We start from the raw sequence: 54,681 nt of genomic DNA, 5'->3' as shown, positions 1-54,681 counted from the left end.
ACGAAACTTTAAGACGATAAAAACATAGTTTTTGGAACAAAAGGGGAGAAATGTGCACAGAGCAGTGAGGGGGTTTAATGAAAACCCTCAGAGAAGAAGTCTGGGTCTCTCTCCTGAACCTCACTGCTCTCTGTGGATCTCCAGTCAGGAATGAGTGGAGCAGTTCGAGCAGCGGCGCAGCGGAGACGCAACAGGAGGAGCCTCAGGTTCTGGAGAGGATGAGGAGAGTTTCGGGGTCCTGACTAAGCTGCTGAGTGTGAGAAAGCTCGGTTAGTGTTGCTGGGATACATCCAGTGAGTCATACTGGAAGTATGAGAAGTCAGATTAACCGCTGAAGTTTACAGTCTGAAGAGGATGGAGCAACAGGAGGAAACCTGGAGCCAAACAAGAGGACAGAGTGAGGCGGCTGGAGGAGGGAGTGTGAGCTAAGGAGAGAGACAGAGGAGAGAGAGGCCTTTAACAATCTTTTTATTTCTACAGACAATGTTAGTATTAATATTAAAGCATCTCTTATTGCTGATCCTTTTCTCATTAAGCTAGACTCACAGAGAAACTTATTAAATCCTGCATATCTTTGCGGCTCCTAATTGGTTGCAAACACACCCTATAAAAGCAGAGCAACCTCATCACTGGGATCTGTTTTTGCACAAGGACAAAGTGACATGATCACTAACAGGAGGTGTGAGTTTCTGGGACGTCCAAAGAGAAGCAGCAGAGTGATCCTGCAGGAGGAGGAGCTGTGTCGCTTTAAAGAAACAGTTTGCTCATAAATATGCTGCAAAGAACTTAAAGCTGCATTTCAAAAAGTCTTTTGCAAAAAGTAGAGAAACTTGTTAGGAGACTTTTCTTTTCACAATAAGAGACGCGTCATTATTCATACTTCTCTTTCCTCTTCAAAGGTAAAAAGGGATTAATGATACATATTCCCGAATAATTCTACAACTAAATTAAAGTAAAAAAACATGAAGGACCAGAGACTTCTCAAGCCAAGAGGCAGCTGCATGCTATGTTTGGTTTTTAATGCACTGAGAGACGACTTACAGTTAACACATTATTCAATATGTGTCAGAGTTTTAGATTAACAAATGAAATGAAATGACAGAAATGCGCCGCAAAAGGCCGAAACACATGCAACTACAGAAACGCGCCGCAAAAGGCCGAAACACATGCCAAGTCAGAAACACGCCGCAAAAGGCCGAAACGCATGCAACGCAAGAAATGAGCCGCAAAAGTCCAAAACGCATGCAACGACAGAAACGCACCGCAAAAGGCCGAAACACATGCAACGTCAGAAACGCGCTGCAAAAGGCCGAAACGCGTGCAATGATAGAAACGCGTGCAACGACAGAAACGCGCCGCAAAAGGCCGAAACACATTTAACGACAGAAACGCACCGCAAAAGGCCGAAAGCGTGCAACGACAGAAACACATTGCAAAAGGCCGAAACGCATGCATTGACATCAAAGGTGCTGCAAATACAGGAACGATGCAAAGTCACAAACACCAGGCGATGTACACACCGCTATATGTACGTTAAATAATGCAGAGCTATGTTGACACAGAGCATGCACACTACTCCAACGTTTCAGAGCCTCTAACACAGACGATTTAAACACGTTTGCTCGCTTATTTGGTCTTCTTGTAAAGGAGTGACTCAATTCTTCCGTGATTCTTCAGGTCCTCATCATGTGACCCTTTTTCAGAAAGAAAACAACCTTAACCTGCAGCGAGTAACTCGACATGATCGAGTAATTACAGACAACACTGACACACTTTGAAAACGTGGCAACATGGACGGAGTCTAAAAGGTGTTAATGCTGCTACTCTCTGCAGAGAGGAGGGTCGGGGATGAAGGTAAAGCCTTTCATTAACACTGACTCATATCTGCACAGCATGCACAGACACATGCAGAGACACACAGAGGAAAACAGTGGAACAGAACAGGAGGTAACAGCCTGAGGGGAACGAGCACGTGTCTGATATCATCTGATTTTATGGGACTTTATTTCCAATGAGGTCATGAGCTGAATATTTCCACTCAGTGAATTCCTGCTCGTCCTCCTTCAAACACTACCTGTGCTGTTAGCTTTGGCCCCTCCCCCTCCTCCTCCTGAGGCCCGCTGAGTCCTCGCTCTGTGACGGTGTTTAGGAAGCAGGTCAAAGGTGACGCAGGGACGGTTAGCGGAGGCCCGAGAGCCTCCATACATCATGGTGTCACCGCGGGCCGATAACACACCTGCACCAGAACCACATCAGAGGAAGGTCAATAAAGCAGAGAGGCCAGAGGAGAGGCTGAGCGCATCATCAGAGCAGCAGAGAGGGGCTTATTTAGAGAGTGAATGTTACAGTTTGTTCAGAATAAAGGCTTCTTCTTCTTCTCCTCCTCGTCCTTCTTCTTCTTCTCCTGGTCCTTGTCCTTTTTCATCTCCTCATCTTTCTTCTCCTTCTCTAGGTCCTCGTCCTTTTTCTTCTTCTCCTCGCCCTCCTTCTTCTTCTCCTTGTCTTTGTCCTTCTTCATGTCCTCGTCCTTCATCTCCTTCTCTAGGTCCTCGTCCTTTTTCTTCTTCTCCTCGCCCTCCTTCTTCGTCTCCTTGTCCTTGTCCTTCTTCGTCTCCTCGTCCTTCTTCTCCTTCTCTAGGTCCTCGTCCTTTTTCTTCTTCTCCTTGCCCTCCTTCTTCGTCTCCTTGTCCTTGTCCTTCTTCTTCTCCTGGTCCTTGTCCTTCTTCGTCTCCTCGTCCTTCTTCTCCTTCTCTAGGTCCTCATCCTTTTTCTTCTTCTCCTTGCCCTCCTTCTTTGTCTCCTTGTCCTTATCCTTCTTCTTCTCCTGGTCCTTGTCCTTCTTCGTCTCCTCGTCCTTCTTCTCCTTCTCTAGGTCCTCGTCCTTTTTCTTCGTCTCCTTGTCCTTCTTCTTCTCTCAAATTACTCCACGGTTATTTTTCACTCCAATTTTTTGTTGCAGAGACCCTCCTGATCTTAACACATAAGAGGTCGACTTAAACAATCAAAAGTGCACGATGCAGGTGCATTGTAGTAATAAATATAGTGATGATAATAACAAAGTCCATTTAGATAGAATTTATTAAAACCCAGCGTTACAAAGTGTTTAAAAAAACATATAAAGCCCAACAATAAAATACACGACAATGTCTTGAAGAAAACAGGCAGATAAAAGGAATGAAAGAGGGATGCACAAAAGAACGAAGTGTGCCCAACTACAGCAAGAACAGAGGGTCAAAGTTCAAGCGAAAGTGGTCTGAAAACACATTATGTTTGGTTATCGCTGCGGTTTGTCTGACTGCTAAAGGGTGAGTCCTGTATTATCCTGCAGCAGTGAACACACCAGACTCCATTCATAAAAACAGTGATTTAAGCTCACAGAACACAATAGTTCCCGAAGCTGTGTGTTTGTGTTCATTGTCACTAACCAGCACTCCAAGCAGACTTTCTGGCTCTCTGTAATAAAGACTCCTGTTTAACTTCAGGATTTCTGTCTGCATGTAATGTGGCGTTCAGAGGTCATGACCCCAAACTGTCTCAAGTGTAACATATAATAATATAAAAACGTGTGTAAAGACACGCCTGGTTTCATAACGTCTGTTTAAAGTCGTTTGATGAGCCGACTGTTTCTTAATCAAATGTAGTTTTGCTGACTTCTCCATCCTTAAAATGAGGATTCCTTCAGTGAGGTTTGGTCTGCGATGAGAGGGTCACACACCACAGGAATCTGCCGCCATAGCTAAAAGTACAAGCAGCCCGAGACCAGATCTATAAAACCCGGAGGAAAACGGCACGGTCGGAAAATTCAGCCAGCAGTGACTTTATATCAGAGAGGAAGTGTGGTCGCTTTAATCAGAGAGGAGCAACCAGAACAGAGAGCTCCTCGAGTGCCGTGATGGTGCAAGGCCTTTCATTTTATTGTTCAACAAGAATTACTCCGTTTGTTTGAATCTATCATCCCATAACTCTCTGCGATGAGCTTCGTAATACGACTTCCTGTTGAAGCACAAAGAGAGGCCCGAATTCACACGCCTGGTTCAGATCATATCAAGATGAATGGACCTCCTGTACCCGAGCAGCTGCCGCGACACACCTGAAAATAAGCACATGTTAACAGTGTGTTTAAATACATGTGAGTGTGTTCCCGTGAGAGCGCGACGGACTGAATGAAAGAGGCAGTAAAAGAACCTGCGAGAGGATTCCTGCCTCTCCACACTCTGTAAATCTCCCTCCGTCTCACATGTGGCTCTCATATGTTCTCAGGGCGACTCTCTGCCATCTAACGACGACGTGTTGGACCGACGCCCGCGGAGCCCGGGGGCCGCAGAGCGCCTAGATTCGAGTCGGACATTACGTAAACACCGGGGGAAGCCTGGTGCCTGGAAAGTTAGGAGGTGAAATCCTCAACATCTGCGGAGAGGAGGCTGACGAGGCAGCAGGAGGTAGAGGGATTAACGCTCCAGCCTGTCTCCCCTCCGGACTGTTTTCAGAGCGAGGAGGAGCAGGATCCCTCCAGAGTTATTCTCACACCGCTCCGAGAGCAGAGGCAGAATATAAACCCTTACACTTTGAGTCATTACAGAGAAAAGGCAGCTGGAAGAGGAAAAAGTAACTCATCGTCTGATGGGAAACCCTCCTCGACCTCGTCGCCTCTGATTAATTTCAAACACTAACACATGTTAGTGTGTGTCAGCCTTAACAACACATCCCCTCCGTGTTCTCCTCGCTGGGACGGTGGTGACCTCATGCAGAAGCCCGACCCGCAGCAGGAGACGACGGGGAGGTGAATGTATGTCAAACCTTAAAGATTCAATGAGAGAGTATTTAGAACACATGGAGAGGAACATCGCTGTTTAATGAATGGTACAGGTATACAGGTATAAAAAAAACTATACACCTGAAATAACATTTAAAGGGGATTCTAAGTGTGTGACAACATTAAGAAAGGATCCCTACAGAGATAGGCCTCTTTGTTACAGAGGAAGATGATTTTTTTAACCACAAACAGACGTTACATCGCTCTCTGCAAACACACCAAACTCCATTCACAAAAACAATGATTTTACATTTGCAGAATATGGGAGTTGCTGGTCGACTGCTGCCTCTATCTCTTAGTTTGTTTGTATTATTGTGTTGTGATGGATCATAGATAACACTTTTATGACACAAAAACACAAACAAACACACTAATCTAGGCAGCAGCAGAGCAGCAGCTCCTGTTTTCTGCAACGGTAAAATCACTGTTTTTGTCAATGGAGTCTGGTGTGTTTGCAGAGAGCGATGTAACGTCTGTTTGTGGTTAAAAAAAATCATCTTCCTCTGTAACAAAAAGGTCTATCTCTGTAGGGATCCTTTCTGTAATGTTGTCACACACTCAGAATAACAATCTGAGCCTGTCAGTGGAAACAACAAGAACTTTTAATGGACAAAACAAGGATTATGTTGCAGCCATTACAGCCTGTTTCACTGCTGCAGGATGAAAACATCTACTGGCTTACAACTCTTCTCGCTAGCTATTGAGTCGTTGTTCTTGTTGGTTTGTTTCTTTAGTGAGATCAAACACAGATTGAATCTATAAATGGGAAGAGTTTTAACACCTCAAACGTACCTCACCATCATCCTCTCTCTTCAGAGAAAGAGATGGTACTTGAATCGTCCGTAACTCTGCGCGCGCGCACACACACACACACACACACACACACACACACACACACACACACACACACACACAATGTCCTCTGATTAGATAATTGGGATAATTGTGTGAAGAAATCTGCCGGCTGTAATCTCATTTCCTCCTCGCTGCTCTCTCTTCATCCCACCCCAGCTAAGATCACTGAAGTTTCCATCGATTCTCTACACACACACACACACACACGCACACACACACACACACACACACACACACACACACACACACACACACACACACACACACACACACACACACACTAACATCTGTTCCTCTGCTCTTCAGACATCTCGCAGCCAAAGATCTGCACAGCAAACAAACAGCTCACTCCCTCACAAACAGCAGGACTGAGGAGAAACCAAACACCCACACACATTAATGTAAGAACTTTAATACACGTTTACTTATCTTATTTATTTTAGAGAGGAACAAAGTGTTCCTCCTGCTCAGATGTGTTCCTGTGTAATTAAGGAGCTTCATCAGTGATGGCGTCAGCTTAGCCACTAGCTTATCTGTAGGCGCTGAGCTCATCTGTAGGTGCCGAATCATCCACAGAGATTTAATCTACTCCAGAACAAACAGAGCAGACACTTAGAAGCAGTGAAACTCTGAATAAAGCAGTTTTATGTTAAAATCAGAGTCTTTTAAACACGCTTTGGCTGCTAGCTTAAGCTTAAGCTAACTCACCAACTTTAAACCTTCTTCTGGTTAAAGTATGTTGTTAAAAACAACAACAGGCGGGACGTGAAACATGCAGAAAGTCGACTGTCAAACGTCCTACAGAGCTGATCACTGCAGGCCTTTTGCCTTCTTTGGGGACTATTTTCCACGGCGGATTCATCGCTTAAGTGCAGTGTGTGTTTATGCTGATGAAGGAGCAACAGTGTGGCTAATTGGTGCATATTTCCATCTTTTAAATGTTATGTCATTTTATAAATAATACAACTTTTTCTTGTCGTGCTGGAAGCGTTTCTGCAGCAGCTTTGAGATCATTTAGAGTCACGACTCTGCAGCTCCTGATCGCTGCACAGAAACAAGGGACCAGGCCTCAGGTCGTTTTAAAGACAGAAGCTGAGGCTGCATCACTACTTCACTTTACTTCCTTCACAGCGTCTCTCTGCTGCTGATCAGTTTTTACTTAAAGGAAAAAACTGACACAGCTTCCTCTCGTCTCTCAGCTCGCTCTGCAGCAGCTCTGTAACGTGTGTGTGACTCTGATCCTCTCTGGATCTCTGAGCTTGCTTCTGCAGAGACAGATCTCAGCGCTGATGGAGACAAACAACAGGCTCCTTGTCCACAGCTGAGGAAACAGAGCGGCTGGCTCGAGCCGAGGAGAGAGGAGGAAGGAGGAGCAGACGTGACTGAGCTACTCCAGGAGCTGCTGATCGGACAGAGAGGTCGACTCTCTTGTGTTCTAAATGTGTTGCTCTACATGCCTGTGAGTGTGCGTTTGTGTGTGTTTAATGTGCACGAACCCTCTCACACACACCTGTAAATACCCTGCGTGTTAATGAGACACCTGGCTGCAGGTCCACTGAGGATCCGCTCTGACCCGCCGACTCGCTTTATGACGGCGTGCAGAGCGATAGCGGGCCGCAGGAGGACGTGTGGGTGCACAGCTGCAGCACAGCAGGCAGGAGGTGGTGGTGGGGGGGGGGTTCTGTTATTCAGTGAGGTGAGTCTGCAGAATACAAAAGAGAGAAGAAGCAGGAAGTGACCCAGAAACATGCAACACAAACACACCAATAAGAGTCTGCAGCAGCGACGACTGATGGAGATCATCTTCAAAGAGCCGTGAAACAACGATAATCATCGTGTGAGAGCATCAGGTGCGTGCCTCGCCTCGCCTCTCTCTGACACGTCCCCTGCCGATGCATCCACAGGACGGAGGCGAGGGAGTCACACCTGAGCGGAGACACGACCAGGAGCTGATTGAAACCATGTGCGGGAGGAGAAACGACTCCCAGGTTCCCCGTCAGACGGGGGCGTGAGCCCTCGTTAGCTGAAGACGGAGGCCTGTAGGGGATAAAATAACAAAGAGCGACTTTATAAAGGAAACAGGACGACTGCCAGGGAAGAGAGGCTGAAGTCATGCTGAACCGGTGAGAGCTGCTGGAAGCCGAAGAGATCCATTTATTCTACGAGGAACGAGACGATGAAAAGCAGGACGTTAGACTGAGATCATCATCGACGTCTGAACAGTTTCATCGAGAGAGACAGAAAGAAAGCAGCGAACACGCTCCACTGTCACTGACGATTCCTCTGATGATAGCAGCTCGCTCCCTCTGGGTCGTGAGGTTTTATTTTGGCGGGGTCTGTGGCGGCAAAAAGAGAAGAATAGTAGGATTCATTAAGAGTTAAATAACTTCATTAAAACTTGTTCTTAACGTTTAAGCAGTGGATTAAAGCCCCAAAATATTTGTACGGTGGCCCTGAAGGACAAAACACAATCAGACTTCATAAACACTGAAATATTATAAAACAAGGACAAACAGGAAGTGTGTGTTGACCTTCAGGGCCACCGTCTAATTTAGCTGACAGTTCCCAGCCTCTCCTCCTCCTCCTCCTCCTCTCTTACATAACTGAAACAGGTAGAGCATCATTACAGTGATGGGACGCTCAGGGGGAGGCAGACGGGACATTAGGCCTCAGAGAGAGAGAGAGAGGAGGCGAGACATGGACGAGCATGAGGAGAGAGAATCAGAGGGAGCGATCAGACTCATATATGGAGGCCGAGAGGAAGAGGAGGAGGAGGAGGAGGAGCACGGAAACACCTGCTGAAGTCATCAATCATTAAAGTCAATCACAAGAAAATCTGTTTCTTTTTCGGCCTCATCCCGCTGAAGTAAGCCAGAGAGCAGCCTCTGTGTAACTTCCTGTTTACAGTGAAGCTGAGACTCAGCACAGACAGATGAACGGGCGCTCCTCCGGGGGATAGAACGAACTAGACATGACGGCGTTTATTTAGCAGACACATCTGGAGGGGCGAGTTTAACTTCACTTTGATCTGAACACACGGTCGCTTCTCAAGCTAGCTGGACTGTAAACAATGCAGCGCACGGAGAAGGAAGTCTGGGCTGGAAGTCGTTAAGCGCTAAACGCTGGCTAAACCGGAAGCCCCGAAAGATGGCCGTCACTCCCAGAGGTTTTATCGTCCTCAGATGAGCAGTTAATTAGCTTAGCTTAGCATACAGACTGAAAAATGGGAGCCTAGCTCTAAATCCCTCTCCCAGCATGTCTGAACCTCCCTAACAAACACTTTCTTATTCAAAGTGTAAAAATTTTCTGGACGTGTGTGCTGGAATATTCCTGCCTCAGACGTTCCTGTGTGGCCAAGAAACGTCTCCAGCACATAAACGAGCAGAAACACAGCAGGAAGATAATCTAATCAGGTGAAATCTAATCAAAAAAGTTTCCACTTCTCATCAGGAAAAGTTTGAACCAGCAGCCAGGACTCTGGGATCACTGTACACAGCTGCTCACACACACACACGGAGCAGGAAGAAGTGATGACAGGAGGACACCAGAGTCCAAGCTAACCTGATTTCCATGCTAACACGTTAGCCGTGTGTGATTCCTTCATGATTCATGAAGAGGCAGACGAGGGGATGGGAGAGTAAAGAAGAATCTCTGGCAGCAGCGCCGAGGCTTCTCTTTGTGACGCTGTCGAACACAGCTGCAGACACTCAGTTCATAAAGACGACATGTCGGGAATGAAGATGATTCACGGGCTCGCCGTGACTCTCTTATCTCACAGCCATCAGTCTGTGTTTAATGTTTCCCTCCTCCTCTGCCGAGAAGACGTCTCCAACTGTCCCACCCCGACTCCACAGCCGAGTGTGTCAGAGGGTCAGGAGGCTAAGTGGGCCAAATGTGCAAACAAACATGGCCGCACAGCTAAAGTAACAACCTGAGGGAGGTTTGTGGGGATAACAGAGCGAGGACGGAGTCCTGAGAGACGGAGAGAAGACAGACTGTTTATCTCAGAGGACGACGCAGAGACGCTCAATAAGATCCAGCTGCTGAGATGTTGTGCTGATGGATGAACCGTTACTCTGACGTGCACTCAAACTGGCACTGAAAGTCCGACCTGTCAACAGGAAGCACAGGCTGGACAAAACTCCAAAATAAAAGCCTTTCTGCTGTCGCCTGACAGATCTCTGAATTATTGAGGCATCCTGCAGATTAAGTCATTTATTTTGGGATGCAGAGCAGATTAAACTTTTTTATTTTCCATTGGCTTCAATACTCAGATGATCCATCATGTGCTAAACGTGAGTCTCGCTGTACCGACCAGGACAGGTACAAAGGTGGGGATGGGTCCAGGTGGGTGGGGGTGTTGTGCCGTCTTTAGGCAAGGGCGTGGTGCGTTCACAGCCCGTGCTGATGACAGCAATCTGCAGTGACCGCTGCCTACAAGACCTGACTTGTTATAAGAGCGATATCACAGAGCGGGTGAACAAGCGCACCCTGTGGTTTGGCCCGGGTGGAGCTTCACAGAGGACACTAAAGACTTCAGAGTCAGATGATTTACAGAGTTTATTGTTCGATAATTGATGTCAGATGTTTCATGAGTCTAACTCAGGACCTTTAATCCCCTCATGGTTTAAGATGTTTCAGAGGAAGCTGTTGTTGACACAGAAACAAATAAACCTATTTGTACACCAGTGATTCCAGAATCTATAGAGTGCCGTTTATCACAGAGTAGAAAGGTCATCGAAGCCCTACACAAACATTTATCGACCTTTACAGCTCCATGACCCTGGCTGTTTCACCTTTAGCTAATGGATATAGCTAAAACAGTTAGCTAAAACTACTGGATATTGAAATACTTGAAGGAGTTAATAAACAACTAAAATCATTAGCTGAAAGTATGCTAATGGCTAAACAGCCGACAGAGATAGCTTAAAGTATGCTTATGGTTAAACAGTCGACAGAGATAGCTTAAAGTATGCTAATGGATAAACAGTCGACAGAGATAGCTTAAAGTATGCTAATGGTTAAACAGTTGACAGAGATAGCTTAAAAGAATGGATAAACAGATAGAATAGTTAGCTAAAAGTGGGCTAATGTATAAACAGATGAAGTAGTTAGCTTAAAGTAGGCTAAAAGGGAAAACAGTTGAAATACTTAGCTAAAAGTATTGACTATTAAAATAGTTAGCTTAAAGTATGTTAATGGCTAAACAGCGACAGACTTAGCTACACGTATTGGAAAAAAATAGATAAAATAGTTAGCTTAAAGTATGCTAAATGAGTAACAGTTGTCAGAGTTAGCAAAAAGTATTGTACAAACAGATAATATCATTAACTTAAGTAGGCTGATAGCCAAGCAGTTTTCAGAGTTAGCTAAAATGATTGGATAAACAGATAAAATCATTAGCTTAAAGTATGCTAATGGTAAAACAGCTGAAAGAGTTAGTTTAAATTATTGGATAAACAGATTAAATAGTTAGCTTAAAGTATGCTAATGGATAAACAGGGGAACTAGTTAGCTAAAAGTATGCTAATGCTTTAGAGTTAGCAAAAGAATGGTATAAACAGATAATATGGATAGCTTAAAGTAGGATAATGGATATACAGATAACATCATTAGCTTTAAATATGCTAATGGATAAACAGTTGAAATAGTTAGCTAAAAGTATGCTAATGGATTAACAGTTGACAGAGTTAGCTAAAGAATGCTATAAACAGATAAAATAGTTAGCTGAAAGTATGCTAATGGATTAACAGTTGACAGAGTTAGCTAAAGAATGGTATAAACAGTTAAAATAGTTAGCTGAAAGTATGCTAATGGTTTAACAGTTGACAGAGTTAGCTAAAGAATGGTATAAACAGTTAAAATAGTTAGCTTAAAGTATGCTAATGGATTAACAGTTGACAGAGTTAGCTAAAGAATGGTATAAACAGATAAAATAGTTAGCTTAAAGTATGCTAATGGATAAACAGTTGACAGAATTAGCTAAAGAATGGTATAAACAGTTAAAATAGTTAGCTTAAAGTATGCTAATGGTTAACAGTTGACAGAGTTATAAAGAATGGTATAAACAGTTAAAATAGTTAGCTTAAAGTAGGCTAATAGAGTAACTGTTCAAATAGTAAACTGACGCTGGAAAATGAATAAATAGTTGAAATGGATCTCCAAGGATTCTGAAAGTAGGTAAAACAAAAACACTTATGAATCTGCTTGTTTCCTCCTAAAATCCGTGTTGACCTTTGAACTCCAACATGTGACAAGTTGCAGACAGAGAGGCTTAAATTTCGGGTCCAGACAGAAGTTGTGGTCCGGGAGAGTAAAACATATTTATTGTAAGTGTGACACATTTGTTCGATGCATGTGTGTTTGTAACTGATATTACACACCAAGACTTTCTTCCCTCCTGATTGCGAGCGTTTCCTGTCACCAAGGCCTTCTGGGAAGTATCACCCTGCACCACCCGAGACTCCGCTGTCTCTTCACCTTATTCACCTTGAAGAAACGCTTCATGAGACTTTCATTAAGCGACATTAGATCTGACTGTCATCACTGAGAGCCTCCAGACCAAACCAGACTCACTTTCCCACCATAAACACAATAACCCTCCATGAAACATTAACACCGGCCTGCCTTTGGATCTCAGAGATACAGAGAGGAAATTAAAGATCATGAGTTGACCATAATCCAGATTAAATAAGGGATTAAACCCTCATTAGATTTAACGAGAGACAGATGAAGAAAGCTACCGGGAACACAGTCACACGTCTGCTGGAAAACTCCTCGTCAGGGCTTCATCAGGAGGCGGTTAACCAAAGAACAACCACCAACACTTTTTAATGATAACCAAACGTCGTTAAATCAACCATGTAAGGATAATTCAACGCCCCCACATGGCAGAGAGAGGAACTGCAGCAGGCTGTCATGTCTCAGCAGACAGTCTCTGAAGATTATATTCATCATTACTCATTGATTTCCCCGGAACACCGCATGCAGATGAACTCTGTGGTCGATATTCAGTGATGAAGAGTCTCCTTAGTCACTGTGGAGAGCAAACAGTTATTGTAAACACCCCCACACAAGTTTGAGAAAACTGATTGCAAAATTTGTCTTGCAACTTTTTCTTTGCAAGATTTCAACAGAAACGTTCAATTATTTATAGGAATTCAAATTTTCGACTTTGGCACCGACATTGGTCCTAACAAAAAACACAGAGGTCCTTATTTATGGGTTTAAAAATTTGAATTGTGCAACATAATCCTTGATGGATCAAAGTGCATCCACTAAAAGTTGTTTCCACTGACAGGCTCAGATTGTTATTCTAAGTGTGTGTCAACATTACAGAAAGGATCCCTACAGAGATAGACCTTTTTGTTACAGAGGAAGATGATTTATTTTAACCACAAACAGATGTTACATCGCTCTCTGCAAACACACCAGACTCCATTGAGAAAAACAGTGATTTTACCTTTGCAGAAAACAGGAGCTGCTGCTCTGCTGCTGCCTAGATTAGTGTGTTTGCTTGTGTTTTTATCTTATTTTTGTGTTATAAAAGTGTTATCTATAATCCATTACAGCACAATAACACAAACAAACTAATAGATAGAGGCAGCAGTCGACCAGCAACTCCCACATTCTGCAAAGGTAAAATCACTGTTTTTGTGAATGGAGTTTGGTGTGTTTGCAGAGAGCAATGTAATGTCAGTTTGTGGTTAAAAAAATCATCTTCCTCTGTAACAAAAAGGTCTATCTCTGTTGGGATCCTTTCTGTAATGTTGTCAAACACTTAGAATCCCCTTTAAATGTTATTTCAGGTGTACATTTTTTTTATACCTGTATATGACAAAAAGAATGCAGAAAATGGGAGTTGCTGGTCTCCCGCTGCCTCGATCTGTTAGTTTGTTTGCGTGTTTGAAATGTAAAACTCAACAAGTGTTATTTATTGGAGAATAAACCTTCCCATAAGTAATGAAAAAGAATAAATATTTCCTTCATCATGGCTTTAAAAGCCAATCATATTTACCCTGTAACTAACAGATTGCACAACTATATGGAGGAAGTTTCCAGGCCGGCTGGATGGAGAGCGAGTTCAGACGACAGGAAGCATGAGGCAGGACAAGAGAAGAAGAAGAGAACATGTTTCTTTCTTTTTCAAACATTTCCACGAGAAGACTCTTCAGTCTTCATACAAACATGTCACATTGCTTATAGTTCCATAATTCAGGTATAAAGGGAGTAATATTGTCGAGTAAAAGGCATTGTTATGTACTGGGTATAAAATGGTGCATGATGGGAGGAGACATGACGTGATGAGCTTTAAGTACAACATGGTGAGAGATGATACAGAGCTCAGTGATGGTTCTTATTTGTACATCAGTAGAAGAGACACATAAACAGCAGACAGAGCTGAGGCTGTGGACATACACGCTTATGATCGTCGTTTGTTGCTGAGAGAGGGAGAGGTCACAGACACCGTATAAAAAAGATGGCCGACATGACAGTGAAGCCATCTCTATCTTAATCTATTAAATCTCTTAAGTGATGTCACGTGAGTCAGCGTGGGTTGGGATGTAAGACGACAAACCTGCTAGCGGCTACAGGCTACGTTAGCCGCTGCTAGCATAACACCAAATCTCTCAATATAAAGCATTTGACTTTGATGCTTATTTAAAGCCTTTTTTACAGTTTTATTTTTACTACTGTTGTTTTTTTAAACTCTAAACTCTCTAATTTAAAGGATCCTTTGAAACACAGAAATACATCACACAGGGTAGATATATTTCTAACATGAATGCCACCCTATAAAGAGCATGACTGGCTCTTTTAAGAGGGATTTCCTCCGTTGGTGCAGATAGCACTGCTCTAGAACAAACTAAGTATCATAGGAGCTGGACTTCCTGTGTTTGCCCGGCGGTGAGTTTGGCAGCAGGCCGATGAAAACACGTCGCAACGAGGAGCAGCTCCTTCTAAACATTTCACAAAACAGGAAACACACAAAAACACTGCGGTGTTTCAAGTGTTTACTCCCCAACAGTCACGCTACAACACACAGAGGTAACGGAGACGCTGCAGAGAACAGGAAGCTGTCAAACAAGATGAGGGATGGAAACAATGAAAGGCAGAGAATGACAACACGTCCTTAAACTGTTGACTGAAAATAAAAAACATGCTCTTTGTTCAGAACATCAGCACTGTGGGTGAAATAAGGACAAGCAGGAGGTGAGCGTCTCAGACGTCTTTTTGCTGGTTTAAAGTCCGTCCACTTCTTTCTGAAGGTGAGCCAGGCAGAGGTGACGCCGTGAACGCCCCGCTAACACAGATTCTTGGTCTTTTTTTAACACAGCGTTGTTTGTCGTCTGGTAATAACATCGTTGTATTGTACACTTAAGTGTGAGGCACAAAAAAAACAAAGTCATCTGGGTTTTAAAGGCAGAAAACAAAATCATATGAAGTTGATTTAAAGGCCGTTATCGTCCCGGAACACGCTGATGAATACTGGCTCGTGATTAAACTCAGACTTAGTGTCCTTTAATTTTATTTTCAGCATGTAAGACACACGGTTATTAGTTTCCCATGAGCACTAGCAACTGTTCTGTTTCTAGTAATTAACTGCATGAAGGATCTGAAACAGCTAGCAAGCTAAAGTTAGCAGCAGCTCAGCTCGCAGCCCCCTCTATTGTGTACCTCCTTTGTTCAGTGTTTTACTAATTTGTTGTTTAAAAAGAAGGAGACCACTGCGGATAATTCAGCTCCTGATAAAGATAAACACTAAAGGAACCCTGTCTTAAAGCTAACAGCCTACTGATACGCTGTGTCTGCCAAATAGCATTTAAAAAACAGTGATTTAATGGTTTAATTGCTTTATTTAGTGTTTTTACTGGTTGTTGTAAGTGGATCTGAGTGTTTTGGAGATGATGACACATATGTGGATAATTCGGCTCCTTGTAAAAACTATATGAAAGGTGAACACTGACTTTTAACAAGCTCCTAGAATCAAGCTAGCAGCAGCTACGCTCCCAGCCCCTCCTGCCGTCCTGGGACTGTTTAAACTACGCAAACCATGAAAACTGAACAAGCTAGCAGCAGCTTAGCTCGCAGCCTCTCCTAATATTTGCCAAAGAGCATAACGTTAACTGCTTTATTCAAGTTTATTTTATTACAGGTACGTTTATTTTAGACAGGAGGAGGCTCCGTGAACAAATCAGCTCCAGGTAAAATACTTGTGCACAAAGAACACTGAAGGAATCTTATCATAAAAAGATGCTAAGCCTGCCGCCCCTCCTGAACCTCCTCTGCCCACCAAAGAGCATTTTAAAAACAACGATTTTTAACGTTAAACTACTTTATTTAGTGTTTTTACTGGTTTTTATCACCAGGTCTGTTTCTTTTGGAGAGGAGGAGACCGGTACGGATAATTCGGCTCACATTTAAAACACTGAAATAAGCCATTATAAAAAGTTACTAAGCAGCTCAGCTCCTAGCCTCGCCTGACAAACATCGATATTTAACATAAAGCTGCTTTATCTAGTGCTTTTACCAGTTTTAAAGACCAGGGCAGTTTAGTTTAGAGAGGAGGAGACCTCTTTGGATAATTCAGCTCCTGGTTAAAACGATGAGAACCATGAAACCTGAAGGAAACAAGCAAGCAGCAGCTATGCTCATAGCCTCTCCCGATGTCCTGTTTTTGCCAAACAGCATTTGAAAACCTTGATTTTTAACCTAAAACTGCTTTATTCAGTGTTTAACCTATTTTAATCACCAGGTCTGATTGTTTTAAAGTAGAGGAGATCTCTGTGGATAATTCGGCTCCTGTAAAATCCTTTCAAACACAGCCAAAATAACTGAAGCGCACAGATTTGACTGACAAAATGTGAGTCTTTTCCTTGCACGACTTGGCTGGAAAAGCATGAGAACAATGGTCATGGTTGGTGAAGTGAATGAGCACAAAGAGTCATGGGAAAGTTATTTGCAGAACAGCTGGGGCTGTGTCATAATAACAAAGTCCTTAATAAGAGGGAGAAGAAGAGTTTACAGTAGGAGACATTCAGCTCATTCAGAGTCCCAGTATTTAGCTTCCATTCGTCCTGCATGGAGCGCTGATGGCTGAGCCACGTTTCAAGTTGACTTGTGAGACATCAGTTCGTCAGACAGTGATGTAAGGCACCTTTTTACAAGTGCTACTGGTCACATAATTCAGATAAAGCAGCTGACTCATGATATAAGGAGTCTAGAGCCGCACATTATTAATATAAGTACTGGCCTGCTGAGAGCTGCAGCACCGTCTGGAGTCACGTTAAATATGACCGCGTAAAAACAGATAAAATATTAAAACAATTAAAAAAAAGACCTGATTATAGGTAACAGTCTTTTTTTGCATATGAGCAGGCTCAGAGAAAAAACTGTGATAAAAAAATCTAAAACAGCAAAAAAGTCACATAAATAAAAATATAAAAAGCAAATCTGTGGTGTGATACACGTCACAGGCTGTCTTTGATAAATACAGATTCTCTCCGTGATGGTACCTGTAACGCTTAAACATGTCGACTTGTTTCTCAGGACAATAAATAAAGCAGGCTGCGGGATCAGAAGTTCTTGAAGATCTCCAAGTCCTTCTGAGGCACAGGAGGGTCCTTCTTCCAGTCCTCGTCAGGGTAGACGTCAAAGTTAGAGGTGTCGCCCTCGTGGGACACTTTGGGGAGGATGGGAGGCTGCGGAGAGATTCAGGACGAGTTTAGGGTGGAAGAAATGCAGGTGATGCTGCAGGCGGAGGGGATAGTTATTGGACTATGTGAAAATGGTATTTTAGTTTCACATTAAACTCTCTGAAAACTTTGAATTTTTATGTTTTTACTTTAAATTCTGACATTATTTGCAAGAGAAAATTTTCATCGACACTGGTGGTAACCATATTTATGTTGGCGCGTATGACTGATAGGAAAACAAATCTATTATTTATTTATTTTTACAAATACATTTGTATTTTTTATTGTTTTACTTAGAATTTTTATTTCATCTTCAGAAAATGAAATTATAAATTTTCTTATTTATTTATAATTTTTTTTCCTTAGAATTAATTTAATTTATTTTTTAAGTTTTTAATACGTTTTTATTAATTTCGTTTTTATTAATATTCTGACAGAATTAATTCTTTTAATTTAATTTTTTACTAAGAATTCTTTTTTCTTCTGCATTAAGGCCTTTATTATTTTATTTACAATTTTTATATTTTACTTCCATTAAAAAAAAAAAGAAGTATATTATTAGTTTTAGAATTTGATTTGTCATTGTTGTGCTTTGAATATATATATATCTATTTTTTAATTGTGCTTAAAGTGCGAACTTAACTATTTTATGTAGTTTTTTTTTTAAAATGTAATAGTTTCATATCATTTTTTATCTATTTACATTCAATTTGTTTCTGTCAGAAATCTGACCTTTTTTAAAATACAGAATTTGTTTTTGTTTTACTTATTTTCAACGGACTTTCTTTTTTGGAAATCGGATTTTTCTTTTTTTAACTGTCAGAATTCTGATTTTAAAATCAAAAATGTAATTTTTCACATGAATAAAAAAGTAAATAAATAACTTGCTAATCAGAGAAAAGGTTGAACAAACACTTCTGAAGCAGCTCTCACCTTCAGCTTCCTCAGAGGAACGGCGTCCCAGTCGATCGTCTTGAACCACCGATGCTTCCTCACATCATCCGCTCCGTTCTGAAACAAAAGACACATTTATTTACAGTATTTTGATTTCTGACGTGAAGTTTGTCTCCTGCAGGCTGCTAGTGAACTAAAGCACTGAACAAAGCATATTTATATCATAATTCATGCACAAAAACTACCTCAGTTACTATTAATAAGTAAGTATTTAAGATGTTAAGATATGGTAAAGTATTAGTTATAGCTAGAGAAAAAGGTAATGAAGAGCTTAGTTACAGAAAACATACTACTTATATGCAAGCTAGTAAGTATATATTTAAATCCTTAATATGTGCAGCTTTATATAATAGACAACCTTTCGTTTATCTATTGATTATGTATAAATAATCATTGTGGCACAGTCGGACCTCCGTACAAACGCTCATAGTTGTGTTAATGAGCGATGTGACGGCTCTGCAGAGATTTATCGGCAGCCACAAATCAATATGATCTTGTCTGGATTATGTGGAGTTAATCAGCGGGATTAGAGGGGTTTGTTTTATTGAGAGCAGCTCTCAGTCTGCCACTCCTCTTACTGATGTTAATGAAACAATCTGGAACTATTTGAATCCGCACACAGAGACTGTTAAAGAGTGATGGAGTGGTTTGAAACTAAATGAAAAACACTGTTTTTTTCACGAGGCAAACATCTCTTTAAGGTTCCTTCCAAAGAGGCCACGCCCCTAATGCTGCATCACTTTAAACCTTAATATAATGTAAACAGTTGAGTTGTATAAAGATTCTCCCCATGCAGTTGTCATGAAGAGAGAAATTAACTATAGAGACCCAAACTGTTTTTTGTACCAGGCTGTAAACATGTTTATTTCTGCTGTAAAGTTTAACATGGGGCTCTATGGGGACTGACTCACTGCTGGAGGCAGCCTCAAGTGGACACCAGAGGAACTGCAGGTGTTGGGACTTAAAGTGAAAGCTGCTGCTACCTAACTAGTGCAGAAGAAGTTGTTGAAGTGACTGCAGATGTTTCTGCTAACGAGTCACTGTTTCCAATCAGAATGTGGCCCACAGATTGGTAAAACCTTGACATACTTGTGAATTGAGCTGCTTTCATTGGGGACTAATAATATTTAGTTTACAAGTCAGACATATTACAAACAGAAGCACAGACAGCCATCCATCCTGCTCCACAACAACAGCCTCCTGTTAAATTCCCCTCATTGGAGCCTAATTGGAAGCATGTGGAGCTTTCAGACGGCTGACGTCAAACTACCTACTGAAGGTATGAAATATGGTGTGCTGCCATGTGTTCAGGGAGACGAGGAGTCTAACCAACTCACCTTCATGTTGCCCAGCCGTCTGGCTCGGTCAATGACCAGAAACTTCTTGATGAGGTCCCTGAGGGGAAAGACAAAGATGTCAAGAAGACAAATGCATCTTCTCTAAAGGTTTCCTGACACTCTGCAGAAGAGTTGTGTCCCTTTAAAGACCTTCATTTTTGCACACGGCAACTTTCTGAGACTTGAAACACGTGATGTAGACATGCATGAGGATGATTCACAGGGGTCTTAAAATGTGATAACTGCTGAGAGCGAAAGGTGCCGTATCTCACATCCGACGAGCTGCTGACAGGCTCGTAAATACAGCAGCCGGATGCTGAAAAGTCAGCGATTCTTTCATATTTGTGTAAATCCTTCCTCTGCTTGAAGACAGGCCTGTGCAGCGATATGTCAGAGACATATTTAATCAGCTGCTGAGAGGAAAGTATTTGTAAATTTGCCTTTTGAAGCATTTCAGGAAGCAGGAACTTCAAAGGCACCAGACTCCATTGATAAAAACAGTGATTTTACCTGGAATAACATACGAGTTGCTGGTCTACAATTGTTAGTTTGTTTCTGATATTGTGTGGCTTTGGTGTTTAAAATTTTTACTTTGAATGCAATGCAATATTCATGTAACACAAAATAACACAAACACACTAACCAAATGAGGCAGCAGTAGACCAGCAACTCCTGTGTTCTGTGAGGTTTAAATTACTGATTTTGTGAATGGAGTCTGGTGTGTTTGCAGAGAGCAATGTAACGTCTGTCTCTGATTAAAAAAATCATCTTCCTCTTAGAGGACCTTTTTGTTAAAGATGCTTTTTTTAACCACAAACTGACGTTACATCGCTCTCTGCAAACACACCAGACTCCATAGAGAAAAACAGTGATTTTACCTCGAATAACATGGGAGTTCCTGCTCTACAGCTGCTTAAATTGTTAGTTTGTTTCTGATATTGTGTGGCTTTGGTGTGTAACATATTTACTTTGAATGCAATGCAATATTAATGTAACACAAAATAACACAAACAAACTAACCGACCAAGGCAAAGGTAGACCAGCAGGTCCTGTGATCTGTGAGGTTAAAATCACTGGTTTTATCAATGGAGTCTGGTGTGTTTGCAGAGAGCGATGTAACGTCAGTTTGTGTTTAATAAAAATCGTCTTCCTCTGTAACAAAAAGGTCTATCTCTGTAGGGATCCTTTCTGTAATGTTGTCACACACTTAGAATAACAATCTGAGCCTGTCAGTGGAAACAACAAGAACTTTCAGAGTATGTAAAATTATCTTTTTTGTTTGGCCACTGGGGAACCAAACAGACTTCAGGAATTACAGCACGTACAGGAAGACATGGAGGTCGTGGGGTCAGGTTAACAAGATGTCAACATGTCTGTAACAAGTCCTTAACTAATTTTACGACTATTGCCTTACAAAATTGTTAACACGGGGTCACTGGGTCAGATCTCCACTCTGTTAGAGACTCAGCAGTCCTCTGAAAGTCCTCTCACTTCCTGATTTATGTGTGACGTGGAAGTGTGTGAGAGTGATATAAATGGTGCACATATTAAAACCCTTCTGTCTGCTGGCTGTAAGATAGATGGTGCAGCAGTGTGAAGCTGTGTGTTCTCTGAATTATCAGGGGAAGCAGAGTGTTCGGCCTCTCCGGGCTACTGTGTCAGCACTGATTGACTACACACACACACACACACACAGCTCAGCCTGTAATCTAGCACATTCCTGCGCCCCCCAGCTGCTCTAATGGCCGGCGGGGGGAGCGGTCCGAATCAGCTGGGCGTGTCATTAGAGGCTGCATGTCCAGCTGCAGCCGATGTTTAGCTGCAGGGAGCTCGTTGTCCCCGTGTTAAAAGCCTCAGCAGCACTTAGAGACCCCATCCACGGACACAATCGTTTGAAGTAGCACGCTTAAAGAGACGTTTAAATGACAGCGAGGGCGGGTGGAGTGCGTCAGTGACCCTCAATAGGAAGGCTATAATTTACAGGCTGACCGCTGCTTATGAACACCTCCACCTGCAGGCTGGTTGGGTTTTAAATGCGGCTGAAGTCCTGCAGCGACAGGACGGCACACAGAGGTCACACAACACTCTGAGGGATCTAAGCATTTCTAGACTCAGTATGTCTAAATTACTGTTTTAGTTAAAACTCAGCAAACATGAATAATGGTTCAAGTATTTATCCACCGGAAAATTGTACTAATAAGAATATAATATAATAAAAAACAAGAAGAGTTTTGAAAAAGTTACTTTAAACCACGGCCCTATTTTTATATATATATTTTGGGGTCTAAGTGACTCATCAAATCCACCAGACTCCATTGAAAAAAGCAGTCATTTAACCTCACAGAAATTGGGAGTTGCTCGTCTACTGCTGCCTCAACCGGTTAGTTGTTTTATTGTGTTGGATCTGAACTTAGAATTTAAGATACCAAAGTCACTCAGTAACACAGAAAAGTTTACAGATTGAGGCAGCAGTAGATCAATTAAGTCCTGTGTTCTGTGAGGTAAAATCACTGTCTTTGTGAATGGAGTCTGGTGTATTTGCAGAGAGCAATGTAATGTCTGTTTGTGGTTAAAAAACTCATCTTCCTCTGTCACAAAAGGTCTATCTCTGGAGGGATCAACCAAAAACAGCTGTTACATCACTCTCTTCAAATCCACCAGACTCCATTGACAAAAACAGTAATTTTACCTTGCAGATAATGAGAGTTGCTTGTCTACTTTTGCCTTGTGTGGCTAGTTAGTTGTGCGTTACAGAAGAATAATGTTGCATAAAAATGAACAATATAAAACATTAAAGTCTCACAATAACACAAAGAAGCTAACTGATAGAGGCAGAAGTAAACCAGCAACTCCTGTGTTCTGTGAGCTTAAATCACTGTTTTTCTCAATGGAGTCTGGTGTGTTTGCGGAGAGCGATGTAACGTCTGTTTGTGGTTAAAAAAAATCATCTTCCTCTGTAACAAAAAGGTCCATCTCTGTAGGGATCTTTTCTGTAATGTTGTCACACACTTAGAATAACAATGTGAGCTTGTCAGTGGAAACAACAAGAACTTTTAGTGGACAAAACAAGAATTATGTTGCAGCCATTACAGCCTGTTTCACTGCTGCAGGCTGAAGAAATCTGCTGGAGCAGACCGCAAAGCTCAACATGTGTTTCACAGTTTACAAATGGTCTGTTTTCTAAATAAATGTTGGACATCTGCTTTTTACAGTCTACCTTATAATGTTTTTGTGATTTACATACTGTACACACAACATGTATTTCCTGTCTGTCCGTCCAAAGACGAATGATCCCTCTTGTGTTGCTTTTTCCTCTTATAAAGGATATGCAGCATGCACTGAAGGGTAAACGCTCTCTATGGGGAGCGTGGATGAATCATGCAACTTTATTGAAGTAATTTGAACAAATGATGCGTTAGCTTTTTAAAACACTGCCCACCAAACTCCATGCAAAGACCATTAGATTCCTGTCTTGTGTAATCTGAGCCTGCTCTGGCGTCTGCAGCTTACTTGACATAGAAATCCAGATGGCGTGGGAATTCCAGTCGTCCGGCCAGAATCTTCTGGTAGATCCCGAAAGGATTGTCGTCAAAGAACGGCGGGTACCTGTGGAGGGAAATAAAGGTCATCTCCGGCCTGTGCAATCTGTGCTCTGCAGACACAGCATGATGCAAGGAGCAGGTAAGAGCTTACACACATTCACCTGGATTGAAAAGTGTGTGTGTGTTGTGGTAAGTTTGTGCTGCAGACAGAGCAGCCTTTGTTGTGCGAGTGTTAGTGTTTCTACCACCCACAGGCCGTCTGCTGCTGAATGCTTTCCCAGTCCTGCTGTCTGTTCGCCTCGCTCCGGCCTGGACAAGTCATTACCCACAAATTACATAATGGGCCCGGCCTCTAAACGCATTACGCACGGAGCAGACAGGCGCATAATCGCACCAGTTTGTCACACGCCGCTCGGCCGGCCCCGGTGAAAAGCTCCAGCGGACGGAGACTGCGGGATGGGGGCGTCTGGGAGCTGCTGTCATCTGTGGAAAATGTGGGTCACTGAGGCTGAAGGGAGGAGGATAACGTGAGGGGGACGCTTCCTGACTCCAATTTATGGTTTAGCAGGAGAAAATCAATCCATCACAAATACATTACAGAAAAACTGTGTAGCGGCTGCATGGTTTCAGGTGGAAACTTTACCTCAGATGGATGTATTCACCATCCTTACATAGCACACCAAATGTATCCAAAATATTACATTACACTCTGTTTTAGAGGGGGTGTTAGGGGGTGTTTAAACAACAGAAACGTTTGGTCTTCTTCCATCAGAGAACAGTGGAAAAATACTACCTGTTAGCTAAAGGCAGCTAGCACTGTTAATTAAAAAGACAAGCAGACAAGGCTAAAACTGTCTCTCTCATTGGCAAATAATCTTCTCAACAACTTCAAGCTATCTTGTGCAATTGGGCATGATCACTGACTGAAGTTATAGGCGGACACATGGACTATCAATAAGAAATGGAGTGGCAGCATGAGGTCATCCATTGGTTTGTGGTGGTTTGTTTTTGAGTTTAAACTCCACCATCTTGGTTTTTTGGAGCCAGAAGCAACCAAATTTGGAAGAGAGAGAGGTTAGCGAATGCTAAGCTATCAGCTAAAAATACCACTAGCTTCGTTAGCAATCTTTATCTGCTATTTAGGGTAACTGTGTTGTAGATCTGGGATGCTAGTTTTGGCTAGGTAAAAACAGGTAAGACGGGACAACTTTTAAAATGCTTGTTTTTTGAATGGAGTTTGGTTTGGCCATTTTTTATGGCAATTTGCCTCATTAGCTTTGCACGGCTTTGTATAAATCTTGTATCTAATTATGCCTCAAAAATTTGCTTTGCATTTGGGCAAACTTTATGCAAAGTATTTGTTTAATTCTATAATTTTACATGGATATCCACACCTCAAACTGTCTTGTGCAGTGGGCATGATAATTAACTGGTAAAATTACACACATGAAACACGGGCTGTTTAATAAATGGACATTTGGTCCAATGGTTTGTGGTGTTCTGTTTTGAAGCATTAAGTTTGGCATTTTGGCTGCAGCCATCTTGTTCTTTTGGGAGTCAGAAGTGACCAAATTTGGAAGACAGGGAGGTTAGCAAATGCTAAGCTATAGGCTAACTTTAGCGCTAGCTTGGTTAGGAAGGTTGATTTGCAATTGAGGGTAACGGCGTTATTAAGTGGGATGCTAGTTTTGGCTAGCTGAAAAGAGGTACGACGAGACAAACAACTCTTAAAATGCTTGTTTTTTGAATGGAGTTTGGTTTGGAGAATGTCAACACATATTTCTCAGCAGAGATGAATAAATGTAACTCTTGAAGATTGCAGTTTGCCTCGTTAGCTTTTATCCAAAGCTCGATTTTTTTTTGATCCAACTATGCTTCAACATTAGCTTTGCACCTGGTCCTAACACACCTTTAGAAGACCTTCATGACTAATGCATCATTTCCCTACAACCCACTCGTATTATGACCAATGCATCCTCATGCTGCCTTAGCCTGTGTGTTTTAAGGTCGCACAGATGTTAGAGGAAGGAGTAGTCGGTGTGGTCTAACTGAACTCCTGCAGCTCCTTGACTCTTGGCCTGTTTAGCTCCTCCTTTAGGATCTCCATCTTTAATCATCAGCCTGTCGCTCCACTGAGCCGAGGTGGGCGAGGACGGACAGCGGATGCCAGAGGGAACGGGGTCAATTTCATTTTAATGCCGTCAATCCTAAAAATGAAGCCGGGGAATCGACACGCTTTGATTAAAAACCCAAATTGGGGTTTTCGCTTTGGCGTTGAAGAACTTTTTGATTTCATAATCAGCATGAAAGTGACCCTGAGCAGAGCCGGAGCGAGGCAGGTCCTCATGTTGGAGGGGGGATAAATACAGGAGGCAGTTTTCAATGTGAGAAGGGTTCATACAGGAGGATTGGTTTCCATTAGGAGCAGAAATCTGGCCCTGGAGGCAGGATTATGACGGGAAGACCCGCTCTTCTTCTCCCGCTCTCTCTCGGCTCCTTCCCCTCGGGGGGCCCTGACCCCTCCCTGAATGTTTTCTCACCCTAGAGGAGGATGATCTAACTCTTCACAAGCAGCTGCTACATTCTTGGATCAGAACCTCTGACGGACACAATAGTGTGAGATGAAGAGAGCTCTTTGTCTGGGGGGGTCTTACAGTAGCCCCCTCCCTGCACTCGTCTCTCTCGCTCTGCCAGGACTCCGTCACATCAAAGCCGGCCCCAATGAATGCTGGGAAAGGTCACATTCCTTCTACTAATTCTAACTTTTCTTTACAGGATATAAAGAAGATGGATGCTGGGGGAGTCGGCTCACACACGGCTGACCTTTGAGTGAGGCTGGAGAAAGATGCTGCACATTACAGCAGGAGGGATTCACCGAAATAAAAGCACGGAAACAATCAACATAAAAGGCGCTCGGATTAGAAACAATAAGTACACCTGTTATTTTTTCCTCTTATGAAGGTGATTAACCTGGAAAAACCTGTGCTGTATCTTCCGTCAGTCCTGTCTCTGCGCTTTTATCAACCTTTCTTCTTGCAGGTGTTTTCAGGGAAAATGTTTAGGCACTCCAACCGGAAGCAAGTCATCTTTCAATGAATGCATGACAATTGCAATTACATACACTGCAGCAGGGAGCTGAGTTTCTGAGGGGTGAGCCATCTCACGTCCTTACTATCTCTGCTGAGAGTTGTTCATGCTAAACAGCGAGCGGGAAGCGACAGGTAAACAAAACACGGCAGAATGTCGGCGGCTGATTCTAATTCCAGACTTTTCCATACTGCGTAGGAACTCTGCAGCATTTCAGCCTCAACGCTGCAGACGCCTGCAGGATCTGCGAAGCGGACCTTGTCCATCACGTGAGCACGTCGTGATGTGCGAGCACCTGAAGAGACGGCACGCTGGAGTTGATGCTTAAAAGAACCTCCAACTACATTTAAAGCTGGAGGTAAATAACAGACTGAGCAGCAGCATCGTGCAAAGGACTGAAAAAGCTATTTTATTTATTATTCTGGCAGCAAAAAGTTTGTATTTGAAATATTGGCCTCTACAATGTCACAACACTGAGCTGTATTAGTGTTTTTGCAACCACTTCTGAGGCACAAAACTTGGATGTTAAACCAACATGTAGAGAAACCACTGGAGGGAACAAATAAAGGTAATTTTTTAAATGTAATTTGGGTGAAACAGCCCTTTAAGTAGCCCAAACACTGAACCAGGTGCCACCAGGTTATTCTCACTCATGTATGAAAACAGTTTGATGTAAACATAAAAGCTTAATAATATCCACGTCGGGCCTCGCAGCTGATCTGCTTCAATTAATTACCTGCTGGGTTATTGATCCTCACCTGTTGTGCCCCTGAAACAATTACTATCAGGCTCAGTCAATCTGCAGCCTCGGGGCCGGCTCCCTCGGAATACCAATCAGCTCGCACTCGTAATTATTATTCATGGAGACTGACGTGAGAATAAATAAAGCCTTCCGGAGGGGATCGGCGTCATTGTTCTTCACCCACAACAATGATTCCCATTCACTCGTTAATTTGTCGCAGCTCTGCAGAATCCAATAAGCGCACAAAGAGCGGAGACAATAACAGCAGAAGCATTAATTGAATAATTCCTCCTCTGCTGCTCTGCGCTCTCTTTACCTGCAGGTGTGTGATGTTGGATTGCATCACATGTGTGCACATATTATTCGAACAGGTTATTCCAGGCACGTGGAGAGCGGCTCACAGAGTTTCTCACCTGTACCTGTACGTGAGGTTTGAACATGAGACGGTCTCTGATCTCTCAGATCCCACCACGCTACCCTCCACAGAACATTCATCATGAACTGTGTCCTCATTCTGCAGACAGGCTGTGCGGCTTCACCTCAGCTGCTCTGGTGGGTTAGACTGCCCCCTAGTGTTCAACCCTGCAATGCAAATCTTCTTGCACATCTATTTTTGCTTCTTGTGATGTCATTTATTTAAATATTTTAAAATATTTTATATCTCTAGAATCTGCACAACCTAATCTAAAAGTTTATACAAGTTAATAAACCAAAATAATTTGTTTAAATGCGTTGAAATTCTCATTTTTCAGGCAGCATACAGAGGTACACGATAGTTTGATTTGCAACAGAAGTACAGTGCATACATTAGTGTTTCTGCTTCTTGTGATGTCATTTCCTGGAGTATCTTTAAATGCTTCACATCCCTAAAATCCGTACGAGCTAAAGAGTTTTAAGATTATGCTAGTTATGCTCTTTTTATTTTAAATAGATTCAAACAGGATGACGCAAACAACAATCTTGCAGTTGGCCCCTTCCGCCAGGGCGTCTCCGACATGTTTAAACCACACATGATGAGGCGTAAAAACGCCATTGGTGAAGTTACAATATGATGTTGCAAAAAGAGGAAAGTCTGAACTTTCTGATGCATAAAAATGAAGGCTGTCGCTTTTATAGTTTTTATTTTAGATCAATTTAAATGCAAACTATGATCTCCTGCAGCCAGATCCTGCCCACCCTGCGCCGCCAATGTGTTTTACACGGCACGTATCGCCACATACTAATGACATCATCAACAACATACAATGATGATCAGACAGATGTAAGTCTTATCTTTCTGTTGCAAAAAGAATAAAGGCTCTAGCTTGTATTGTTTTACCAACACAAAAGTAAAGTACAAAATAGGGTTTAAATTAAACGGGGTTTGGTGTGCACTGAACACTGCAGCACTTACCCAGCCAGCATCTCAAAGATGAGGATTCCCAGAGCCCACCAGTCCACCGCCCGGCCGTGACCTTTACTTTGGATGACTTCAGGAGCCAGATACTCAGGGGTCCCACACAGAGTCCAGGTCCTGATCAGACAGAGGACAGAACGTGCTTTAAAGGGTTGTTACGTAATTTACTTGCTTCTTCTATCAGTGTTCGGACACACAGAGGAAAAAATGTTAATGCAGGCAATCTTTACACATCTGTACAGGTATGAGCAGCCCTCCTGCCTGCTTTAATATGTAACTAACGTCTTCTGACAGGTGACCTCTTCACGCTCTGTTAATATCTGTACATACACTGTGTGTACAAACAGACTCCAGTTGCACGGGGAAGAGAACACTCTCCGGCAACGTGATCTGCTCAGGTCACCTGACCCATAGGTGTCACCTTTATAGAGTGTATACAGGACTCTATGAGGACTATGAGGCGACGTTTGTCTCTTTATGATGCATCCATCCATCATCTACACCTCGTATCCTTTCAACACAGAAAGGCCCGCTACGTCTGAACTCGGATTCAAACCAGGAACCTTCTTTTGGTGCGTGTCATCCCCTCTCTCCTCCCACACTTCCTGTCAAAGTCCACAAATACAAACAGGAAGTGTGAATCAGCTGATTTGCCTCCCGTCTTCCTCTCTTTATCCGTCTGTCGGAGCAGCAGACTGACACCGTGTGTCTCCGCGGGAGCCACTCGTCCTCTGATGAAGAGCACTTGGCCCGGCGCCAGCCTCTCGTCGTCGCCTGTCACCGATATCACCTGGGTAATGACCTCTTTCGGCCTGTTGCCATGGCGACGGTAATTTGTATGGAAATGATGTTGGTCCCGGTGGAGGATGAGGAGGCTGCAGATGTCACATGGGGTTGGTGAAAAAAAAGCGGGGAAAGAAGAGGAGTTGTTGCTCTTCAGGGCGTCGTGTGTCATCACAAAGAGCTTCAGCGTGTCGGTGAGCGTGTCGGCCAGCAGGGGGCGCTGTGGCAGCATCCTCATGGAGCGTTAAAGACAAGGGCCGGTGGCAATGAGGCGGTGGTCGTCCTATTCTGCTGCCCTCCATTTTTCTAAGAGAGTCACATCATCTGTTGTGCTCCCGCGGTCTGAGAGAGATGTAATCTTCCTCCACGATGTTTACACATCAGCGGGGGGGCACGCAGAAACACTCAGCAGAAACACTGGCAGCAGGGAGGAAGACGTCTCCGCTCGTCTTCAGAGCTTCTTTTCAATTCTGCTGAGGTCGCCGGGAGGCCTCGCTCGCTGTGTGTCTCACTCACAATAAACAACATCAAGTTTGTCCTTCAGTGGCACCGATAGAGGAGAGTCTGCAGGAAATCCTCAGACTCACACATTTTCAAGGACACGAGTTTCCTCAACAGTTTTTACATATTCTGGGGTTTAAATGACTAACAGGTACAAACAGTGTGTGAATGTCTCCAGTAGATGTGTTCATCCTGCAGCAGTGAAACAGGCTGTAACGGCTGCAACATAATCTTTGATGGATCAAAGTACGTCCGCAGACACACCAGACTCCATTGAGAAAAACAGTGATTTTAGCTCAAAGAACACAGGAGCTGCTGCTCTACTGCTGCTTTGATCAGTTAGTTAGTTAGTGTTATTTTGGTGTTTTAAAGTGTATCTAGGATTTACCACAATGCAATTAACAAATTGAGGCATGGGTAGACAAGCAACTCCCCGGTTCTGCAACGTTAAATCGCTGTTTTTCTCAATGGAGTCTGGTGTGTTTGCAGAGAGCGATGTAACGTCTGTTTGTGGTTAAAAAAAATCATCTTCCTCTGTAACAAAAAGGTCTATCTCTGTAGGGATCCTTTCTGTAATGTTGTCACACACTTACAATAACAATCTGAGCCTGTCAGTGGAAACAACAACAACTTTTAGTGGACAAAACAAGGATTATGTTGCAGCCATTACAGCCTGTTTCTCTGCCAAAGTAATCTATTGGAGCAATTCAACATATTTTGGCTCATTTAGACCCTCAAATATGTAAAAAAGTAGAGCCCAGGTTTAAGAATGACATCACCCCTTTTTCAATGACTAATCAATTATTTAAAAAGTTGATGATGTCAGACGGTTAAGGAGGAAGCAATTTAATAGAAAGAGGAAATAAACGAGGCTTTCCCGTCAAGAAACCAGCAAAAGCTCGAGGGTCCAGAGTGTTTAAAAGTGTCCTTCCATCACGTCTCTCTCTGTTCACATTGTCCTCACGGCCTCTTTGCTCTCTCTCCAACACCTCTGTGTCTTTTCTCGTCTCGTCTCTGCAGTCTGCACACGATGAATCGCACAAATGGGGTTCAGGTACAGAGAGTCGGCGCTTGGTGAGAAGTTTAAAACCTTTAAAACTTTCACACCTCTGCACAGCTCGCCGAATGCTGCTAAGTGAGATTGTAAGATTACTTGTTTCTAAAAGAAATAGACCCACAGCTCCAATTTCTCCATCAGAGAGAGGTGCTTTAGAAGCCCGTTTTAGACGCACTGAGGGTCTACAGCCCTCCTTACAGAGTACAGCTCTGAAAAGTTCACGACAGCAACTATTTCATCACTCATCTCGACGGCAGCAGAGTAAACTGAAGACGTAGCATTGATGTCACTCAGTAATCTACCTGGAATGTGTGCGTGCATGTAACACTGCCCCCCTCTGCATCATCACATTGCCTTACATTGCTGCAAAACTAGAGGTGCAACATGCTTGCTGGACGGCCCTGCCTTGTTTCGACATTCAAAGTTTCTTGACAAGCCTCTGCTTCTAAAAGTCTTCACTTGTCTCTCTTATGAATTTAACTGCAGCCACAAACGAGCATAAAGCCAAACATCACCTCGGTGCACGCCCAGGATGAACCTCATAGAAGCTCAGGCTGAGAGAGAGAGAGAGAGTACAGTACGAGCTCCGATGTTCACTGACAGCTGCTCCGACGTTCACTTCCTGCTGACAATCAATCAAACATCAAACACTGCCAGAGGAGAGTCCCCGACTGTCATCAGGCTGCACACACACTCACACTGCAGGAAGAACTGACAGCGGAGGAAAATGTTCCAGAAAAACTAAACAAAGTTTCTGTTTTTTGTGTGAGAATCCAAAAAACTGAACGTCTGTGTTGTCTTATGGTGAAGGCCGTAACCGACAATCTGAGGAAGTCAAATGTGCGACAGGTTTAAAGTGAACAGTAATAGAAAGGCTGCAGCAGCACAAGACATAATGTAAGTAGATGTGTTCATCCTGCAGCAGTGAAACAGGCTGTAATGGCTGCAACATAATCCTTGATGGATCAGAGTGCGTCCACTAAAAGTTCTTGTTGTTTTCACTGACAGGCTCAGATTGTTATTCTAAGTGTGTGACAACATCACAGAAAGGATCCCTACAGAGATACACCTCTTTGTTACAGAGGAAGATGATTTTTTTTAACCACAAACAGACGTTACATCGTTCTCTGCAAACACACCAGACTCCATTGATAAAAACAGTGATTTAAGCTCACAGAACACAGGACCTGCTGCTCTACTGCTGCCTTTATAAATTAATTAGTTTGTGTTATTTTGGTGTTTTAAAAGTGTAGCTATGCCATTAAGGCAAACAAACTAGCAAATTGAGGCAGAGGTTGAGCAGCAACTCCACTGATCTGCAACCTTAAATGAGTGTTTTTCTCAATGTAGTCTGGTGTGTTTGCAGAGAGCGATGTAAAAAAATCATCTTCCTCTGTAACAAAAAGGTCCATCTTTGTTGTTCTGCATCACTTGTGTTTTTCTACATTTTCAGAGGCTTGAAGAAGAAAATGCTTTTCATTATGTCCTAATAACTCACAACAACAAGGCATCCATTCTTTGTTTCACTGCTAATTAACTTTCTGTCTATCAAATCATTTGTATTAAATTAATAAAATAAAATGTTTCAGCTCGAGTAAACAAACTGCGGATGTACGGCTGCAACTTTGGATTGTTTTCATTCTTGATTAATCCGTCAAAAATTTTGTCAGTCTTTAAAACAGTTTAAAATGTTAAAAGCTCAAAATGTCGTCCTCAAATGACTTTTATTTTCTTAAAAAGTGTACTCAGGCTGATTAATCGATAACGAGAGTATTTCATTATCGATTAATTGTTGCATCTCTTCTAGAAAATAAACAAATTATCTTTTAACTAGGTTGTAAAAAAGTGTTACTGGCTCCTAAAACGTAAACAAACGGCTCCTTTAAATCCAGAATCCAAACAGGTCTGGATTTTCAAAATAAAGCTCAGCGTTTCTCTCTTCATTCAGGCCGCTCAGACTGCAGACAGAAAATCAATATCATCTCTTAAATGACAATTTATGACCTCATATTTTATCTCTTCTTATTTTCTGTCAGTTTGATTTGTTTAACTTCTTCATTAATCTCTCCGCTCTTTAAAGGATCGTTTCTGTCACCTGTCGGAGAGCTTCTTCGCGAAGCCGAAGTCGGTGAGTCGGATGTGTCCCTCCCCGTCCAGCAGGATGTTCTCGGGCTTCAGGTCGCGGTACACGATTTCTTTGGAGTGCAGGTACTCGATGGCGCAGACGATCTCCGAGGTGTAGAAGAGGCCGGTGCCGTTGCTGAAGCGTCCGCGGCTGCGCAGGTAGCTGAAGAGCTCGCCGCCCGGCACGTAGTCCATGAGCATGTAGAGGAAGCGCTCGTCGTGGTGCGTCCAGAACCTGGAGATTACAAAATAAAAGCGTGTGTATTGAAGTGTTAAAAAGCTGACTGCTTTGAATCAGATAAAATGAGCGTCTGCATCACTCTCACTCCTTTTATCCCCCGCTGAGGTTTGGATTCGTGTGCAGCAGCGATTTGGGCTGTGAGGGCACTCGAGAGGAATAAAAACAAGAGACTGTGTCACTGATGAAGATGGAGGAGGCTCCAGTGTTTTCCATAAGTGCTGGCTGCCGGCCACAAAGACGATTACTGACTCTGGGCTTCACTGCTGCTTTATCTGCACACTTCCTCCTGCTCTTTCTCCTCTCTGCAGCTCAGCCTGCTCTCATGTTTGTTCCCTGACATACAGCTCTGCACAGAGGACGCATTTTAAACTTCTTTTACACATTTACAGGCACCTTATTGAATCAGACCGGCCGCTGTTACTCATAGTTTGTTGAGCCGGAAGAGAAGAGTAATATACAGAGAAAAAACTTTGATATCTCTGAGACTAAAGTCGTACATTTCTCCTTGGACAACTGGACAACGATGAGGACACAAACGCCCCTTTTTCTGTGAGCGCGCTCAGAGCAGTTAACAGAGAAAGTTCATCACCTTGGTGATACCGGTGATCTCGAACTGGGGTTTCAGGCTTCTGTTTGTAGCTCGTCGTGGCTCAAAAAGGTTCCGATAAACACTGTTGTCATAGTTATTGTATCTCGTAAATTTATGACTTCATAATCTCTTAAATTTGCCTGGATAATTTATGACTTTAATCTCAGAATTTTTTAGTTTTTTCTCATTTTTCTCACCTCCTCCAGCCTGAATACGGCGTCATATATTAGCAGCAGGTCATAAAAAGACGGAGAAGTAAGGTGAGTTAACCTTCGATCAAAGCCGTGATGAAAAAAGTGATTTTATTTTATAATCTTAATAAACTTCTGCTCGGAGCTTCTGACACGTTTGGATTTGCTTCTTTTCTTTTCATTCATGACAGGAAATAAAGATTCTTTGTGTTTTAAACTGTTGACAAAAGAAGCACGAGCATTTCTCTCACACTTTATAGACAAAATAATTAATTGTACAACAATCAGCAGATTAATTAAAAATCTGAATAGTTAATAGAGGCTGCTGTCGCCTGTCAGTTAGACCAAAGCTCAAAGCGGCATGTTTTTTATGTCTAAGCTGAATTTTTCATTTAATTTTTCACATAATAAAACAGTTTAATTCAATAAAATAACTCCAAACAGCTCCTCATATGACTCTTTTCCTTCATAACAGGAAGTTTTATTGTCGTGACCAGATTTTTTGCTTCATAAATTCTGTGCAGAAATCACTCAATCAATCAGGCAAGACTTTGTATTCAACAATCAGCAGGAAGGATGAATTCACACTGCATTTTACTCATTGAAAACAGTACAGCATTAATGGTGGGGGCGACTAAACAGGAAGTAATTTGCTCGGGGATAAGTGAGGAATAATCCGGAGACTGACGCGGAATCTTATTACACCAAATAAATCTGTGTGTGACTGATCTGTGACTTCCTGGTGTCAGAGCGGATGTGCAGAGAATCTTTATTTTAACTCCTCAAATGATATTGGATCTGTATCAGTGGGGAAATTTAGAATATTATGGAGATTCCTCCCAGAGTAGCTCTGTGATGTATTTTAATATGTAGACTCTACTGAGACCGCGGAAGGGAAAAGGTGAGTATTCAGTCAGGTTATAAAACAGCTGCTTTAAAGGTGAGGTCTCTGCTCCGAGGCGGCAGGTTTGATCCTGTGAACTGTTGCTTTAAGATAAATTACCATCCCAAATCCATTAGATGCAAATTTATGATAAATATTTAGACGTTTTGTTCCCCTTTGGGAGACAAAATGGGCTAAATGGAAGAAATGTTTAAGCTTAATTTGCAGTCATGGAATTAAATCAAACATTCTGATTATACAGAGGTACGAACCTAAAATAAGCAGATTTAACTGAGATTTTATTGCAATGACAGCAAAAGGATGCTGAAATAACTACATCATGATGCAGATTTATAAAAAGTCTAAATGAAAGCCCTGGCATGTCTGTGTGCAAGATGACAAGCGAACACCTTTTAAATGCTTGTTTTTTGAATGGGGTTTGGTTTGACAATAATTGAAGGAGAAACTGAAGGCTTATTGGGTTTTAGGACATTTCATATAATTAGGCCACCTTTAAAGTTATAAGAGCGTCTTCATTACAAATGTCCCCTGGCTGACCGTGACCCCCGCCTCCCCCTCGGTGTGTGTTTACGGGAGAAAACTCACAGTCGTATGAGGAAGGGGTGGTTGACCTCCGTCAGCACCTCCTTCTCGTTGTGGACGTGCTGCTCCTGCTTCAGTCGGATCACGTCGGGGATCTTCATCTGCTTCAGGGCGAAGAAGTTCCTGCTCTTCTTGTCCTTCACCAGGAAGACTCGGCCGAACGTCCCCGTGCCTGAGGGAGGGAGGGGGGAGAGGAGGGGGGAGGAGAGGGTGAGGGTTAAATACTGTGACAGGAGTCTACAGCAGCACACAGGGGAACCAGACCAAGACACATAACTGCTCTGTCATACTAGACTGACTATCATGATCATTATGTATCATCAGTGCATGCAGGACATATTCAGTGATGGCAGCATCAGGTATCTGAAATCTTAAAAATGTAGGTATGTAGGTGGGTATGTAGACAGGTAGGGAGGTAGGTAGGTAGGTAGGAAGGTTGGTTGGTTGGTTGGTAGGTAGGTGGGTAGGTGGGTTGTTGGGTTGGTAGATAGGTACGTGGTTGGGTGGGTACATTTAGGTGGATAGGTAGGCAGGTAGGTAGTGTTTGGGTGGGTTGGTAGGTCAGTAGCTGGGTTTGTACTGTAGGTGGGTTGGTAAGGTAAGGTAGGTAGGTAGTTGGCTGGGTTGGTAGGCAGGTAGGCAGGTAGGTAGATGGGTGGGCACACAGGCAGGTAGGTAGGTGGGTGGGTGGGTAGGTAGATAAGTAGGTGGGTTGGTAAGGTAGGTGAATGGTTGGGTTGTTGGTAGGTAGGTAATTAGGTAGGTAGGTGGGTTGGTGTGGAGGTAGGTAGGTTGGTAGATAGTTAAGTGGTTGGCTGGGTTGGTAGGTAGGTAAGTTGGTTAGTAGGTGCTTGGGTTGGTAGGAAGGTAGGTAGGTAGATGGCTAGGTGGTTAAGTACGTGTGTGAGTGGGTAGGTAGGAATGTAGGTAGGCGGGTGGTAAGGTAGGTAAATAAGTGGTTGGGTGGGTTGGTAGGTAGGTAGGTAGGTGGGTGCGTTAGTAGGTGTGTTAGGTGGGTAGGTAAGTTTGTAGGTAGGTAAGTAGTTGGATGAGTTGGTAGGTAGGTAAGTGGTTGAGAGTTGGTAGGTAGGTGGGTTGGCTCATCCGTAGGGAGGTAGGTACTTTATGAATCCTTTACAGGAAATGACACTGTCACAGCAGCTTCAATTACAATCAATACACCACATCTAACACTGAACTTAAAACATTTAGTCACATAAAAAACATTTAGTCACATAAAAACTATACCTTAAAACACCAAATTAAGTTCTGAAACCAGACCGCAAAGACAGCTATGAAATGTAATAAAATATCCAGTGTGCAAAATTAACCGCCCAGCTCTCGCACTAACCACTGAGTACAGTTTTAGAGATGCTCTGGTCCCTGATGTCAAGCTGTAATAATGTTGGCGACAGATTCAAATGCTTGTTGATTTTTCCTGCATCAAACACACAAACTTTAAGAACAGACTGTTCCCTTACTGCCTAACACATCCCACCTCTTTACAGGTGCAAATACACTCAGACGATCGTCTTATTTACTTCACCTGTCAGGTTTTAATGGTGTGGCTGATTGATGCATGCTCAAACATCAATATTGGCATCAGTGTCAATAATCCAGTGAGTCATGCTCTGATGAATGTATGACAGGCTGTTATTATCTGTTAGCATGTCAGAGCAATGACTCCCTCAAACTGTCTGCCTGCAGGGCATGATGGGAGTTTGTAGTTTCACTTTGACTGTCTTTGTCTTTTTACATTTACTGTAACGCCCCTTATGAACTTCTGTAACGTTTATTTAGGCAGGTATTTCCTGTCAAGCTACAAAAGATTTCTGCTGTTGGCTTGTTTTTATCTTCTTTAAATAAATAATGATGATATGTTTCTCTGTGTGATGGAGAAGATAACAGAAAACACTGTTTGGGCCGGGAGGAATCAGTGGAAGTGGGTCAGGAACAGTTGGACGTCCTGCAGGATCTATCCGGTCCTCCTCAGGCAGAATGACTACAGTCTGTGTGGCCTCAAACACTCTGAGCTGTTGTTGTTATCGTGTTTTTCAGTCCTGCAGACGAGGAAATGGGTTCAGTATTACCGTCCTGCAGACGAGGGAAAGGGATCACTTTTTCTGTCCTGCAGACGAGGGAAAGGGTTCAGTATTTTGGTCCTGCAGACGAGGAAAGGGGTTCATTATTTCAGTCCTGCAGACGAGGAAAAGGGTTCAGTATTTCGGTTCAGTATTTTGGTCCTGCAGACGGGGAAAAGGGTTCAGTATTTCGGTTCAGTATTTTGGTCCTGCAGACGAGGAAAAGGGTTCAGTATTTCGGTTCAGTATTTTGGTCCTGCAGACGAGGGAAAGGTTTCAGTATTTCTGTCCTGCAGACGAGGAAAAGGATTCAGTATTTTGGTCCTGCAGATAAGGAAAGGGTTCAGTATTTTGGTCCTGCAGACGAGGAAAGGGGTTCAGTATTTCGGTTCAGTATTTTGGTCCTGCAGACGAGGGAAAGGGATCACTTTTTCTGTCCTGCAGACGAGGAAAAGGGTTCAGTATTTTGGTCCTGCAGACGAGGAAAGGGTTCATTATTTCAGTCCTGCAGACGAGGAAAAGGGTTCAGTATTTCGGTTCAGTATTTTGGTCCTGCAGACGAGGAAAAGGGTTCAGTATTTCGGTCCTGCAGACGAGGGAAAGGGTTCAGTATTTCTGTCCTGCAGACGAGGAAAAGGATTCAGTATTTTGGTCCTGCAGACAAGGAAAAGGGTTCAGTATTTCTGTGCTGCAGATGAGAGAAAGGGTTCAGTATTTCAGTCTTGCAGACGAGAGAGAGGGATCAGCATTTCAGTCGTGCAGACAAAGAAAAGGGTTCAGTATTTCGGTCCTGCAGACGAGTAAAAGGGTTCAGTATTTCAGTTCTGCAGACGAGGAAAAGGGTTCAGTATTTGAGTCTTGCAGACGAGGGAAAGGGTTCAGTATTTTGGTCCTGCAGACGAGGGAAAGGAATCAGCATTTCCGTCGTGCAGACGAGGGAAAGGGTTCACTAATTCAGTCCTGAAGAGGAGGGAAAGGGATCAGCATTTCAGTCCTGCAGACGAGTAAAAGGGTTCAGCATTTCAGTCATGCAGATGAGGGAGACGTTTCAGTTGTCAGTGCTGCAGATGAGCAGTGATGGAGATGTTTGTCTGATGACAACATGTGATACACAATGAGTCAGATGTTGAGCTATGTGGAGCTGCCGAAACTTCATGATGAAATGCCGACTGTCTCGTTCGTCTGCTCCCCCAACAATGAGCCTCTGTCTGAGGACCGGTGGTGTTTCCATCGCAACAGAGAAACAGCAGAACACCAGGCAGGTGGTTTACTGCTGGCAGGTGAACGCTGGCATTTCTCCACACTGTCAAACTTTTCAGGCAAAAACAACATTCGAAAAATGTCGGAACATCCTGCTGCTTTCGAGGAACGCTCTTGAGGACATTGTGCATACATAAAAAACCATGTTGATCATATGTTTTGTCTGGCTGAAAATAACCTAAACTTGGAGCTCTATGAAAAGAAAACACGGGGAGAGGAGGCCGATGCTTTTGATAAAGAGATACAGGGAACACAGGCATCTGCACCTCTGTACAACACTGAGCTAAAGAGGTGTAACATTTCACCTTGTTGAATCACCCTTTTCCCGCACAAGGCCGGCATTGTGAGATAGTTTCACCAGCACTGTTATAAATCATAGAGCTGCTTCTGTGCTTCTTCCTGAGCCGGGGTTTGTTTCCAGAAGCCGAACGGGGACAAAGCGTCGAGGAGACCGAACCCAGACGTGGCCGGCTGATTTCTGAGTGATGCTCTGTAACTGATATTTACCGCTCAGGAAACTGGGTCATCCTGGCTCGTCTTCCACCTGCTCTGTTTCTGGGACGAGGGGAAACAAACGCCCCGGCACGCAAACCTTAAAAATCCTGTTGTTCTGGAGCGATGCAACTTTTATGAGACAGTCAACAAATCCCTGAATGTGATGTCGGGGATGTAGCCGCTGAATTCATCCGCTCTGACAGGACCGGAGCCTTCGAGTGATGCTCTCCGGGGTCACAACCGCGGCGTGACAAATAAATCTAACGGCACAAGCGTGCTTCATGATTTCAATGACAATTAAACAACAGCAGGCAGATAAAGAGCTTTAGCTGTTTGTTTTCTGCAGTAAATCCCTCTCATCAGACAAAACGCTCTGCAAATTGGATTTTTCTGCGTTGGCCTGTAAGCTCGGAGCGTCCTCCCAACAGCACACCTCCCCGACGGGCTTTAAGCTCCGGCTTTGTGCTCCACGTGTAGCTTAATGCACATTATAGAGATCATAAATCACAATGTATGTTAAATCTGCCTGTAAACTATCACTGTTAATGAAAAAGGTTTGAGGAGCTGCAGCGTGTTTCATCTGGGCTTTATGATCAGGAAGGAGCGTAAGCAGGGGATACACAGGTCCTGGGGTTACCTACAATCTGTGTCATAGTTTATTGTAATTTGTTTTTATTTATAATGTATTATTACGAACATCTGACTGACTTTTTTTCCTTTGTGCAGCTGCAGGAAGAGCCCTATAATCCAGCCAAACAAAGTGGTATTTCTGATCAATACACAACAATTTAACGAGCAAAAGAAGTGTACGCAACTGGCAAGAATTGGCAATATGTTACAAATGACTATACAGGGGTTGTGATTCAATAAGTAAGAAAGATGGGGCGCCCATTGTCTGGAGGACTGAACCTCCAAGGAGTCCATTATTCCTGATAACGGACACCTCTAAGGGCATTATCCCAATTAAACTACGGTCACATGCTAAAGAACAAAATCAGACTGTTAGTTCTTTTTTATAACTTCCCAATAATGCCAGAAGGTCTGACTAATACCTGGAACAATCATTACCATCCCATGAGGTTCTATTGCAATGGAAACGTTGTTCACTACTCCAGGCAATAGAATCGGTCTTCGATTCGACTTCGCAAAGTAGTCTGCTCAGCTCACAGAACACTTCGGCTCAACCATTAGCCAAGAAGCTAACGCTACGCTAGCAGGATTCTAAGTCAATAACGTTGAGTACCATAGACTGTATAAAAAGATGGACGACATGACAGCTCCCTAAAAGTGAAGCCAAAACATTTTGGGCGCCCCCTGCTGACTGGCTGCAGTATAGGTCATAAAGCCCGCCTCCTCCATGTTAACAGATGAGTCAAACTATAAAATCTAAATACACGCCCAATACATTTTTCTCAAACCTGGTTTCTGCCATTATAGCTAGTTATTATCATGCTGATTCACGTCCAAGTGTTCATTTTTCTGACAAGTTTATTTTAATTAGTTATTTGATGCTGGCAAAATGATGATTGACAGCTGTGTTGACAAATTCGGCTCCTGCAGCCGATCAGTTCCGGGTGAGCAGAGCGACGGACAATCCGCGAGAGGAAACGTAACTAAAACAATCACTACAGTCACTGAAGTTTCCATACCTGTGAACTTTAACCTCAGACGGTTAACCAACACAGAGAAGCTGTTCTGCTGTTAAACACGCCTGCGTGCGGGATCCTTGCTGTTGTTTGGGTACGTTAAGTGTGTGTTTGGGTTAGCGGAAGTGGCTACGGCCGCCTCACTTGCCGATCTTTACTGCGCAGTCTCTGGCTCCATATGACGTCACCATTGCAAGATGGCAACGCCTGTCACAGGGGCTATTTTGGCATCAATTACGTACAATGTGAGCAGATGGAGACGCGTTGTCCATCTATATATACAGTCATTGATGAGTACAGCTAAAATAATAGCTAAAGTAGTAGCTAAAGACGGAGCACAACACCACCATCTACATGTTGGGAGTTTAAACACATCACAAAATGAACCACTGCTACGAATCTTTGCATGTAAACTATTAATGATACTGTAGCCTCTATTAAGACACTGAAAGATTCTCATTGTTACTCTTCTGTTTAATCTGATTGTTGGATATCATTAATCTCCCTATCCACTTAAATCAACATTTGTTCAGCTGAATAAACACATACTGTGCCAACGTCAAGTCTATGTGGCAAATCAGGACGGGATCCTCACATGATTCTGTTAAACCGAGCTGCTTTGGGAGGTTTAAGCTGATTAGAGTCCAAAAGTACAAAAACACTCCATCAACAGCTTCATTCATAGATTTCATTAACCGTGTGGATGCTGAACGTTCATCGGGGGGAAATGTGAGTGCACCAGAGAGTAAAGTTCACACGTTAGTTAAAACTGTCGTTCGAAGGAATGTGAACTAGGGATGCACGATATTGGATTTTTTGCCGATATCCGATATGCCGATATTTTACAACTCATTTAGCCGATTACCGATACCGATATTTTTTTCCCGCACACCTAATTGCAGAGATCATCAACTCTCTTTTGTATTGGAATTAGCATACAGTATAATGGTGATACTCTTATCACATGTGTTACAACGGTCGGGGTGACGGGTCTTGAGATGGTTAATCAAGTTTGTAGTGTTGAAAGACTTTGCCTTGGCTCCTCCTCGCATCACCGAAGCTGAGCAGTCATTGCAAATAGCAGTTCTGCTATCTATTTTGGACACTTTGAAAAACTTCCACACCACGGACATTTTGGCTTCTAACTCTCTCATGCTGCAGGTAGACACACGTGATGTCATCACGCTGCGCCGCGCAGGTCTTCTTCGCGCCGGGGACATTGCGCCGAGGTCGGGCATTTAATCAAGTATGCAGCAGCCCATTATTTCATCGGTTAATTATATCGGCGGATATCGGCGTGTTGGCCGTGTTGATATCTGCTAATTCTTAAGCCAATATCGGCCGATAACGTGCCGATAATATCGTACATCCCTAATGTGAACGCTTTTATTTTGAAAGAATTTTAGTCTACAGCTTTGATTCTTTGAGTTTAAACTGCTTCTTTCAGGAAAAATTTATGTATCATGAAGACGACTTTCATTAGCGTTAAATATGCAGATACATGCAATTACTTTCACGATTGATCCATTGGTCTATTGGCCTTTTATTCAATAAAATGTCAATTCAAATTCCCAAGAGCCCAGAATAACTCCAACAAAAACCCAAAGTATTCACATTTTATGTCAAAAATGACACAAAAAAGCAGCAAATCGCCCCCTTTAAAAGCTAGAACCTCCAAATATTTGATATTTTCTGCTTAAAAAACCACTGAAATGCTCATTTAATGATCAAAACAGATGCCAATTATCCGTATTGCTTTTTGTCCCTATGTCCGCCCTTACTCCCCTCGTTAAGCAAACTGACCTCCATGTTTAAAATCCTGAAATACTTCCTGAACTTTTCTATATTCAATTGTGCTCTCTTTCTTGGACTCTTATTTTCTTAACAAAGACTTTTTTAAAAGTTCCTTCCTGTGTAACTTCTTGTGTAATCCCAGGATGAAGGTGTGACTCAAACTTCTGGACGAGTCAAAGCGTTCTGACTAACTTCCCTTCAGGGCAGGTCGCTGTCTGAACACCTTAAACACACCTCGGTACAGCTGTTGTCTTTCCCTGAATATGAAGTATGAACTGAGTCACTGCTGCAGACTCGGGGTGTGACGAGAACAGAAACGGAACACATACAAAACCTTCTGATGTGTCATTATGTGGTTCGGATTCAGTGAACTTCCCAAATTTAAGGTTTCCTCACAGAAACAGAGTAAAATTCACCGCCTGGATCTTTAAAAACACGAGAAACTCTGCTTTTTTCTTATTTAATTACTGTACACGCTTTGTTTTCGTTCCTTTAAGGGTCTTTATCTGATAATTTCCAGCACTTTCTATCCCAATGTGTGGCACAAGAAGTCTCCGGAAAAAAGAAAATAAAGAAGGAATCTGAAGCAGCCATTGTTTCCTCTCTACATTGAAGTGTTTAAAAACATTGTGTTAAACTTGTTGTGTTGTGAACGCAGCCCCGCATGTTAAGGACGATAACAACCCTGGGCCAGAACGTCCCCGTTTGTCCGACAGCATTTGGATCAGCACGTTCCCTGTGACACATCTACAGGACGACAGCTCTGATGGTGTCGGACCAACCTTTAGTCCGCAGCAGAGACTACAGACACATGTTCACAAAGTAGGTCAGCTGTGACAGTGTGGAATATTCCGGTTTCACATTATCCAACTAAACTGGAGGATACGATATCACAATCACAATTACATATGTCTGTACATAATGTTTGTAATGTGATATAGATTACATGTCCTCTCTTCTTAGGTCACAATCATCCACTTTTATCCGTTCAAGCTGTGTCACATGAAATGTTAAACGCCTACTAAACCCGTGGGAGTCGTTCAGTTCTGCTTTCTTGAGTTTTGGCATTGGATATCGAAGCTGCAGAATTTAAAGCAGCCAAAGCAGAACACGTACACTACTTATTTTTTTAGCTCAAACCCCTGAGCCAAACAGAGAAGTGTTTGTGCCTTAACCGAACCATGACTGTCATTATTTCACCGTGTTTCTAACCGATGGAGTTTGGTTACGTTTAGGCGCCAAAACAACCCGTTTATGTTTACAGAAGATTGTTGTTTGGGCTAAAATATTCAGTCAACTTTAAGACTGTATAGAGGAATTGGAAATAGCCAATGTGATGTCACCCACTGATTTGTGGACTACCTTTTAGAAGCCTTAAGTTTGACATTTGGCCGTCGCCATATTGTGACCATATTTGGACATGTTACGTCTTTATCCTGGTTGATGGTTAGCGTTGTACTAGTGACTTGCCTGGTTCAATGACGGTATACATACATATATAAACCCTCCCCTGCTTCATGGCCTCTGTGACTCTAAATGGGAGCATCACTGACTAAATGAACATCATGCTGTGTTGAAGAAGACTTGAAACTAGAGATTGAGACCATAAACTCATTAGGAAAATGTCTACTGAGGGAATAAATCAAGAGAGAAGGAGGACCATTTTCTCATAGACTTCTATAGGATCAGACTCCCTGCTGGCCATTAGGAAAAACGCACATTTAAGGTGCTTCGTATTGGCTTAAATTTTGATACCAAAATGTAACGTCCATTTTATATATACAAGGTGATCTAGACACAATTTCAGCAAACTGTAAAGAAATATTTACTATTTTCTCATATTTAATAACCAAATGATACTCATGATACTCATAATAATCATAAAAACACTAATATAGTATTGAATTTTTCCTTTCTGTATAATGTTTTGTTATGTTGTATAATTGATTACCTGTCTTAGAGCTTGTGACCTACTGTTATGTTGCACTTGAACCACCTTGAATGACACTATAATTCATTTCAACTCATTTTTCTGTCATGATCTTCAGACTCACCCACTGTAGCGACGGTCTCCAGCTCATCCAGACAGTATATCCGGTTATTTGGTGATGCTTCTCCAGCTGCGCTGCTGGCGTTATTCTTACTTTCTTTGAGTTCACTGTGGACTCCCACCTTCGCTTTGGAGGACGCCATTTCTTATTTCCGGGACTATTTGGGTGTATAGATATCCAGAGGGACGCATACAGAGTTCATATCAGACATAGCGTTAGCGGCTTTGGTTAGCAGCTAACAATCCATAGTGAGCTAATGGGAGATGCACCGCAGCACTGGAGGTATGAAAGGAAACCGGAACAAGAGAAGAAGAAGACGGAATAACTGTATGTGTGTCCGGATATAAAGATAGCTTTAAACCCGCGCTAATTCGATAATTCCCGTCATTATTCTGTCTAAAGTTGACTGGTTCTGTACATTATTTACTCAGACACAACAACAGACCTCACCCCGCAGCTCTTCCTTGTGTCCACATCAACCAGGAAGAGCTACACTATCAGCTTCCGAATAATATCCGGTCATGACTTTCAAAATAAAATATCTAACCAACATGGCGGCGTTAACATGAGAAAGCGAAGTCCCAAATTGTCTTTCTTGTGCTGTATATGTTGTAGACAAAAACACATTAACACTGCTGTTATTATAAAATTACAAAATGACCGATTTAAAAAGAAATAGATATACGTTTTGTTACAAGTGGTTTAACTTCCTGTGTTTCCCACCTGACTGTCTGCACCTTGACACGTCTGGAGGACAGAAGCTGCATGTTGACAAAGGGTAGCCAATGAAAACGAAGCTGTCCTGGAACGTTAACCAATAATTTGTGAGGAAGGGTGTGGTGAAAAAGACAGGTAACTTGAGCTCAAAAATATAGAGGAAATCTAAAATTAGTAGGCCAGAATATATCGATTAAATTATGCTAAATGTCTTAGAAATCGACAGTGTTTATCATTAATCTAAGAAAACACGCATCTATTATTTAGACAAACTATTTTAATTGCTCTTTTTATTAATTTATTTTTTTTAAATCAAATTTTTTTTGTCCACTTCCGGTCGATATTATCAAACGTGAATTTGATTTTTGGAAAATTTTTAACTTCCCAGAGATACATTTCGGTGTCTAGCTAACTGTGGGACAGTTAATGAGCATTGTCCATGATAAATAGGCAACAAAATATTTATAACAAACCAAATAAATATAACAACTTAAAGCAGCATTCAGGTAGTTTATTAAGTTATTAGTCTGTTTTGTTGTTATTTGGGGTTAGCCAAGTAAACAAAACACTGACATATTATCACATTATATAGGTGATATAGTAAGCATGTTAGCAAACAGATGCCTAATCTGACATTTTACAGACACAGAGCAACTTAAGCATCAATCTGGAGTCGTATTCGTGTTGTATTGGTCCAATATTCAATCTGCTTTTCGCTCTGATTTTGGTCTCCTCCACCTCAAAAGAGAAATATCTGTTTCTGCTCACCAGCTGGACTCTACCTGCGTCTGTCTTCTGTTTAATGCTGGTTAGGTCCTGTAGAGTGGGTTTATTGAGGGCTTTGAGATAGAGGGCCTATATATTGATCGCAGACGTTTTGATACCAGCAAATATTGAATCATTGTGCACAAAAAACACTCGTAGGAAAACCTTAAAGAATTACTTTACTTGTAATCAATTAACCTACTGTTAAGGCAATACACTGTATTTTGCTGATATCACTCTCTAAGCTCAGACACCCCTCCAAGTGCGAGTCTCCTTTAAATATCTGTTAGAATACTGAGGCTATACTTAGCCCAAGGGTTAAACTGGTCAGGGGGCTGAAAGAGGAAACTCAAGACGTGTGTGACACTAACAGACACTTAAAATAGTCCTCACTGAGTCAGCAGCCCTCAGCCATCACAGAACTGAAGCCTGGCTGGATGCTGCCACTACTTTGGACTTATTAATTTGAATATGGCTGGAGGTGTCGTCGCTCTGCTTGCTTTGAAGTCCTGTCTGTCCGACAGATTTGTACTTTACAGCGACATGACTCTCCTCCAGTGCAGCTTTCGCCTCCTCTTTACGACCCTGCACATGAGAGCTGTTTAAAAGAAGAGAAACACCAGCACATTAATTTTAATCAAACATTTCCTGATCTGCACATGCAGTTATTTTAAAGTGTTCTGAGGACATTAGCAATGCAGAGCAGAGCAGAGGTATTAGTATTCATGCAGCGAGTGTGTCTGCGGTATGAGTGGAATAAAGATGCGTTTGATTCAGACAGAGGTGCCCTAACATTTGCACTCGCGTCCTCAAGCTGTGAAACTCTTTGGCACTCGGCTGCGATACGGCCGCCGCTCGTCTGAAGCTGTCCGTCAAACGCAGAGAGGAGGCGAGGGTTTCAGTGTGAAACAGAAGCGTCTGATTCACCTGAAAGAGTCGTCTCAATGAGCGACACTTACAGTAATTATGTTAACTAAGAAGGCATTCAGTGATCAGCTGATTATCTGATGTCATAGTTTCAGTGAATGACTGCAGAGATCAGGAGGAAAGAAGTCTCACATTATTCATGAGGAAAACTTTTAAACTGTTAAAATACGCTTTTGTAAAAGACCTTCCTGAACGTCCACACTGTAACACAGTTAATGAACTAATGACTGCAGTGTTTGTTTTCTTGTTGGTGATTTATTTATTTGACTTGCGGCAGGTTCCTTCCGACCTAAGCACCTGGAACAATCTGGAAACTAAAGAGGGACGTTGAAGACTTCTTGGACATTAGAAAAATACTAACTGCCTGAAGCCCTTTGCAAGCAGCTCATCAACATATTTATGAGTTTAAGTGGAGTAAAGGAGAAAGTCAGCTTGCACAGATTCAAGAGTGGAGAAGTACGACGAAACGACGGAAACGTGCAGCAAATGAATAAATGTGCTGCAAAAAGCCAAAACAAAAGCATGAGCATGAAACGTGCTGCAAATACAGAAAGGATGCAAAGTCACACAAACTCATGCACAAGAAAAATAACGTTAATGCATTTGTTTCGGCCTTTTGCAGCCCGTTTCTGTCGCTGCACGTGTTTCGGCCGTTTGTAGCACGTTTCCGTCGCTGCACGTGTGCCGGCCGTTTGCAGCACGTTTCCGTCGCTGCACGTGTTACGGCCGTTTGCTGCGTGTTTCTGTCGCTGCACGTGTTTCGGCCTTTTGCAGCACGTTTCTGTCGCTGCACGTATTTCGGCCGTTTGCAGCACGTTTCTGTCGCTGCATGTGTTTTGGCCTTTTGTGGCACGTTTCCGTCGCCGCACCTGTTTCGGCCTTTTGCACGTGTTTTTGAATTTGCAGCCTGTGTCTTCTAAGGGAAACCGTTTAAGCTGTTCCAGCGTGATTGCCCTTGTCGGCCACCGTAGAGAAGTCCCACTGATGTTTACATGAGAAACTTTCATCTAAATAACGAAGGTGTTCAGTACAGCATCCACATCCAGGAGCTCTCGTTAACCCTGCCCCTCAACCCGCAGGCTCTATCGCATTTTTTAAAGCGATATGAAACAGGAAGTAGATGTGTCCTGTTATCAGGACGATGATGATGATGATGGAGGAGGTGGGGGTCAGAGAAGTAAAAACGGTGATGTTATGTGTTTAAGCTGCTTGATGTGATAATGGAACAAATGTGCCCGGTGGTTATAAAGCTCTCTGTCTGTGTCCTCACTCGACCTCTCTGTGTCAAAAAAGCTTTAAAGAAACGATTAAAAATGTTCTTATTTTAAGCATTAGTTTCTGAAGAGGTTTTAATTCATTCATGCAGAGTCAAGTCACTTGAAACTTTTCTATTCTGTCAGTTTGGCTGTCTTGGCCTTTTTTAAACGCCCTGTCCAGTTGTGATGAAAGCTACAAAAGACAAATAAAATACATGAAAACATGCACAGTAATGATACAGCTGCATCAGAGCATATTTCACCAAAATACTGTAAAACAAGGAAAAAAATACATCAGTTACAACCTAACAGCACATTAGTGTCATGTGAATTAATGCACATTTCTCACAATTAACCCAACACTTACTTTTGTCTTTAGTGTTTCTGGGTAGGAACATCTGATGGGAAGAGGTGACATATACAGGTGTTTTTATATGCATGCGCTAACAAATAGCCACTGGAGGTGACTTTTATTCTGTGAATGTTTTGTGCAAGGAGAAGGAGACTTTTATTTTGTTAAGTCATTTAAAGACTATTTGTCCTGGGATGGTAAAATGTACATTTTAAGTTAAAACAAAACCTTCTGAATGAGCTGTGAGACCATTTTCAAGACTGTGTGGGTGTGGCCTATTATGTTTTAACGGACATCTATTTGGCCCCGCCCACTTCTTCCTGTCCTTTCATCTTCATCTTTGAGGTGTTTATGGCAGTTGGAATCCAGGACGTTGTGTTGCTGCCGCCCTCAGTTTTTAACCTTATTTAACCTCCTTTAGACTTTATATTTAGACTTCAGGAAGATGGAGATGTTCAACCTGTCAGAAACAGCTAAAAGATGAAGTGAGAGAAAGTTACAAGACTTCAACACACTCATGAATATGAATCATATAACAAGACATGCTTCGAGATAAACCTGATGTACCCTGGAGTTCTCTTACAAAGACCCTGTGGTGTTGAAGTGTCATTGATCTGATCGAAGTGTAAATGAGACTGATAACTGCTTTTAACAAACACGGTGTCATTAGTTATTAATTAGTATATTTAAATCATAATGGTGAAGGAGTTCTGATGGATGCTCGCACGCTTGTTCGCTCTCATTAGATAATCACTCACTCACTCTGCATCATTCACCGAGGGGGCACGGAGCTGTTCATTCAGCATCAAGTGTTTAATTATTGTTCACTGATGCCTACTCATGTATGCAGAGTGTGAGACAGAGTAACAACAGCAGCAGCACGGTGTAAAACAGATGATAAACCTGAGAGGGAGCAAAATGTCCGCTCACAACACAAAGAGAGAGAGAGCGGACGTTTAGATTCACGTACATTAAGGAGATTTATCTTCAAACCGGCTGAAAACGCTGCAACATAATCCTTGATGGATCAAAGCGCGTCCACTAAAAGTTCTTGTTGTTTCCACTGACAGGCTCAGATTGTTATTCTAAGTGTGTGACAACATTACAGAAAGGATCCCTACAGAGATAGACCTTTTTGTTACAGAGGAAGATGATTTTTTTAACCACAAACAGATGTTACATCGCTCTCTGCAAACACACCAGACTCCATTCATAAAAACAGTGATTTAACGTCACAGAACACAGGAGCTGCTGCATTGATCTGTTTGTTTGTTTGTGTTATTGTGTGACTTTGGTGTTTAAAACGGTCTGTTCGGATCCAACAAAATGTTTTTGTTACACACAATAACACGGAAAAAGGAACCAATCAAGGCAGGAGGAGCCCAGAGACTCCTAAGCTCTGTGAGGTAAAATCACTGTTTCTGTCAATGGAGTCTGGTGGCTTTGAAGAGAGTGATGTAACAGCTGTTTATGGTTGATCCCTGCAGAGATAGACCATTTTCAACAGATATTACATCACTGTCTTCAAACACACCAGACTTCACAAAAACAGTGGTTTTACCTCCAGAACACGGGCATTAATAGTCCTGCGGGCTGTCTCGACCTGTGAGTTTGTTTGTGCGATTGTGTGACTTTGGTGTTTTACAGGGTGGGTTTGGATGCAACACAATATTTGTATAACAAACAGTAACTGAATATTAAAGGCAGCGGTGGACCAGCAACTCCTGTGTTCTGCGAGGTAAAATTGGCGTTTTTGTGAATGGAGTCTGGTGTGTTGTTTAACGCACATTTTTTCCACTTCTCTCTTCCTGACATTAAAAGATGTTTCCCTCCTCCTGATAACTGCTCGGCTTTGAACTTGTGTTTGGAAACTCCATCTTGACTGCGTCAGCAGGAGGTTCCTGCAGTGGAAGAGTTCCTGAGTCCTTCAGAAGGTTCCTGACATCCTAAAACCAGAGCTCCTGCATCGTCTCCCTGCATCTTTTCCAGGCTATAAAAACACCTTCCAGCAGACTCACACTTTGACGGCCTGGTATCTCCCCACCTGCAGACACGTCCCGCTAATGACACAAATATTTTCTTCTCAGCAGAGCAGCACCGGCCCGGCTTCCTGTAGAGAGCGGGAGATAAAGATATCCAAGTGTTTCTTTAAAAGAAAAAAAGACAGTTAATCCGCTGCAGTGCGGCTCGGTACAGGAAGCTGTCAGAGAGGCTGCAGATGATGAAGATAGGAGGCAGTTTTTCTGTTGCTGCATCACAAAATCTATGTGATGTCTCAGCACCTGCAGATCTACATTACACATTATATTAGTTATTAGCTCTTATCTTAACTTCCTGTTATTTCTCCTGATTTATTCCTCCTTCAGACACATTTATGGACCCCACGTCTAAATAAGAATGATGATAATTATTGAACATAAACTTTACTGATGATCAGTTACACTGTATGTAAGCAAAGCATGTCATCACCAGGCGGATCTGCAAACAGCAGTAAATGTGATATATGTTGATGCAGGCTGGGTAAAACCATAGACTGTATAAATAATGAACGTAGTCTCAGTTACGTCACCCATTGGTTTCTGAAGAAGCGTTTTGAAGCTAATCAAGAGACGGGCAAAGAGGCGGAGCGCGACCGAGCTACAGCCTATGGCTGAGCTCTATGAGCGGGCCGCATGAATCAGCCAGCAACGGCTATGAAGCTAGGCTATATGCTCCTCAGCGTAGCTAGCGGTTATTATCCATAGACTGTATAAATCATGAATGAGCTGGTTTGACTTTCCCAGGAGGAGATTCCGTCGGTGACTGACTGCAGGTGTTTAGTTATCAGACTAAAAAAGTAGCGGACTCGCTGCTCGCTCGCCCGCTGAGAGAGCGGCGAGCTGACACGTAACCGGAAACGTAAAATAACCGGTCTCTTCATCACTACGGTCCGCTGTAATCTCTCTCTCCTGACTCCTATTTACTGGCCGACGATTAAATAAATGTTTGATAAACACTGCACAGGCTAACAAGCAGCTAAAGCGAGCACAGTATACCTGCTACTTAGTGCTAAAAATATTTCAATACAATAACACTAACATTTAACTCACCTAAAAGCTGGAGCTCAGACTTCTTGCACGGCCAAGAAGTTCCATAAATCCCACAGAAAGATTATTTGTCCAAACTTTGAATGAAAAAATCTCCAACCGCACAAACAGGTGAAGGTAAGCTCAGTGTCTGTGTCTGTGTTGACGTCTAGCAGACAGCCAGCAGGATCCACCTGTCAATCAAGTGATCCGGCCCCTATGATTTAAGGCTTAATATAATTAAAACGAGTGTTATAAAAAAAATTCACCCCCTGTACCGTTATCTTGAACAATAAAATTAGCTATTTATAACAAAAGCGTTTTTTGTACCAGGCTGTAAACATGTTTATTTCTGCTGTAAAAATTGGCATTTTCCCACCTGCTGTAATGTTATTCCTTGTTTTCTGGAGCCTCAAGTGGCCACTCGAGGAACTGCAGTTTTTTCACACCAGAGGTTGCCGCTTGGGTAAAACGTGCTTCTTCCTCTGTTAATGAACTCTTCTCATAAACAGGAAAGCTTAGCTACCAGCAAAACCTCTCTAGCGCCCCCTGCTGACCGGCTGCAGTATAGCTCATAAAGCCCTAACGAGCATGACGAGAGCAGTTGCATTTAAACAAGACTCGACAAATGGAGCATGGTCGCCACAACCTACCTAACTTTACCGGCCACAATCGCAGCCAACAGATAAATAAATCAACCCTTAATTCCCCAAATATCTCTGGAAATTGAACGCAGCAGATTCAGGCATCAGCAGAAAATCGGTCCTATTATTATAATGAGAATAAAAAGCTGCATTTTACAACTGGAAGCAATTGTGATTTCATTTTCCAGAAGTTAGAGACAGCAGTAATTTCCCTCCCTCAGATAACGTCTTATTCCTCCTGTGAAAAGAGAGAAAGAAATGTAGTTTTTGGGGGGTAAATTGAGGCAGATGGATAATGAGACGCGGTGGCCTCGGGCTGCGTCAGTCTGGATCCTCAGCTGTCAGGACTGCTCTGTTTTCCTGCAGCACGACGCCTCTGTCCCAGAGTGTCTGCTGGTGGAGACGTGAGACAACAAACAGGGAAAAAGAAAGCAGGTTTAAGGCACGTCTGCATCTTCTACATCCACTTTTGTTTAAAGAAGAAGTTGAACTTTTTTCACACACTTCAAAATAAAGCTCTAAAATCCGACTCTTTGACTCAGAGTGAAGGCCGGAGCTGAAATCAGGCAGGACTCTGCGTTACCTCCTCCAGCTGTCAGAGCGAGCAGCAGCAGAGTTTAACAGCAGCTCTTTAAAGTAAAAACATTTTGTGTTCCTGTCTCGGAGCAGCGGGGGGCGTCAGACGCAGGTTCAGGCCAGGCACCCCCCCCCCCACCCCCTGCTCTCTCTGTGCTCCTGCTCTGTCGGCATCAGATCCTCACTGACAGGAAGCTGCTGCAGATACACCCTGACGCTCTGTTAGCCTCTGCTCTCTCCTTCTGGGAGGTCTCTCCTCACACCTGAACCCCCTCTGTTAGGTGTTGATTCGGGCTAAGCTCCCACAGGTCCGGCCCGGTCCAGGAGCAGAGCCCGGCTCCTTTAATCCAGGCGAGGTGACAGAAACAGAACCTGGTCTGCCTTCCTTCACCTGGGACCAATTAACCCCCGAGAACACCTGGAGGATGAAGCTGTGTTGATGCTGAGCTTGTGTGCCGGGACCTGGATCAGTGACACAACATTTCTTCAGCTCCCTTCACTTTTTGCTGATCGGATCCAAACCTCACTATAAATAATGTTTATCCTTCTTGGCAGCAGATATAAAAAGATATTCAGGTGTCTCTGGTGCCATCACTTAAAAACATGGTAAAATAATTTGTTTAATCTGGTTGGATGACATGCATCCTTACATTTGATTTGATCACAGTGAGCAGCCTGTTGTTCTGCTTTCTACATCGACAGGAAGTGATCCCGTTATCACGAGAAAACCAGCTTTGTTAGCTCAAGATAGCAAGATCAATTAATCCGTGATCACGGGAAAACAGAGTAAGTACAATGTATGGATGCATGTCCGCTTAGGGCTTCCCAGATGTAAATGTAAGTACATTTATTGACACCAGATTCCATTTAGAAAAACAGTGATTTAAGCTTCAAGCGCACTGGTCTACCTCTGCCTCGTTGTGTCGTCGTAAATCTATATTTACAGATTCTAGTAGTAGTAGAGCAGGACGTGTTCTGGTTTCCGTTTGAACTACGCTTGTAGTCCGAATAATATTGACCAATCACGTATCTGCGAACGTAATCCGCCATCCCAGCTCCATCAGCGTGATCTGACGACGATTTATCTTCTCATTAATCTCTATAAACAGACATCTGCATGCTTACAGCTAACAGCTAACAATCTGTTCTAGATCTAATATGTAACTAGAGATGAATTCCCGGTGTCCCCAGAGGCTATATCGTCTCCGACTGTAGCCGATGGCATCAGAGATTGCGTCGTCATAAATGTCCAAAAAGAAGATTAAAACTATGAAAATAAGCCTGAAATTCTGATTTGGATTTCAAACTTGCAGCTACACAAGATTAAAACATAAACGTACATTTTTCTGACACTAAGAATTGAAAGTGGACTTGTGAGAAAAGGCTGTGCATCAGAGGTCTCCAACCTTTTAGTTTATCTGAGAGCCTCTTTAAAGATCGCTGGTGGCGCCCCCTGTTGGTTCTTTAGTCGACTGAAGCGCTGGTACCACAGATGAGGCACACACACTCGTCCTTCACATTCGTGAGTAAAAACTTTCCCACTCCCTGTGGTATGTTTTCTGCTTCTTCTTAGCGTGGCCTCCTTCACTGTCCATCGTGAATCTGTCTGAACAGGCTAACAGCACAGCTAACTGACCCGACCTGTCGGTGGAGGCTGC

At 42.8% G+C, this 54,681-nt stretch overlaps 1 protein-coding gene across 1 annotated transcript; it reads right to left on the bottom strand.

Moving 5' to 3' along the window:
* Positions 1–14,952: 14,952 nt before the first annotated feature.
* prkx (protein kinase X-linked) lies at positions 14,953–45,189 on the bottom strand. The gene is made up of 8 exons (XM_069675237.1): positions 44,725–45,189; positions 35,398–35,566; positions 32,859–33,122; positions 28,420–28,539; positions 23,166–23,261; positions 19,656–19,713; positions 18,298–18,375; positions 14,953–17,370 (listed from the first exon to the last, which is right to left on the bottom strand). The coding sequence occupies exons 1-8, from the start codon at positions 44,861–44,863 to the stop codon at positions 17,245–17,247; spliced, it is 1,050 nt and encodes a 349-aa protein (XP_069531338.1). The 5' UTR covers positions 44,864–45,189; the 3' UTR covers positions 14,953–17,244.
* Between the last annotated feature and the right edge of the window lie 9,492 nt (positions 45,190–54,681).

This window comes from Semicossyphus pulcher, unplaced genomic scaffold, assembly GCF_022749685.1.
Source record: "Semicossyphus pulcher isolate SPU_LCO1_2020_fin unplaced genomic scaffold, fSemPul1.0.p SCAF_24, whole genome shotgun sequence".
Taxonomy (NCBI): Eukaryota; Metazoa; Chordata; class Actinopteri; order Labriformes; family Labridae; genus Semicossyphus; species Semicossyphus pulcher.
The sequence above is the reverse complement of the archived record's forward strand: the minus strand, read 5'-3'. Positions and strand labels throughout refer to the sequence as shown.

Bases quoted from the DNA above. Each gene is read 5' to 3' on its own strand.
- prkx (XM_069675237.1), bottom strand. From the start codon at position 44,863: ATGGCGTCCTCCAAAGCGAAGGTGGGAGTCCACAGTGAACTCAAAGAA. The intron at 33,123-35,397 runs GTGAGTTTTCTC...TGTAATCTCCAG, and splicing joins CACCCCTTCCTCATACGACT to GTTCTGGACGCACCACGACG. The intron at 18,376-19,655 runs GTGAGTTGGTTA...CTTTTGTTTCAG, and splicing joins GACGGCTGGGCAACATGAAG to AACGGAGCGGATGATGTGAG.